The 60970-nt window shown below is 37.6% G+C and overlaps 1 protein-coding gene across 1 annotated transcript; it reads right to left on the bottom strand.

Moving 5' to 3' along the window:
• Positions 1 to 2630: 2630 nt before the first annotated feature.
• Positions 2631 to 44928, bottom strand: LOC108680089 (myb-like protein A). Its single transcript, XM_018168851.2, has 4 exons — positions 44895 to 44928; positions 6939 to 6992; positions 4717 to 6542; positions 2631 to 4573 (listed from the first exon to the last, which is right to left on the bottom strand). The coding sequence occupies exons 1-4, from the start codon at positions 44910 to 44912 to the stop codon at positions 3514 to 3516; spliced, it is 2958 nt and encodes a 985-aa protein (XP_018024340.1). The 5' UTR covers positions 44913 to 44928; the 3' UTR covers positions 2631 to 3513.
• Between the last annotated feature and the right edge of the window lie 16042 nt (positions 44929 to 60970).

The following is a 60970-nucleotide window of genomic DNA, read 5'->3' as shown; positions in this document are numbered from 1 at the left end:
TGGGTCCCTGACGCCAAGTCCCACCTTAATGGAAGACGCTGCTTGAGCACATTGGATGAGACATCGTGGGATGTAAGATGGTTTAGTTTATTGTAGTTTATTGTAGTTTATTGTTGTTTATTGATATTGATATTAAAATGTAGGGGGCATTGGGATATTCTGGTTTCAGCAACACGTTTAGTACGGTAATAAGTCAAAGAGTTCATCGAGATCACGAAACCCAGTGTTCAGTGAAATCAAACTCCACAAGCGCATGTGAATAACCCGGTGCTTGCTCGAGGAATGCAATAAAGATGCAGCAGAGATTTCCCACAAACCAAGACGACGAAGAATAAGATTAGGGACCTCTACCTTGACCTTAGGTTTGGTTCCCTCGCTCCACTGAACGCCCAACTCCTGCAGTCGTCAGGTTACTCGACAGACAACGCGTTTTTCCCTCAAAACCGAGGCGGCAATAAATTGTATTTTTGCTCAGAAACTAGGAAGGGAAGAAGATGTTCGGGTCCTGTTTGGGATGCCGCTTTGTTCACTCGGATATAGCCACGACTAACCTTTGTTTTTAGGCCATCACGAGCGGCGGACGACACCGATACGCCCAAAAACTTTTCCTTGACGCCCCAAATTAACATCAGCATTTAACGAGGTAAGTCTCTTCTACTCCGTCGAGTAAACATAGTTCTTGGACGTTAGGTAAGGGAATTAGTCATGAAAGTTCATAGGCTAATGCAAGTTGACCTAGCCCACTAAACTAAGAATTAACAGCAGACTTGTCTCACCTAAAGTTTCGGGGAAAGGACATATGCGAACTTGATTTCAATGCATGAAATTGTATAATACGCCCTCCAAAATTAATTTAGCGTATGATCCGGAAAATTAATCGAAATTTACGAAAGAAGAAGTGTCTACAAGTTTGCTTCCATCTCCAGTGAGCGAAAAATGGTCAATTGATTTATAGTTCTTTCCAAAACAAAGCTGACGTCAGAAGTCCAATTCGTTGATCAGCTGGGGTTCAGGCAAAAAATATTACTGCATAGTTGACTTAACATTAAATAAGTTTAAATTTAGATCCGATTGATCACACCCAGAAAGTTTGTATCATCAGCTTCCATGTACTTAACAAGTATTTTTTTCATGTTTAAACTGATTAAGTGACACCATTAAACGATTAAGCCGAAAAATTAAGTTGCAATAGACTTTTGTTGTCGCTCACCCTCTAAGGGCCGTTGAATAGAAAATTGCATGAATAAATTTTCTGCTTACTCTGAAACAATAGTTGTAACTAATTTAATATACGAAAACTATTAACTGGTGTTAAATATTTAAATATTTAATTAGTAATAAATATTTTAACAACTATAAGGCACTATTTCTTTCCTAGCTTAATTTATTAGATTTTCATTATTTATTCATTGAAAACCGTATTTCGACATGATACGATTGATGAAAATCTTCCAGATAGAAGTAAAAAGTATGCGCTACGATTCTCACCTTCGACTTCATTTTAACCGTGCAGTATAAGACTTAATTAGGAGCTGAATGAAAATCAACTGCTCTCCTGCCGCCATTTGTTCGGAGCATTAGCTTTTAATAAGAACGTGCAAAAAGAATTTGGAAACGAACTAATCTTGAACTTGTTCATCTTAACATACAAAAAATTTCATCCACGATACAACTCTGCAAAATATGAGTAAATAAATTTTTGGGTTCAAATCTTCCTCTTTTTTACTCCTCAAATGTTTCGTTTGTAAGATCAGGAGGTTGTGGCATGAAAGACCGAGATCAGCACTCTATTGCTGTAGCACCAAGGACGCGGTGAACAATAAATTCCCACTTAGAGATCGCCGAGCCAAGCCATAATTGCGAACGGTTTTTTCCTTGTATGAATGGCATTTTAACTTGAAAGGTTCGTGATTATATGCGTATTACAATGTGTATCACCATGCTACGGAAAACTGAACAGGTTGTTTCGCTCATTTTGCAGTTTATTCAAGTTAAAGGTTTATACGATTGTGTCCCTAACTATATATCAGTAAAATACTTGTAAAATATTCTCCCAAGACCACTGTGCACATGTAATTTTGTACATGATGATTAGGACGATAGTTGTACAATAAACTGTACAAAATTAACCGTCATTACAAGTTTGAGCTCATCCAAATGTCGGTTTCGGTTGGCTTGAAAATGCTGCAACAACACGAGGTATTGTATTGAATTAACTGCACTGATTTCCTGCCGAAAACTTACACTGTTGAATCTATTTTGATGAAATCTGAATTTAAAGTGCACTTCTTGACCCGAAATGCTCACTTAAATTAAGTTCTTAACTGAAAAGTTCTTTGTTTTTATTTCATTCTGGACTGAAGAGGGCGCTATCAACACACATTCATTGCTGAAACGAGAGACGAATGAAGTTTTTGTGTAAATTTAAGAATGCAAGATCCCAGGAATAGTTTCGAAATTCTTATTTGCAAAAAGTTATAGTTTCAGATCATCATTTGCATATATAATCACTCTATTTTGAGTAAATATTGTCCTATAGTTCTTGTCATCAACATCATTTTTCCTGACGATAATGAAGGAAATATTATCGAAAGTTTCAAAATAAAAGTGTAGGAAAATCAAACTCCTCGAACAACCCCACATTTTATTGCAAGCTTCGTTACCTGAGTCACCAAATTTCACTCACAAAAATGTTACCAGACAAGGCAGAATTTGGGTGTAAATAATTGTAAATTTAACATCGTTATTGAAGTTCCAAAAAACATTTTACTTGCTGGTCGTCACTCGAAGTACTGAACATTTCAACATCAAGTGAAAGAACTTGAATAACACAAAGCCAAGCACACGGGATCTATGAATCATAAGACTGTAACGAATAACACGGTATGTGTGTCAAGAAAAACTGTCGACTCGCTGCTGAAGATGCAAAATTTGTCATATGAAGCTTTGATTCTTACACAATTAACTGACAAGCTCGAAGCGACGATAAGCATGCGTGACACCGACATGGATCCTTGAAAAAAGCGTTCGCGATAAAGCAGCAAAAGAGAGCCTATAACAAGTTGAGTAATGAAATATATAAAAACATTGATGAATTATGTGTGCTGAAAACTCAGTGCTGCAACTCTCAAAAGAAATGAGGCTTGCAAGCGGTATGTAATGATTACGACGCATAATTAAGTGATCTATATAATTGGACAATTCTTCACTATATGAAAAGAAATAAAATTTTTTGACAAATATATTGTGATGAAATTTGAAAACTACTCTTTTTCAATCCAGCTGAAACAAACAAGCCAAAAAATACATTCTGATTAAGACAATTTTAAAAAACACAATTCCACGAGCGCTCGGGTTGACGAAATTAATACAAAATTTTCAATTAACTGAAACGTAAAAAATTTCATATCAAAATATGGGATACATAAGTTATACATATTTACAGCAACACATTCCCTACATTAAGCGGAATGTGTTCATTCAAGCAAAGCATTCAATTGGCCTACTAATTTATCAATCATCATAACTAATGAAATACTGAATTGGTTTGGAGTTTCCTGTGCTCATCCTGAAGTAGTAACCGTTACCTCCTGGCCATTCGAAACCTTCTGGCACTCTGACTGGGATTGGCTTCCTACCACTCTTAATCTTGGTTGAAGGAGATTTTTTAGAGCTTGTCGTGGAAATGGAGTTCTGCTTAATAAACGGATTGCTGGGAAGCGTATTTGTTTCAGTTCTGACAGCGTCATTGTGGCGTGCAGCTGTGACGAAGGGGTTTGCCAGTGACACTGAGTTCTCAAATGAAGGTTGTCTCGGTGCTGCCAAAGTCGGGGTCTGCCGTGGAGGGGTGGTAGTGGTCAAGGGTCTTGGAGTAGTAGTGCTAGGTCTCAGGGTGTGGGTGGTCGTAGTTGGTGGGCGCGTTTGAGGACGTTGAGTGTTAGATAAAATAGGAAGGGGTTGTCCAACAGGTGCAGGAGGTGTAAACACAGTATTAGTGCGGTGAATAACATTGTGGTTAGTGACTGGTCTGAAGAGGAATGGATTATTGTTTATGTTCGGTCTTGCTGAAGAAGAAGCAGAACTTGGTGGTGCGTTTGGAGCTGTAAAAGTAGACGCCGGTCCTATGAATGAAGCCGGAGGGAACCTTACTCCTCCAGTCTGGCTTGTAGTGGAAGATAGTGGCCGTCCGATATTAGTAGCAGTTAATCCAGGGGCTTCAGGAATGATGTTGGTGCTGAGAATACTGCGGTTGTCAGGGATGGGAAGAGGACGGCCGACGTTATTTATGAATTGCCCTGGGGAAGCAGGCAACGAACTTCCAGAGCTGAATGTTCTTCGATCATTAATTGCTGGAAGCCGGGCATTGTCAATTGGTATTCTAGCCAGAGATGGAGAAGAACTGCGAGCAGGGCTTCCAACAACGGCGTTAGAGACACCATTATTAAACGCATTCGTAGCTGACAATGGACGACCAACATTGGATTGAGTTCTAGATGTTTGAGTGCCAAAGTTGACGCCTGGGAAAGTATTCGTACCTCCGCGATTATTCTGTGTCCTCTGGATGCTGGATGTACTGTATGAAAAATAAAAAATATAAATAATCATAAGTAGTGTTCTCATAGTTTTAAAATACCGAAACACCCATGTCAAAAGTATTTATTAACTTATTCTATAAAGCAATCATAATTATTGCCCACTACTTCCAGATTTCCTCACCTGGTTGTTCCCGAAGTCCTGGTGTTCCCCAAGAGTCCAATATTCTGCAGAGCAAGACGAGCTCTCGCTCTGTCGTCCGCATCATCGTCGTTGAGATCATCAATGAGATCCTCGACAGAATTTCGCTCGAAGCTATCCCTTCGGAAGCCACTGAAAGTGTTACGGCTCGAAGTGATAAGATTCTGAACTCTGTTGTTATTTGTCCTGCTAGCGGGGGAAGCGGGGACGAAGATTTCATTGCTGTCTCGTTCTAGGCTATCTCTGACGATAGTAAAGTGATTACGTCCTGCGATGTTTTGGTTAATTTTGGTCCTAGGCGCGAGAGCTGGTGACGCGGGTAGGGTAATTTCAATACTGTCTCGTTCTGGGCTATCTCTGACGATGGAAAAGTGGTTACGGACAGGATTGTTTTGGCCGAGCCGTGTTCCAGGCGTGATAGCTGGCGACACGGGAAGACTAATTTCAATACTGTCTCGTTCTGGGCTATCTCTGACGATGGAAAAGTGGTTACGGGCTGCATTGTTTTGGCCGAGCCGTGATCCAGGCGCGATAGCTGGCGATACGGGAAGACTAATTTCAATACTGTCTCGTTCTGGGCTATCTCTGACAATAGTGAATTGGTTACGGCCAGCATTGTTTTGGCTAGCCTGAGCTCCAGTACTGAACACTGGCGAAAACGGAAGAGTAATTTCGATGCTGTTACGTTCCGGGCTGTCCCTTCGGAAACCTAAACGGCCTATTTGATTGTTATTTCTTTGCGGAGGTCGTAAGTTATTCTGACTGACAGTGCGAGTGTTACCTCTGAACGGAACAGCTACCTCAAAACTAATGTCCTCTGGGCTGTTGGACCTAAACACGTTGGTGGCAGGAATAGTTCCCTGGTTGCGCGCTGCGTTGAGGAACGGGTTGACGATTTCAATGCTGTTTGTTTCGATGCTGTTTCTCCCAAAGGGATTTCTGCTGCCTAATGTGCCTTGAACATTGCTTGTGAACGGAGTCCTGATTTCGATGCTATCTCTCTCGATACTGTTCCTTCTAAAAGTGTTACTGTTTCTCAAACTAGAAACAACATTGTTCCGGAACGCATTTGGGCGTTCTCTGCTGTCATTTTCAATACTAATGGTTCTAAACACATTAAAGTTGTTTGGGGTGGACGCTTGAACATTAGTTCTAACTGGAGTCCGTACTCCGTTGTTGTTCCTTGGGGCGGCATTTGAGTTGGCAGGAATAGCGGCTTGATTGTTCAATGAAATAGGGACCCTAATTTCGAAGCTGTCCCTTTCATCGCTGTCTCTCCTTAAAAGATTTGTTCTGGGGCGACCTGTTGTCCTCTGGTTATTACCTATAGTTTTTCTAATTTCGTTGTTATTAGTTTTGATGCTGTCCCGGATTCTCGCTCCAAAGTCCCCAGCAAATTTGGCTGCCTGAACTAACTCAATGCTATTCGTTTCGATACTATCGCGGAACCTCGCGTTGTTGTTGAGCTGGCCACGAACTGCGCTTGGGACCTGAATTTCGATGCTATTGAATTCTATGCTGTCCCTCAACCTAAGGTTGAGATTATTTGGGCTGCGATTGTTGTTGTTGATGTTATTTCGGTTGTTGGTTTGAGCTGCAATGCTGAATGGCGAAGCATTGTTGTTGTTCAGAGCGGCATTGTTGTTTCGGGCAAAATTGCTGTTGATATTACCGCTCCTAAAAGCACCAATGCCAATTTCAACGCTATCTCTTTCTAAGCTTATGCGTTCTCGACTTCTATCGAAGCGGTCGTTCAAATCATCGAAATCGTTGTCGAACTCATCCGTGTCGAATCGGTTGCGCCGGTTCTGGAAGAAATGAAAAATATACAAGTAAAATTCAAACAAATGCTTCAAATTAAATCCAGGAATTGTCTCGAGCCTTCAAAAGGTCCATTACATATAAGACCGTGAATTTAAAAGCAAAGAAAATACCACAAAAATTCACCATATCTTTATAAGAGAAAACGTTTCGGAGTCCAGCTCCATCGTCAGTTCAAACCACAAAATTCTGTTCGGAGCTGGACTCCGAAACGTTTTCTCTTATAAAGATATGGTGAATTTTTGTGGTATTTTCTTTGCTTTTAAATTCCTGGTTAACTTGCGATTCAAGCGGACAAGTGATTTTAATACATATAAGACCGTTTAGAATGATTTAATTCTAGAATTTTTTATTTCCCCTATCAAAATGCAGCAGAAACTCACGTTGCCACTGAACTGGGCTGAGGTGGCGACCGCCGCTGCCAACACCACAAGGATCTGTAAAAAATTAAAATTTAATTACTGACTGAATCATAGATAATCACGAGATAAGATTTTGATCTGACCAATTGTCAGGAATTCAGGTTCCATATAAATATGGCCGAAAAAGATTATACATTTTTAAGCCATACCCGTGATTGGTAAAGTTGTGTTAAAAGTAGTCCAAATTAAAATCAAATAATTTTCCAATTTCATTCAATATCTACGGAAAATATTTAATCAAAATTTTAGTAAAATTGTATCAATCTTTTAAAAAGTTGTGGGAAATGGATTAACATAACTTTGAATTCATAGCTAAATTTTACGACGTAATTTTCTCCGTAAAGAAAAATTTTCCGAGTTTATTACTGATTAAACTCCAAAATTTATGAGAGGTTAGATGTGAACGCATCCGATCATCGTCCCTTGAAGGCCACAAAAGTACGTGGACAAATTCATGGAAATTGCGTGGCACAAAGTACAAGTATTTCGTCTTCATATTGCCGGGAGGTTAAGCTTTCGCAACAACCTTTATCCCTAATTAACCCCGGTTACCATAAATGGTCGAATTATGATCAGGCCTTACACTCTCTAGAAAAATTTATTGGGCTCCGTGTAAAGGACAATCGCCCGAGCAGGTTTCCCAACGCCTCATGCATAAAAAATAAATATTTAATTTCTAGTTTCTTAACTGGTGACTTTCCCATTAAATTGAAGGGGGATTTTTTTTCATCGCTGAAACGAGTAAGAGGCTGAAGGTTCATTTTTGCTAACTATCGTGCCGAATGAAAAATCATCTTGGTCTTCAAAAATGCATACAGTATAAAAATGTACATTTTCACATCTACATGAAAATTTTCAGATAAAAACATTTCATTTATTGAGAAATTTTTGAAATAGTTGAGGACAAGGCTGATATCGACTGATAGTTTGCAACATTTAATAAAAACATAACTGACATATACGCTGATTCATATACATTCATCGTATTTCAATCTCCATTTGAATTCTGGCAAGCATATCACGGTGAAATTTTACCTGCGCAAAATTCATAAAGAAACGTGAGTTAGTTTGGGTGACTAAGCACCAGCAGCCAAGACATCCTGAGCATGGGATCGCCGTCAGTAGGTACCATTCTTACTCAACGGATCCAATAACCGTCACCAATGTTATTCGTACCTGAAGGTCGGGTAACTAAGACTTACCATCAGTGCCAGTCATTTGAGCTTGGCGTGTTCTAGCCTATAACCTCCGTGGCCTCAGCATTCCGGCAAGCCAGGCTGCTCGACCTGCCACACCACGTAGTGTAGTCCTGAACTTGCATGATATCTGATACGTGCATAAACATTTGATTGTATGATCATCACGTAATGTTTCGTAGTGTGATTTTGAAGAATAAGGAGAAGATATTAAGTTTTCTCTGATGAAGGATTTTAATTTACCTTGTATTTAATCAAAATATGTGCACCGTAGCTTGTACATTTAGGCTAAATATTATGGTCTCAGTGAATTAAAATCGTTTTAAAACAAGCTAATGAGAGTAGTGCGCTAAGGAAGTCAAGGTGCAAAGTAGATCATTGATATGAACAAACGGTGAATCGAGTTTTACTGCCGATTTGTCATCAACTTTTACCATTATTCAATGGTTTAATATCCGAACAATAATGTTTTCTCGGTTGAAGTGCCTGAATGAAAATATCATTTTGTTTGTACATTCGACGTTGTTGGCATTGAATTCTTCCATTAATTCACCTGATCAAATATATTTAATTATATAAGTGCCTACGTTTTCACATGCAGCAGCCTGTGTGAAAAATTGCAACCTGCCCATATAAGGCGAGACGCTCGATCGTCAACGCTTGCAAACTGATGCATTCACTGGAAAAGTCACTTGAATTTCTTGTTACCAAAAAAGGCATTGCACAAAGGTATAGAATTTTCACACCTTTCCTCCTAGAATGATCATTTACTGCGTCGAAAATTCATTATCGCTGTCAACGTGTAAGTGTAGGAACGTGATTTACGGTGTAAAAAATATGTGATCGTAAACTCAGCTTACGATCGCAGGTTTAAAGCTACCCACTCTTCAATGTTCTCCTCACTGTACAATTATTAAGCTCAGGCATGACTCTTAATAATAATTTTGTTTATTCGTCCTTTTTAATTTTTCAGTCCAATGATAATTGTGCAGAATTTGCCATACTTGAATGATTCTTTACAAGTGAGCATAAAATAAGGGATTAAGTAAAATTTTTAATTCCATAAATATAATATATCTATAGAAGATTAACAATCAATAATTGAATAGATAAGAGTCACAAGGTTCCCTGTAACAAAAAGCCTGTTCAGTATGCTTATGCTCTCTATGGTTTACGTAATTTTTAAAGGCTTAGTGATTTGCTGCAGTGGGTTGAAAGTGAATGCTTCTTTTTGCAACGTAGAAATGACGCGGATAGAAATAATCACGGTCACCCTGTGAGGTACAACAGATGGTCGACCTTCCACGAACCTTTAAGTCGGAATATAAGCCTAGCCGATGCATCGAAAGTCAGCGCATCAAGACGCCTTCGCTTTGGACCGCTGCATACATTACTATAGACTTCATCCTGAAAAACTTTGCAGTAAAACACTTAGAAGAGCGCCAATACTATTACAAACAAAAAGTTTACCAGGTGTTATATAATATGTATGCAAGTATAATAAGTATACAGATAAACCTTTATGCAAAGTACGTTATTTTCAAATCTAATAGAAAGTTCTCCGTTCATCGTAAACCGTTCACTCTTCACTGTTTTCCTCACTGTGCAATTATTAAGCTCAGGCATGACTCTTAATAATAATTTTTAGTGACTCTTAGTAATTCAAAACGTTTATTTCTATTTTGAAGAAACACAAGGTTACCGTTGATCAGTTTTATTTCAGTTCTGTTTTGTTTCCATTTGAATTGATGACTAAAAAAAGGTTATATGAAATTGTTAATGTTTGTTTCGAAGATTCGGACAGAAATATTATCCCCAACGTCATTATGAACTATTATTTATTTGCATGGTGTTCAGAATAATACGAGTATTTTCGATTCATATTTCATTTTAAATTTATCATCTCTATCTCAATTGATGAACAAAAGTAGAGTAAAAATCAGCGCATGAATGGGAATAAAAGACGAAACTCGTCGTCACGTCCCAATGGGTTTGCTTTAAACGAAGCCATGATGCTGTATAATTTTCTGCTCATTGCGCAGGGCTTCCTAACGCAATGCTTTCTTGCAATGCCTGTCCTGATTACTCGTTGCTTGATTAGAAATTGTGATAAAAAGCATTGCAGTCCAAGCCACGCTAGACTGCAAGGGTCTTCGTTGGATTTGTGTGCTCGTGTTGAAAAAATGCTTGCGGCTCCTTTTTCTTTTACATGTATCACTACCAAGAAATTTGTGAACTGTGTCAACAGATACGATATATGTGCCCCAACGTTTAACAGATTCTGATTGCAGTTTAAAATAATGCAATGGTTATTGAACATCAATCACAATAAACAGAATGCGAGGCGGTATAAGGTTTAAAGTTTTTCGGCTTACAGAGCTCCAAGATAACCCGCAGAAAAACTTCAATAAACACATCGAATATTTTACGCTAATGTTTAATACCGTGTACAATAATGAGCAACCTCCCATTTTAGAACCCTTTATGTTAATTCATCGCCACAAAATATATGCAGGCACGAAAAGGTACTCAACAATGCTGTCAAATCCGGCCTTTCCTTTCCTGCCGCTGCAGGAATATAATCAGGCATAGCTCATAAGTTAGTGATTAGGGATCAACTTTCACGAGAAGAAATGACCTCTCAGAAGATTATGCTACTTAAAGAATGAAAAATGAACTTGAAATGAGTCCTCATAGGCAAAATTTATGTCGCAATCCGATGTACTAGGCCGATCAATCGCTCGAACTAACTCGGATTGCAAAAGCTTCGATAGCTCTTTAAAGGGGCTAATATTAAGGAACAATTGATGACGTTAACTTCCGATAAGCCGTTGGAATAAGTCTGATGATCATCGCAAGGCAGCATTCTAAATCACAGCTGATAGGCAGCGGCTAAGTAATCAGTTTTTCCTGTCGCTGAGCTCGGTCATGTCTGTGCATTTAAGTCTGATGACCATGACAATGCAGCATTCTAAATTATTGCTGATAGGCAGCGGCTAAATAATCAGTCTTTCCTGTCGCTGAGCTCGGTCATGTCTGTGCATTTAAATCCTCACCCAAGAACAGCGCCGCCACCACGCTCTAGAAGAGGACAAAAGTTCCACTGCTTGGGAGCTGTTAACTTTACCTGACCTGCTCCAGCACCAAGATGACACATGAGGTGCCAGTGAAATCAAATTTTTCATTCTTTGCATGCCTCGCTAAGGCATGAATAGAGCCATGCATGATTAGAGCAATCCGTCGTACGAAGGGTCTCCATGTTGGATCGACAATATGCGATCAGTACTCTGCTTAGCGGCTTCGTTGACCTTGAACATGAAATTTACTTCAAATTAAAGCTCGAAAGTCCCTTTTCGACATTGTGAATGTAAAATTCGTGGATTTCGATGCGCTATAAGCCTGGAGGTTTGGAGACCTGAGATTGCATCAAGATTTTGCAGGCGAAGTGCGAAGGTCAAACAATCCACGAGTTTGTCTCTCGGAGGAAAACGCCCAAAACTCTTTGATTGCCAACTCTTGAATGCAGCAAGTTCGTCCATGACATACACGAGTCTTTCGTTGCAACACCAAGTAGTAGTGACCAGGAGCGAACACCGAGCAGTGATCAAACTTGAACATCTCGACGCGAAAGGCAAATTTGAAATAGCTTGCATACGAGAAGCTGAACAAATACACTAAGATTAGAGACGGTGCTTGGGCTGAACATAAACCAGCCACAGGAGGTCATTGCGCTGCGAAAGGAAGCGACAACGGGATCATGCAGGAGCGCCTTCCATGCTAGAGACTGCATGCTCATCGAAAGGGAAAGGCCCCCACGTAATGGGCACTTTTTTACTGCTCACCAAATGTTGACTCGCGGGAAACATCGCTGGAGCTTGCGCAACAGTTGGCGGTTGCAAGACCCTTCGACTCAATTAGGTTAAACCTGCCCATGGTATTAGCATCATTAGTATGAACCAGCGCTACCGAGGACCGCCTTGACGAGCATCTGATTGTTAAGATTAGTTTCGATTCATTTGAGCTCAACAGGACAAGGAAAGGAGACGAGGTCGCGAGTTCCTGTGTACGTGAGCTGAGAGACAGGAGGAAAATGTGACGAATATCACCTGATCTAATATAGATGTGGCATAAATTGTTGAACATTTTTTTACATAAAACCTTCAGTGGATAAAACTGTTTTGTAAGATATCAAGATATTATCAATTTTAGTTAAGCACTGTTTTTCTCTTGATGATCCTAATTCAACAGTCCCTAATATTTTAAGTTCAGACATTCCATTGAACATTAAACAGTGAGTGAAGGTAAGAGATTAGCTTATGATTTGTTGTAATGGTATCTCAGTTTCTTCTAATTGTTTTGAACGAAGTTTGAAATTTTGCGTTGGAGTTGGCACGTATGAGTCATCGTGGCCCATGAACTCCAAGTTCCAAAGATCAGAATTATCGTTTGCGATTGACTTTTACGAGGTAAAATACCTGAACAATGAAATGGAAAGACTCGACTCTTAAAAACACAATAGTACATTCAGTTGTCTGCAAGCCGGCTATGATGTCAAACTTCAGTGATGCCTTTTTGATATGTGTATGATACTTAAGGATTAATAATCTTAACTCCAATCCGAAATACATCCTCTAGGTCAAGGTAAAATTCACAGACAATTTTCCCAAAACAGGCATACTGCTCCGCACCATTTCGGAAAACTTTCCTCTTCAATAAATAATGACATTTAAGGGTCAATTCACTTCATAATGATGGTATATTATCGGAACACACTTTTGCAGTCGCTAAAAAATTACATTTCTTACTGACTATCGAACTTATTAGGGACAAACTTCCCTTTCGAGGGAATGAAATTTCTGTTTCTAAACTCATACATTTTTATAATGATACCAATATCCGTTTACGTAATTTAAAAATTCTTGTCCAAGTTCGACGCTCAGCAACCTTTTCTAAATTCGTTAAAAAAAACTTGTACTATAATCCTAACGAGCACCAATATTGCTTGTCGTGACCTCTTCTTTCTGTAATCATTTATTGACTGCCAAATTGACCCCTACTCGTGACGTACTGCATGATGGTAATAGATTGAGGTTTGTCATCAATAAATGAAGTCTTAAAACTCTCAAGCCTGTTTAGGGAGGACGTTCTTTTATAGAGATCACGTGATAGATGATTGGACGAGATTCATTTTTCGATCAGTTCTTTGAAACAAGGTTAGCTCATAAGTCATTTACGAGCTCTCACAAAACAGATTTAAGAATGTGTGGCGACGACATTAATTTAATAGTTAATTAACCACAGCACCTGTATTGTTTGACAACAAATTTATTAGAAGTACAATTCAGTTCCCATTTTTATATTTCGGCCAAAGATTTACGCCTCAGTTTTCTATAAAGGATATGATCTATTGCTTTAGGGCCAATCATTACGGATATCCATTCAAGCTACTTTTATCTAAATTTTGAAGTCGGATAACCCAAGTTAGCGTCTACACGTAATAAGGTGTATTTTTATTTTAGTGAAGCCATCAGTCATGTGCTGCCGCTCGGTAATTGTCTTTGCCCGTCATCGTAACGTAATGCATAACTTCACTTTTTATCGTGTCACGTAATTTGCACCTAAATTATATGACTCAGCTTAAGTTGTTGTAACGATTATCGCCACACTGTAATATCTATTGCGACACGAAGCCATTTAGTAAATAATAATCCCTGGTGTCATTTGTTGCATCGGCGCGGTATCGGCACGTGGCAGATTACTCCTGGTGATTAGTTCTTACGCAATGATTATTTGCCGTCGTTATTTCCTCCACTTTGCCCTAAAAAATACACTAATAACATAACAAATAATAAAGGCTCAAGAAAAAGGCCCAAAAATAAAGCACAATAACGAAAAGATTTTCAGAATGCAGTTCGTCCTCATGCAGAGCGTGAGAGCGGAGTGAGCTCACGGAGGCTTCGGAGAGACGCCGACCTTGACTTCTGACATGAGTGATCATCTCTGAGCCGCGCTGCATTCAGCTCAAGCGCTGAACTGGTCGCTGCATTCAGCTCAAGCGCTGAACTGGTCCTGTCTCTTATACACATCTAGATGTGTATAAGAGACAGGCTCAAGCGAGGACCTGGTCGCTGCATTCAGCTCAAACGCTGAACTGGTCGCTGCATTCAGCTCTAACGCTGAACTGGTCGCTGCATTCAGCTTAGGCATTTTTGTTCACAAAGCTAAATTTCCGAAGGCAATGTGTTATGCACACTTGAAATCTAATGTATATATAATTATGTAAACCTGGAATCTAATGTATGTTTAATTATGAATACTTGTAAATGAGATATTGAAAAAAGCAACAAAATATTTAAAAACTCTCAGCCGGGAACATTTATTAGGTAATATTCAAAGCGCTCATTGAGCTGTGGAAAGAGAAAAACGGACAAGCTTCATTGTTCAAAATGAGATACCACCATTTGTCCTAAAAATAATCAATCTCGTCCTAAACAGAGTAACTAACGCAATACACGGTCAAATACTAAAATTATTTTTCGGTAGAAGGCTGTAAATCGACTTCATCACTACAAATCAGAGTCCAGATAATCAAACTAGACGTTCCTGACAGGAAACACTGGAATTTATTTCCTCCCCTGAAATTATTATGACATTTTCGATACTTATAAAGTGTCATTACCACAATTCAATCTGAAAATTTCAATAGTAATTATGAACGCCTTTCTATATACTCGTAGGGATTTATGCTGCTACCGTGAAATGATTGCACGAAGAAAATAACCCATATAGAATTGCCATCATATGAGCTTCATCGTTCTAAATTATTCACGAAATAAGCTGAATAAATTCCTCTTCTGAAAGTCTTAAGTTGTTTTTCATTAACTTCGATCACGACAGCGAGGATAACGGTGCACTTGAGAGAGAAAGGGTTGATACAGCTGCCTAAAAAAAGTAAAATTATAAAATGAGCGTGCAAACAAATATAATGTAGACGAGGTGAGAAGATCAAATGCTCTGATCAATTGGTGACTGTCATGCATGACTGGCGCCGCTGCAAATACTTCTGTCTCACGATGGCCAATTGATCATCACTCAAAAACTTTCGACTCGCCAGAATCACACGCGCTCGGCCATTATATGCACACAGCCGTGATACCTGCCGGGGGTTGCCAAAGTTTTTACCATTAGGAAAGAGAGCGATACAAACTGAGGCACCATAGACGGCGGGCATTTAGATGGAAATTTGTTGACTACATAATAATAAATTTGATGGTAAATTTTATCAGGAAACACTAATTTTGACAAAAGAAAGTAAGAAGAAATGTATTGAGAAGATTTTCTTTTAATTATGCACACCGGTTGCAAGAAAATGAAATCTGAATTACGAACGTTTGCAACTCAGCGGTAAACTCATTAATTTCAATATTACAATCCGTTTTTTGCAGGTAATAAATAATGATTTCAAGTGAAAAGTATTCCAAAATATTTGTAAGAGCGAGTTTAAACTATATACTATGTATATCGCACCGCCAGGATGTGTAACATGGTTCACTGTCATTCCGTGGTCTTTCAATGACTTTCGGCTGGTGGAAACGGTGAACCATGAAAGTTTTTATACGCTGAGGGCTTCAGAATTGCATTTATGCCAGTAATATAAAAAAGGTATAACCTGATTACTCTTCGTTGTTCAAGTAAATAATACATAGCCTTTCCAGTACATTCACGGACCACCGTCAAATTTAAGCATTGCTGTAACGTTTCTGGGATCTCGATCAACGTAAAACGCAAAATTACCTGAAAGTGGGTAACAGAAAGTCTCTAAAGAGTGTGATCATTGGTTCTGCTCCTCTTGCTCTGAACGTTTGCCAGATCCACCCTCTCTGCCGCCTGTCTACTGCGGTTATTGCCGTTATGTGATCACGAAACTTGACCTGCGTATTCGTCAACACTCCTAGATTGCAAATGTGTCGCTTCTCTCCAATTTCCGAGCTGTTTAGGTACTCGATAGCGGTGCTCCATACCAGCTCAACCACTACCTCTGTGTCTGAGAACCTCAAACTTAGTCCCGTTGAACTGCATGTAGTTCGCTTGGGCCCAGTCATATATTGCAGAGAGAGGTCTTCTTGCAACCTCTCGCCGTCTGTCCTGTCTGTATTAGTCATTATTATCCTTATGTCGTCTGCGAATGATGATGCAGAGGTGTGGTTCACTGCCACATCTATGTCGGCGATGTGGATAAGGAAGAGTATAGGGCCGCGTACCATTCCCTGTGGTACTCCACTCTTCACCCTAGCCTCGCTCCATCTCGAGCCTCCAACAACGACAGCTTGTAGTCTTTCAGTTAGCAAGTTGTGTATCCATGCCAACAAAACACCAATGATCCCCACTAGTCTTAATTTTATGGCGGGTCAACTTTGTCAAACGCTTTCAGTATAGTTAAACAGTGCAGAAAGTATAGTTAAAACTTTACAAAAGAATATCCCGCAGCACCTGTATTAAATAAGTATGGGGATACACTAATGAATAATAAGTGTATACTCTGACTTAAATATACTCATGAAACAAAAAATTGGAAAGCTGAGCCACAAGAAGCGCGTGACCTTATCAAAAAAGTTGGGGACTCGTGCGGTGCCATCCATCATTGCGCAGCGCTGAGCAACTGAGTTCATCACCACTGAAACTCTGGGAGGCATGCAAGGGAAATTCTGTACCCCAGTCAGCAGCATGGGGACAATGAGCTGACGACTCGGGTGTAAATGGACGGCGAAAAGCACCGCAGTCCTAATCATGTAAGGGACTAAAGTGACGAATCACGGATTAAATATTGGCAGGGGAAATGTACCTCAGACAGCATGTACGAGACTAGATTGAGGAGCGAGGGAGTAAGTGGCCGGGGAAATATGCCTCAGACAGCATGTACGAGACTAGATTGAGGATTAAGGGAGTTAGTGGCCGGGTAAATATGCCTCAGACAGCATGTAAGAGACCAGATTGAGGAGTAAGGGAGTAAGTGGCCGGTGAAATATGCCTCGGACAACATGTAGGAGACTTGACTGAGGAGAGTGTGGTAGCTAAGTGGCCGGGGAAATATTCCACAGACTGCATGTAGGAGATTAGACTTAAAAGTGAGGGCGTAATGGACCGGTGAGATGTACTCCAGACTGCAGCATGTAGGAAATTTCACTGAGGAGTCAAAAGTAAATGCAGTACCGACATTCAAGTGTTGTTAGAGTAAGCAGCCATGTTTATCGTCATTCATCAACCGTGGGCACAATGACGACGTTCACCTTCACGGCCTATGCCATCAGATTTGTGTTTGATGGGCAAGCTTGTCGGCACTTCCTTTGTTGAAGACCTAGGCAGGCTTTGGGGTAACCTTGGCACGCTTCAACTTCATCTGTGAAAATATCCACAGCTGCTAACTAAGGATAGGGGATAATTGACGCTTTCTCGTATCTTTTCTTTGCGAGATAGGTCTGTTGTACTAATGTGAGTACTGAGTTACAGCCCCATGGCCGTGCATTTGGCTAAGCTATCACAATCAAAAATTGAAATTCGAAATATTTTTAGGTACGTTTCAAAAGACTTTCGAGAGACAGGAATGACCTTAGAATCAAACAGAAGCCTCTAGTTGGTCAGAACAAATGTTAGAAAAACTTTTGGGTGTTTGTCAACGGGTGTCGCGATCGTTTACTTTGTGACACAGCAAAACTATTCTTCCACATTCCCTCAGTTTCTATTTCGGAGACCGCCGTGAGAAACAATCTCGGGTGAACTTGAAGTTTCGTGCCTACAGTCGTCGCCGTGTTGCGCTACAAGCAGTTGGGCCCGAGCGCTCGCACGCAGAATGCCAACGAAAGGAAAAGTGAGTTATGCGAGAGCGTGCACGGCGGAGCAAAACTTCGCTAGGGCTCATCAAGGACTCGTGTTCCATACGATTTTTTATTTCATTGGACGCAGCTGTGAAAAGTTATTAATGCTACATCTTTTTGGTGAAACTACGTGCGCGGGTACTACAAGGTCTTCCGAGGTATATGAATGTAATGATTACATCCGACTCGCCATTCAAGGACCGTTTAAGGTAACAGTAACAAATTTAAAGCATGTCATTGAATTCTCCGATTGACTTCGTACCAAGCGTTGCTCAAGCAGACATATTCAACTTCCTGGAGGCGACTAAACGGATCATCTTTTGAAGGTATGCTTACGACGAAATTGTCTATCTTAAACACGCTCAATGAAAATACACTCCAAAATCTTCTGACTCGATGTCCACGCAGTAACGTGAGTCTGGAACGAGAGCCCGAACGTAAGTACCTCACAAGCCACGGTACATCAGAGTTGAACAAACATTAGCAGGAGTGTAGCAAGTCATTTGATCGTATTCCCGCAGCAGTGGATCTATGAGCTGCACACTTCCGTCTCTCTGGAGAGGAGCACAAAGCTGCGTGTGCCGCAATCGTGGCCTCTGACCTCCACTCGTAGCATCGCCTGCCGCTGGCGTTCCCAGGGTGTCGAGCGCAGCTCTGTCTGCTCGCAGACGCGCCTGCCCTACTGCCCTGCTGCTCTGTTCTCAGTGCCAGAATGCAGGCAGTAATTAGGTTACAGTGAGTCACGTGAGGTATTTCCTCGAATTAAGTAAGATGGAACATAAGTTCACTTTAAAATCAGATGCTTGAAGTCTCCAGGAATAGTGAGTCAGGCACCGACCTTCGAAAAAATTACATTCCATAAAATTAAACATATTGCTTTAGCCCGCCGGAAATTCTAGCGAGAACTACGTCAAAAAGCGCCGAAACCATGTAATCAAAACTCCACGAGGAAAATGGTTGAGGGTATGAATTCTGAGCACACAATAAACCATTTTATTGAAATAGTCAATTTAATTCCACTCTATAACTTGAACCTTATGCTGAGCCAACAAAATTTTGAAGTGGTGATTATTATCTTCTTCAATCTAGTGCATAATTCACCGGAATTTTTTTATGTCAGCACGGAAAAATGAACCACCAGATTGCTTATTCACCCGAGATTATGGTAATTATTATCATTTTTTGTAAGAAGGAGGAGTGCATTAAAATAATCACTTTCAATGAAGATATCGTCGAGCTTGGCTTTCCAGACACCTATGGAATATGAGGAGCCTTGAAATACCAAGACCTCGACTCAGTCGGTGTTGCTGTGACTTACACGAAGGCTTTATGGCCTCTTGCATTCCAATGGAGTCTGTAATGTGCAGATAGAGCGGCAACTCTCTTATAAGCAATGACGGAGGTCCCATCGAATTAAAAAATCAAAGTTGTTATTACCAGATGAACAGGACTTTTATTAGGAACCAGTGAAGGTCAGTATGAGAAATGAATTTTCACCAAACATTTTGGGAGTTTTCTCCGTGTTCCCGTAGTTGAAAGGCATCAGAGGAGATCTCGGACTGACCAACATCGAATGAAATAATTCAGTAGCAAATATTAATTGTTAATTTTCGATCATGAAAATATTTATTCATAAAATAAATATTTATGTTGAATTACATTCATTAAAATATCTCCATTGTGTTCGAGACTTTATTAACTTATGCGGCACACGCAGCTTTGGGCTCCTCTCCAGAGAGACGGAAGTGTGCAGCTCATAGATCCGCTGCTGCGGGAATACGATCAAATGACTTGCTACACTCCTGCTAATGTTTTGTTCAACTCTGATGTACCGTGGCTTGTGAGGTACTTACGTTCGGGCTCGCGTTCGGGACTCACGTTATTGCGAGGACATAGAGTCGGAAGATTTGGAGTATATTTTTATTTACCCTAATTAAAGACCAATGCGTAAAAACGAAGATCATTGCAACGCCGAACACGTCTCCAAAATTAAGATCACTTGCGTGCTTAAATAGCAATTCTTAAATTCTTGATGTCACCAAAATTAAAATTTGTGCTGCAACGGCGTGAGGTAACCACATACATACATTCAGGACAGTGAATTAATTTCTTACTCTAACCATTTTATTAATTATAAGATGTACGATGTGGTGATTTGTTATCACCAACATAGCCAGATCACCGAGAGTTCGCAAAGAAAAATTTATCACTTACACTTATTTCCTCTTTAATGAGCTTCCCTGAAGTGAAAAATAAATGCCTGGGAGATGAGACTGGATTTCTTCAACAAAAATCAAATATTTTAATATACTTAACCGAGAGCATTTCAACCACACGCCCATGATTTTCTCATTAGAGGATTGTTTAATGATTTTAAATAATAAAATACACATTAAATATTATCTATATGCCTATCATGAGTTTTATATAATTTTCTTAAATTTTCTTTTCTCTTTCAATTAAATTTTCTTAAAGCTCTAAAAATATTATACGAGTAATTTTTAGAAAGATAGTTTTCAGCTGACTATTTTACCGACACATCCTGAGAGCTCCAAAGAACAATTGTCAATATAACGTAATATTTTCTCAAATTCAGGTGAAGCCTTTCACAATAACTGCTTAACATAATTTCTGTAACGAACAAAATCAAGATGGCGGTTGTTAAGTAAGTGAATAACGTGTCGCAACAATGCAGAAGATACCTTTTTATTAGCCAGCTCTTCACAGAATAATGGAACATAAATTAGACTCTGATGCCCTTCGCTTGCAAGCATCGGGCGCCCGGGCAGGAATGATCACAATATTGCGTATGGGACCCGCCATTAAAACACTTCTGCTTATACACCAGCCGAGCGACGGTGTTGATTTATGGGGCGTAAGCGCTCACGATGGGTATGGAAATTCAACGGTGGGAATAAAAATTCAGCAATGGGTATGGAAATTTCAACGGTGGGAATAAAAATTCAGCAATGGGTATGGAAATTCAACGGTGGGAATAAAAATTCAGCAATGGGCATGGAAATTCAACGGTGGGAATAAAAATTCAGCAATGGTATGGAAATTCAACGGTGGGAATAAAAATTCAGCAATGGGTATGGAAATTCATAGGGGAACAGTCGTTAGGAGCAGCGAGAAAGTTGTATGCTCTATACGCTGCAGACAATCAATAAAAAATGTAACTTTTGTGGTGTGCATTCACATAACATTGACTTAAAATATATTGGATTTGCATGAAAAACGGTGGAAGTTATGCATATCTACCTTTCTTCATTAAAACAGTTCTAGCAGAGCAGTTTCTATTTTGTAACGCACAAATTAGACTTTTGACAAACGATTCCAATGCACAGAGTTATAAAATTGCTCTCCAAAATCACGACACCCACGCCATTGCATAAGAGCAGTCAGCAATCGGATGCAGATTAAATTGGACTGATAATTTAACACCGTTATAAATCACCCAATTAATGTGCATGCAGCTTCCATCGCACGTGTGCTCATCCACCAAATCAATTATCATAAATTAATCGAAATTGCTTATCTATTTCCTTATGAACCCATATTGTCGTAATGGGCAATAAATCGAACTCGGTTATCCAAGAGATAAAATCGGTTAGAGATCAGGTAAATAAATAAAAATATTATTTACAAAATGCGTGTATGCGGTAGTTGGCATTTTAGGAGACTGACGAAACGAGGTCAGCACGAAGCGCTATCAAATTATGGCGGCGCTGCGAATGCCTCAAAGCAAATGGTAAGAAAATAATTAATTTTGTGAGAGTTGAAAGCATTCAATTGAGTGTAAATAACTCGTAAGCGCCATAATTGCGTTTAAATCTGCAGTTCTTGCGCAAGGTTATCTGCAAAAGCGTATTGGTAGCGATGATGCAAACTAAAATCGATGTGAATAATACATGATGATTACTTGCGTAAATTCGTTATTATAATACCAGAAGGTGAGACCTGGTTTCATTCTCACGTTTTCATACTCATTACATTTTTTAAGCTGCACAATGGGAACCGACCTCAAATTATGGATGCAATTTCGATACTTTATTTTGAAATTTCTAATTTTATTTCAAAATCGATTATGAATTAAGGTCACTTTCAATATACCAATATATCAATAACTGATAAATCTGAGGTCAATATGAAGAAAACGAACTGATCACCGTGATTGTGGACGGTGCTCAGAAACCTGCGTCTACTTCTACCGGTTCACTGTCGATCAAAATTTAAAACAATTAATGTTACTATTTCAGGAAATAATCCTCACTGCTCTTGGTACCTCCATCTTTCTTAACAAGGGAATAAAAGCCCGAAAGTGTAACAAATTTCAACGTACTGAATTTGCAAAAAGTAACCCCACTAGCTACTCTTGCAAACATTACACTTCTAATTGCCAGGCGTATAATAAGCGCCGCGTTAGGACGCCCGTGTGCTGGAAACTTTACCTTGAACTCTCGTGCGCGTGGCGGTGATACCGAGACGCGCGTACACTGCGGTGACCGAGATGACACCAGAGAAATGGTCGGCAGATGACCCGTCTAATTTTAATACTCATTTAACTTTAAACTGTTTCTTCTTTACTTAAATAATAGGTATTAGTATCTCTAAAAAGGTAAATAAATCCTATTGAGATCAATGTTTGAGGAGCGCTTGACCATTAAACATTCGGTGAAACTCGCTGAAATACTCGTGAAATGAACGTGAAGGGATCATTGCATCAAAATAAGCCTCTCTCGTGAAATGGAAGCGCACGTGGTAGTTTTAATGATTTTCTAGCGTAAACTTATTATACAAAATTACTAGCTTCTACTATAACTTAATTTTGTGATGATGATATGATGATATGCACAGTTATTCTAAATCTGCAGTTTTAAATCCCGCGATAAACGCATTTTACGGAGTATTTATTACAGTATATTCATCGAAATCTAGCATCAATATCAGATATTATTTTTAGCGTCGAATATGATAACATCTGGATTAGATTTATTCATTAAAATATTTATAGCGAAGTCTTCTTAGCTATAACATTAAAACAACTTCGTTAGCTATAGATAACTTTCTTTTGGATAGTTCAAATTATACTAAATAGGGCTCCCTAATCACACACTGATTGCTCTTTTTTCAGTTCATTGCCATTAAAAAAATTTCCTGCACAGTTATTTGATATAATAACTTGTTCGCAGACATTAAGCGAAGATAGGATCATTTCTCATGCATGACTCGGAGAAAATGTGTAATTATAACAAGAACGGGGAAAAAATTGAGGGCATTCATGCAGGCACATGGTTTTTTAAACTATCTTCAGGCTCCTATATCTCAATCATGCAAAAAATCAAGCACGAGGTCAAATTAAGATTCCAAGAGCCATGAAAAACTGGACAGAATCTGCACTCAATCGCGGAAACTTGGAGTCTCTTGGGCATGTTGTAGATATTCAAATAACCGAAGCGTTCACAGAATGAGGCTATTGAGCTACAACGATGAAGTGTTGAATATAATGAGTTTGCATTGTGTCACCTAGGAATATTTTTGTTAACGTATGATAAAGAAACCAACTCAGTTCTTGAGGCATGTATAAGATATGTTGAAAGACAGTTTATCAGAAAAGTACGTGGACCTCATTAGGACGTATACTTTACAGTAGGTAGAAATTTGAATGAGTTAAAGTGAAAATTTCAGGTGAAATTGGATATTATACCATGCGTAAAAGATGTGCATAAAAATCTCTTCAAACAACATTATGACGAAAAAACTCGTGTGATGGATTTAAACCTCGAACTTTGAGGAAGTAGAATGAAATGAAAACTAGATCTATCAAAATTTTGTCTTCCGCAGTAATCATAATTGACAAGTTCAGACAAAAACTTGTTAGTTGACCTCAAGTCATTCCATATTCCATGTCCCTTACCATGATAACAATAAGTAAGCTACATTTGGTACCGTATTTCATGGCTGTGCTTAGTAATTACCGGTGCCGTATACAGACAAAGCTAATTTGTCGCTCATCAAATTCACGGTCACATTCAGGACTTGTAAGAGGAGCAACGCTAATCATACATCACGATTATGATTACGCGCGCAAATAAGCGACCTTATCCAGGAAGCTGCATAAATAAATCTTAGATGATTTAGAAACGAAAATTCGAAATTTTTCTGGCTACTGCAAAGGCAAGTTTTTTTTCATTACTTTTAGGAAGTTCTGGAACTTCAAGGAATATTTTAAGAACTAAATCATGGACTGAAATTTCCATAGATATTTTGTTTGAAATCTTAAGCGAATTTTATTTATTTCCTATATAGCAGAGTATGCAAATCTTACTCTACGAAATTAAAATTAATTTCTCAGCTCAACTTTGCTCCACCAAAAATATGATTTTTTTCAAGACCCTGCAAGTTTCTATAATAATTGAATGTTGGTGATGATAAAACAATTTTAAAATTATATTTGTACTACCATTTCAGTTTTTATTAAATAATATCTTCTTTTTGAATTAAACGCGTTTCTGCGACTAATAAAAAGCTATCGTGAACAGACAAGGATAAAGCAGTGACAATATATTCTTATGACTTATAAAAAATCTTGAGTTAACCAATATCTGCAAAGAAGCTGCACCAAATAAGGCAGTGAGAAGGAGAAGCGAGACGCTGCCACGCATGCGTGTCGTCAGCCAAGCAAGGCCGCATCAGTAAAATGCTAGGCTTTGTTCACTAAAATGCACGACAATCAGTTGTATTCTTTCTGTCTGATTCAAAACCTGAGCTGTAAATTTATTAATATTTGTTATAACTAACTAAAGTTGAATACTTTCTGAATTTTATTTAATGCGGTGGTCAGCGTGAAACTATTTACCCACTAGATTGATTAATCAGGAAACGCACGTAATTTTAAATAAAAGTTCTGGGTAGCATCAATTCCGTATTTCCAGGGTGCACATGACCGAGCTTGATGGAAAGGCTGGTGACGAGCACATTGAAGTCATCAAGATGCCATCATGGGAGCTAATAATGGCTTTTGTTGTTGCCGATGGCGACTGCTAGTCACCTTGTTGACAATGCGATCCTTGAAGGCCTTGTCACTGGTGTCTTGATGTTCTTAACAAACAGCGTAAATTTCTTCTCAATAGCGTGTTGTAAATTGGGTTCTTCCCTAAAGCATGAACGAGTAGCAATAACCAATTTTATGGCTGCTTCTTGTTGAAAGTATAAAAGAAGACAAATAATTAATGTTTTCAAGTTGATGAAGATGTCTGAAGCTCCTCAATCGAAGCCAGGCAAGAATGCCAACCCTGCATGGCAGCGGGTTTTGAAAAGCGCTTCAAAGACGGTCAGCGACAATAGGGTCGACACAAAGGACTCATAACGGAGATGATCACACATTTTCAGACGCTTCAATTTGCAGCTAAATTTTCCTCCGATGATCATAGTTCAAAGGGAATACCGAGACTACAGAAAGAAAGATCGGGCAGATTTATTCGCGCAGTAGTTGACAGCGTGGAGTTATCAACCGTATGTACTGTATATGTTCATAAATCGGAAATAAGAAAGGCAGTTAAACCAAACCTATTAAAAGGCAGTTCAAACCAAAAAATTGTAAAAGCTGGTAGATTTGTACCTCGAATAATAGCGCATTTCATAAACATTTTTTTCGAACATATATCAGGATCATACGTCAGGACCCAATGTCAAGATATATTTCTGAATGCCATAACGCTAATACATATAATTACAGCAAGACTAGGGACAATCATTGCAACCCATATTTTGTATTACTTGTGAAACACAGGACGCAGCATAAGTATTTGTTGCTAAATGCGTATAAAAATTGCGTTTGATAATTATTTAGCACCAAGCGACTTGTTAAATTTGTACTATCATCCAAAGAAAATTGATATGATGGTCAATGGTCATGCAATGCAAAAAGTAAACAGCAATGACTCCGTTCCCACGGCTCCATATATACCCTATCACAATATCCGACCCGCTTCAGCATAAACATTTAAATCATCTCTGGGATGCAGGCCACGAAACTCTTTGGCCTCGTTGAGTATGGCGGCACACGACGACGAAGATGAGAGGCCAACCTTGAGACTCGAGAAGATGGCAACGACTGAGTCGATTCCTTGCTCTCCAGTGTTGATAAATTGCAGTCCGTATATGTACACTTCCTGACATCAGGTGAAGATCTGAATGGACCGTGGCTGGTCAAGCAATTAAGGTCCCAGTCATTCACCTGCGCGTACAGGCTCATGTCGGAACGTGGAAGCCACAAGAAGACCTCTGCTCATCTCAAGTGGCAACATCCTGCGAGAAATTAACCGCTGAATGGTTAACGACAGGAACCATTGGGCTGTCAATAAAAAGTTGGTAAAATACTTAAATCTAAAAAATTACTGCAGTGATTACTATCTAATCACTTACTATCACTAATCATTACTATCTAATCACTAAAACTTGAATACTCTATTATCGTTGAATCTTCATATGCGTTGGTTGGCATTTGCAGCGAAATCTTCTTGGGTGCTGTCCATTTGCATGGGAATGCTTCGGCCATATCGTTATTTGCAGTCTGGTCGGTGAAAGTAACAGGATAAGCAAGATGGTAGCCTCAGATCACCTGCTGCGGAAAGACGAATCGAGGACCTTCAAATCCTACGTATACATGACCACAATTAATGTTATGCAATTTGCCAGTTAGATAACTAGTCACACTTCATCAGGCACAAATGCGAAAGCTTCTTAGATATTTTTCTTTAAGAAAAATTACCTCAGGCGATAGCCATAGCCCTTCTCATTCTAGCCAAAACCTCGAGAATGAAGGTCCCATGGAAAGCAATATCATGAATGTAACTCTAGTGTGTGTCGTAGACGTTGATTCCAACTAGAAGCGAAGATTATTAATTGCTTCTACTGCATCAGATACGCAGAGACACAAACTGATTCGCTATAATGTCAAAACAATTAGTTTTAAATTTGACAAAAGAAGCTTCTTTAATGTTTTACTGTATATATAAATGATAGTAAAACTGGCATTCATTATGCAAATGTTGCTGGGATGCTTATCTGAGTTCCATTATTTTGCCCCCATCATATATTTATACTATCTAAAATGTACACGAATCGCATTCTCTGCTCAACAGTCAAAAGCAAAGAACTGCATTAGGATTAGCAGGTAAAATAAATCGACAGATACGAAGTCGTTTAGCCACACACCGACACTGGCACCCTCAAGCATTTAGCTTTAGTTGCATTGGGACCTCGGGCGCTCCTTGCAGATTATCTCGGTTATGGAAGGCGCATCATAAGGCGTTGTTTTTTTATAAGCTTGCGGCGCGGACGTGACACGTCTTTTATGGACATACTTCGTGTACGTGACACGTCTTTTATGGAAGTGCTTCACGTACGTGACACGTCTTTTATGGACGTGCGACGTGTAAGTGACACGCACGGTGACTGAGTCTGATGTCACCTCAACGTTAGAGGTGCAGCAGCTGTCGTCAGGAATGACTCATTCCAAACAAATTTGTAGGCGTCAAGCAAAGTTTTAAAATTAGTAATTGATACTTGATTGAACAGTCGGATTGTTTTACCTTTGTTGGTGAAGTTCCATCATTACAGCAGAGTAATAGTTATGATGAGTGGTGAAATTTTTTGAATTAAATTTGAATTATGATATTTGCTCCACAGCATTTGCTTTGAAAATGAACGATATTTAATTCACAAGTTTCAATTATAGAATTAAACTATGAATTGAACTTTGATAATTTTTATCATGCATTGCCAACTAAATCTCTATTTGGAACATTTAGTAAACTAACAGGTGTTAGATAATTGGCGCCTCGTCAATTGGAATGACTGGAAAAAAATATCACTTAGTTATGTTGCGTTGATCGTGTTGACTTTGAATACGATTAATAAAGAAAAACTCTACGTAAAATCAAGAAGATCCGAATAATCGTGAGAAAACTGTAGTCACTAGAAGTTCGCCTACAAAAACAATGTTGGGAAAACCAAGATTGCTTTTCGGTGGCAAATGATGATGATATTGATGATTCGAGGCCCGATTTTCCCATGCGCCGCAGACTCTAATTGGTTTCTCATGCACCTCAGTCAAGAGCAATATCAAAGTCACGGTTTTATCGACCTCACGCCATAAAGAGCGCGCGTCACACCAAGACTGAACCGATAACCAAGTTCAGCTCAAAAGTCAGCTCATGCAAGCTCATGTAAGATCTGTCGTGAATTGCACTGAACGCTTGCTTGCAATCTTACCCAAGAAGAAAGAAGAAAGACATTTTATTGCACATCCCAGGGTGAAATAATCTTGAAGTAATATATATTTATAACAAGAAAATGTTTGCTCGTGCGTTAGTAGGTTCAGTTCAGATTATTCGATCAAATAGCTGTATTTTACATGCTAGTCTACAGGAGTATTATTAAATTGTGAAATGTTCGTGCGAGTTACATCATGCTGATGTAAGCGGGTATCCGGAGCAAGAAATCTAGAGGATCATAATCGAGTCACTGAAATTAAAAAAATTCTCATATATGTGAGCTAATGCAGAGATAAGTTTTGGTTTACATGAATAAATTCTTTACGGAATATTACAACCAAACAGCAAACTGAATGATAGCGATACGGTCATTATTGGTAATTTGTAAATAAAAAGCTAAGACATTTAACATGAGAGTAAATTAAACGATAAGTTAATCATTACGCAAGTAGGAGTTGGGATTGAAAATAATGATAGATTTAGTTAGGAGCAAAAAATTGTACTGTTGGGTGCAAAGAAAGAGACTAACGAGCTTGTAATGATCTGAAAACTGTCATTACGCATGAATGCATTACGCACGCATGAATGTGACTCCACATGTGTAACCTAGAAACTAGTCACGATTTACAAGAATTATTGACTGAGCCTTTAGCATGAAACATTGGGCTTATTTTCACGCTAGATATCTTCCATTTGCGGCAGCTACTACTGAAAAAACTGTAAATATTATTTTTCTTCAATGCATGTTGTGTTTAATTTAATAGTCATGACCACTAACTTTTGCAAATTTTCTCAAATAATCGCGAAATGTGCTTCCAATTATTTAGACAGAACATTAGGCCTAATAAAAATATAACTCAGAAGCAACAAATTGTTACCAAAAAGAAGAATAATACAGTGTTATGTGCCTGATAACATCAGACACATAAGAAAAATTAATAAATTATACAGAAACCTAATATGTGCTTCCCGTTTAATAATTAGTGGCATAAAATGTATGTTCTCTTACAAGATGGCTTTAGTAATTTTCGTTTTCGTACAGCACGGACGATTTGTATTAGTTCTGCCTTGAACTTGTGGACGACTGCACCTTCATGCTCATTTTGGGCTAGAGAATATCTCGGAACTTTCATTAGTTGGTGACAAAAGCCCAACAGACTCCAAACAAAAGGCGAATGTCGTTAGCCGCCCAAAAGACTTTTTCTTCAAGGAACACCTTGAAGTTAACTTAAATTAAGTGAAAAGGGAGGACTGAAAAGCAGCACCTCCATACAACGAGTAATAGGCCCGGACACATGATTAGAGCGCCTAAAACGGCAGCAGTGAAGTGCATCGTAACGTTCAACTCAGAGACTGATATATTACACCAATATATAATATTGATGTTTGTGCATAACACTGGGTGGAGGACGCACCTAGCACATAGGCATCGACAGCTCAAGGTAGAACGGCTGATTAAAATAAATAGAGTAGCCAAATGTGAGAGCCGACACAGGCTCCCAGTTAAAAATTGGTCTTTTGACTATTAAATCAAGGGGAATGTATTCACTGCCATAAAAAACGGTGATGGTGATATGAGGGCCATAAGAACGGTGATGGATGTGGCGATATCCATCGCAAATCGTAGGGTTGCCCAGAATAATTAAAAAAAATGTAGAAGAATATTGCTTTGCAATCTACTACACTGCAAATAATCATACCATCTATATTAAAGGATTTGATCTATCAATGACTTGCGAAGTAACAGAAAATACATTTCACTATTTCATGTAATATTTAACGCCTGGTCTGTTTTACACATGAAGATACGGGAAAGTGCAGATGCACAAAAAGTCCAAGCATAGCAAAGCAGGAGTATTAGAAAAATTTATCGTGATGTCTCAAATAATGTCATGTCTTTGAATAGAATAGAATAGAAGTGTCTTGCTCGAATTATTCTTGCCGCAAACTAGTTTTCGCAGGTACTCGAAAAATTACCTAATTAACATGAGCACTAGTTTTTTACGAAATAAATAAATCAAGTTCCGAACATAATACAAGTTCTTATCAAGTTATCAGACTTTCTGACATCCATCACCTAGTAAGAGCGGTCACGGTTTCTGTCAGTATATGACGCGTAAAAAAATACCTGTCTTCCATCGCACGTCGCTTCCTCGGTCGAAGAAAAGATCAAATTTAACGTCATCCCGCAGTGACCTATCGAACTTACAAAGGGATCATTAATGTTCCCATGTAGCGAGATATTTCGAGTTAAATCGAACCGGTTGCTTCAAAGAAAAATGTTAGCGTACTGATGTTGTTTCATTTGTGATACTTCGAGAAGGAAGATTACTCAGCGCGAGTAAATGAAATGTAGACTTAAAATAAACTCTTTCAATTGTGTAATAAAACACAAAGAACAAGAATCTTCTTCACTAACAGGTAGAATAAAAAGAACCTAACGGAGCTGATAATATGATTGCGCGAGAAGTTGACAGACATTAATTTCCACTTCATAAAGGAGCAGCTGCATTGTGATGAGTGGAGCCAAGGCAATGCAATATTTTGAGGCTACTTTTTGCTCTCTACAGCGTTTTATGCTGTAAAAGGTGAACCAACCCACCAAAAAAAAAATTTGGCGTGGTAGTGTAAAATCTCGTACATCAAATATGAAATTAGAGCTGTGCATTCGTTATCATTCACCTTGTATACAATTCATAATAGTTAAGACACTAATCTCATATATACCCATAACATCAGATGTCAATGGAGAAAAATCAACAATTCAGTAAATTGCAATCCACTTCATGATCTTAAACATCATTTATAACCAAATTTTTGCCTTTCCAAATATCTAAACGATAATATTTATCTTAACGTCTTCCTTCTGGCTGCAAAATTTCAGTAGCATTCTGTCGCTACGACATTCCTGAAACCACAAGCGTTATATTACAAGAGAAAAACTGAAAACCAATTTCAAAGAGGATATCAGGAGAAAATGCCATCCATGAAAAATACTCTCTGGTTAGAACTCACTGGTCTAGAGAAATTCAATTTCTGTCGAAACAAACTTTTTGTCTTTTTCTCATTGTGAAAGGACGAATTCGAGTTAGCCGCAGCCTTCCCGCAACCTCTGACTTTCCCATTCAGTATCATCTTTTCGCCATTCGTTCAAGCTATCGTCTGCTACAATATCCTATATTGACGATCAATAAAAAAGGCAGATGGACTGAAAAACAATGAACATCATGCAATCGGGTGCTTAATAGCGTCGAAGAATAAGCGATCTTTGCGATACTGGCAACGCAATCATGTATCGCAATGCGTGAGGATGTAAGCATGATTGAGAAGTGTCATGCTTGAGATGGCAACCACGATCTATGCTGCACTTTAACTCATCTGCCATCCCAAGGCCCCTTTTTGTGCATAAGTTTCGACGAAACTCGTCATACGGGTTTCAGGCTGCCGGTCTGACATGCCGAAGACTTCGACTCGAGCGCCGAGTTTCAGATAGCGGGGTTTCTCAGGCAAGCGAGTTCCCGCAATGAAATTTCAATTCATGTTCAAAAAGAATTAGGCAAGCATTACACGACCAAATAGAGGGGGTTACAGCGAAGTGGACACGACTCGTGTTGGAAAGGCTCGGTGCTAAATGGATTTAGACATTTTTTTATAAAATGAAGTCTGCTTCGAGCTGAGGGCGAGCAGTGTGGTGAAACTCTCATGCCGGTGCATGTGTTATCAGAGTAGGCATCAAAGATTTGCACATTTAGATTTCGAAACAATATATACTGCGGCACGCAAATGGGAAATTTTTCTACAAATTTCAGAGAGCAATTAAATGCAAGTATTTTTCCCAGTTATTCAAAGCACCAACTGCACGATTTTATGTTACTACGTAAAATTTTAATTTTTTTTCTTCAAGCATACAAAATAGTTGAATAAAAAATGAAATTGGTATAAATCTGTGCCTGAATCAATTGAGTTCTAATTCTTAAACCATATTTGCAACAACTGCAATTGATTGTCCGTCGATTGAAAAAATACTTTTAAAATTGTACAAGAAAGTTTTCTAAATAGCTGTGTTCAGCATACCATCCCGCTCACTTTGCTATCAGGGCCCATACAAGGCCGCAATTAAAGAGGAATAGATACTTCAAGGAGCTAAACGGTCCTCTTGGCCGATATTTACTGTATAAATTTTATGCCTGGTAACTTATAAGCTTTTAAAGGGCAGATTATTCAAATCAAACATGTTCAAGGTTATAAAAATTAGCTCAACTGATCACGAGTTTAAAATACTTTAATCTAAGTTTGAGCGACTTTAATCTCGCGACAATTTCAGTCAGATTTCACCTTTTCCGCAAATTCTCTGCTTTTGGGGCAAATTAAATATATTTTAACAGGCAGATATTGAAGCAATGAACGAAGCTATAAGAAGTCCCTGCGAATTGCTTTGCTTGAAGCTTCAATTCCTGTTATCTGTAATTCAGCCGCTATTACCAGCAGGAAGAAAATTTTCTAGCTCGAGCCCTTCAGTTATGAAAGATTAATGCGGCCATCGTGATTATGACCTTACTGCTACTTAATTGTTTTATATTGTTAGATAATAGTCAATTATTAATTTTTCTGCCTCAGTAAAATCGAAAGGATTACTGTACTTGGCAATTTAGTTGCCGAAATTCAGCGTCTGAATGAAAAATTCATAGTTGGCCCAGGACGGCGTGGCGTGGCTGCGCTACAGGCAGTCGTAACAGGTAACAAAATATCAGGTAATACGTGACTTAAAATAAGGATAAAACTGAAATAAATGCCTGCCAATATAAATGTACACAGTGATACATTTGGTGCTGTGAAGCTAGCCACAAACACCCAGTGATTAAAGGGCATCGAAATGAAAGTGTGAAAATACCGCAATTTTGCAAGATCCCGATGAAAATCCCTGAGTCATGCTTTATGCCCAGTGAAGGAGAGTCAGAGAAAAAACATTGGAATCTCAGACAAATTAAAATAAGAGTTACAGCTTTGACACTAAGCCTCGACCTACTGGCAGGAAAATATTGAAGGAAGCCTTCGCAATATCGAAAGTTTCAGAATTTATATCTGACTTTATTGCATAGGCCATAGGTGATCAGAAAATTGCAATATGTTAGAAATCTTCAAAAAATTATATGTATCACAAATTAAATGAATACAAATGAAAACTAAATGTCATAATTTTTATCTTGCATATAAGATAAGAATATCGGCAAAACCACTGAAGGTATAGAAAAAAAGCATTAAAAGATCGAGGATAGCAATCACGAATACATTCTGACGCCAAACTTGACAGTGCCTAGACTTTCGCTAGCGTCAATTACGCGCATATTTCGGCCGCTGGATTGACGATGCCGGGGATGCTGGCGCTGTGAAGAGCGACGTGTGTGATGGAGCGGAGAGAACGGCCCACGCGGGTCAACTAAAGGGAAAAAACCAACCCTTTCCTTTCCCACTGCAAGAAAGTTTCGCAGGAAAGGAGGTATTCAGTTACGAGACGCAGTTAGGTAAGCAATAGATCAATAAACTAACCATTTTCTTGCACACTATAGGTAAGTTCCTCAGAATAGGGACATGCACTGACAAGAAGTAGGCGGGTCAGCAAAAGAGAGAACAATTAACTTATTTTCTTCCAAATACCTAAGAGTTCCATTAGAAAAAAGCTTTTGGTTATCAGACGTAGTAGGGTCAACTATAATGGAGATGAACCAACATTTTCTTTCGCACTGCAGGAATGTTCCTTTGATAAGGGATACGAAATTCCGATGAATACTCCAACAGAATTTAAGACAAGCACATCACGAGAAAAGTAAAAATTAACCAACTAACTGATGAACATGACATAAAGGATCGATCAATAAACATACCGAACAAAGTAATAGATTTTGCATTTCCAAAAAAATTATGGCAAGCTCAGGGAAATAGATAACTTGGTCATTCAACATTTAAAATTTCTGTCAAGTTTAAGATGCATTAATCACAGCCGTCTCCAGGCTTCGAATTGCTCTAATATTTTCTACTGTTTTTCATTCAAATTCATTTAAAATTTTGCATAGTAAAGATGTTATAAAATAATTAAATATGGCATAAGTAATATGACATATGTTTCGTGCTTCGAGTTTCCATTCCGGCAGCCATTCACAAGTTATAAATGACGCTTTACATGCGAGATGTGAGCACCGTAATGTTGTGTAATAAGATAAGCATCTACGGAGCGTTGCAGTCACTGGATCTCCGCTACAATGCATTGTCGACAAGTTTCGCTGGAACTTCGATGAGCTCATAAAAAAATCACGACTCATTTAATTTAATGATGTGATAATAAATAAACCTGTTCTTTGTACGAGTAAACGCTAAATTTATTATTCGAAATTGATTCAAAATGTTGATAGGGTAACGTGGGGCAGCGCGCCCCCCACTTTTTTTAAACTAAATTTTTGACGAAGTTTTAATTGATACGAGGTGGTTCTTTGTTTTGTTTAAAGGTGCAAATAATGAGGAATGTATGATGTGAATTAGACGCTTATAGAGTTATTCAATTTTTAATGAAACACTATTTTGTAAAAAGTGTCAAAATGGGCCCATTGCCCCACCCTAGGGGCAATGGGCCCATGGGCTTGGGGCAAGGCGCCCACGCTTGGTCCCTTTACCACAATTGCATATTTTTCGTTTAAAAATGATAAAACAACACTTTACAGTTAAAAATAAGAAAAATGTAATAAAAAATATGACATTCATCCATATATTAACAACTCAAAAATCATATCCATAACTTGAAAAAAATATACTCTTGGCTTGAAAAATCTATCACTGACGTGAAGAAAAATATTTCATTGACATAACATTATATATCCTTGACTTGAAAAAGATATCTTTGCGATAAAAAATTCGTCCTTGACATGAAAAAATGTATCCTTGACTAGAAAAAATATATTTAGTTGATCAGAAAAAAACTTCGTTCCAGTTTCGTCCATAATCCAGATATTATGTGCAGAGAATTCGTACCTAATCGTGATTTCAGCCAACACCATAAAAACTCTCATCAACTTTTGGCTCATTGGTGTTGACTGAAATCAACTTTTGGCAAGGCAAGAGTCAATAACTCGAAAAGTGGTCATAAATACGCATAACTAGAAACTAAACCTGCTGCCTTGAGGCGGCAAATAAAAAAATCATTCAATATGAAGTGTAATTTGTAATTCAAAAGCTTGTCATAGTTTTGAAAAGGTCATTGAGACAAATCTAATGATGTATAATACAAGACTTCACCATGGGCGCTTTGCCCCGTGACACGCGTGGGCCCGTTGCCCCCACTAGGTATCATTTCAATTTATGTTGTGTCAACATTTTATTTTAAAAGCTAATAGTCTAAACTTGGTCTCAAAATTATCCCTATAAATATTACTTTGAAAAAATAATTCAAAGTAATTTCAAAATCTTCATCTATAGTAATGGAAAAAAACTTTATTTAGCGGCAAAAAAATTTTTATCTGGACTAAAACAGTTATTCGCAAAGAACTTAATAACGCAAACATTTAGCAAAACGTAAATCCGTACACTTCATCACAGTGAAACTGTCGACCGGCGGTAGAGAACACGGACCAATATCTGCCATACTTAGCGAGAAACCCGCTATGGGCCCGTGACCCGCAGTGGGCTCGCTGCCCCATGTTACCCTAATTGAAGATGTTGTGTCTCTGTAAGTCTAATTTAAATTTAAATTGTAATTTATACCTAAGAAAAAACCACAAGATAATCCTACTAAGAGGTACTCTAGAAGAGAAAGAATAAATCTAAAATGGATCAGTACAATAATAGTGAATCGTGGCATTATTCGGCCTAGACAAAACAGTGATCATTTATGGCATAAAAAATTTCGAGGGCAAGAATTTTAGTTACAATAAAATTCTTTTAAAAAACTTAAATTTTTTTTCAACTAAAATTCTTGAAGACTTTTAGTTACACTAAAATTATTTGGAAAGTTTGCATGTGAGGCCAGTAAGCTGTTATAGCCATAAAAAATGCGTATGTAAGTCATCAATAAAGGGGAGATTACTCGGTTTGATTTCCTAATCAATTATGCCGGCTTTGTGATTTAATTTAGACAGTGAAATTATGAGCTTCATTAGAATAAACTTGTAAAGTTCCTTCTTTCAAATATGTTGAAAGAAAAATAAACGTAAACTGTGAGCAAAGTATTTGAATTACTTATAAAATTACAAGCAATATTTTTATGTGTTTATAATACATTCATTCATGCCTCGATGCCAAGGTTAAAGTACGAGGCTATCCTTGGCAGTGACATGCATGTCTTCTTGCTTTACAATTGCACATTCTCGCCATGATATAGAATTGCACCATCAGCGTGCAGGAAATTCTTTCTAGTGTCTTCCGTCACAACTTTTTGGCATGCAATGTTCGCAGTTGAGTGTCTGCCATTTATCTTTACTGCACCGCTTAATAACTACTTACATAAATAAATTACTGAAGGCTTAATTACAGCAGCCACAGAACTCAGTGTCACGCTGCGCTACCAGTCGAAAATTGCCGCTAACCACGAGCCATGAGAAACACGGATACGTGACTAAATCCCGAGTTTCGTATTCAGGATACTGGATACGAGCTCGAATCTTTATTAATGCATTCGTTGACAACAACGAGGCAAAGTCCTGACACACAAAGACTTATAACAGATAACAGACGTGAGATTAGTTCATTTAGAGCTTCGCAATAATTAAACATAACCTCGTTGACAACGAGGCAAAGTCCTGCTACCAAAAGACTTATAACAGACGTGTGATTAGTTCATTTAGACCTTCGCAATAATTAAAGATAACCTTGTTGACAACAACGAGGCAAATACCTGACACCTTTAAGATTTATAACTGACGTGTGATTAGTTCATTCAGAACTCCGCTTCTATTTAATATTACCTCGTCGCGCGTTCGGCTTGTGTATAACTCAATGCGTGTTTGGAACACCGTCACGGAACTGCATTCTGGCACCGGAAGGCAGTGACAATGAACGCAACCCTCAACTCTGTTTATTAGAGACAATGTGCCTCATCAGATGAGCTTCACGAGTCAGGTTTAGACTCTGAGGCAGATCAGTCCGTAGCATTTATTGTGGTATTCTTTTTTTGTCGTGAAGATAAGTTTTCAATTACTAATAGTAAAAATATTTTGTCTGTACCTACGAGAGCAATGCGGAAGTTATTATTGAATTATTACCACATGGTAAATTACATGAAGCATCAATATTCTGACGATGAATAGAAATTCCACTGTGTCAGATCACATAGATATTCAACATATTTTTTTCTGATTAAATCTAATATTGATGATGTTTGAGTCAACTTCATTCCAACCTTGCTTCAAAAGCGCGTACAAAATTTTGCAATGAAATTTTACTTGAATTATAAATGTTCCTAAAATATCAGAGGTTATTTTTGTAGACAAATCGTACAATGTAAGCTTCTAACATCCTGGAATTTTATTGCAATTGCAGGAATATTAATTAAATGCACTTGGATCTAACTGTTATTTCGATATATTTTCAATCACTAATATTAATTATATGGAGCTGACACTTTGCCCCAGTCACGCAACGGTCTGATGCTAAATAATAAAATGTAAAGACCTCGCAGCAAAAATCTTGCCTCGAACTCAAGGAAACAGGAAATTTATACATGAATATCATGACGCATCGTAATTCATTTGTCAGGATTTAGCGCCACGAAATATGACAGTGACAAACATTTTCAGGAAGAGCTGATATGAACTGGCGGTAAAGTCATGTCGCTTAGCTGCCCTTATTAATCAAGTATCTTATTCTCAGATTTTAGCAAGTAATTGTTCCCTGAAAATGTGTAGTTATACTAATCACGTTACTTGTTATCACTTATTAAGAAGTAATTGTTCCCTAAAAATGCGTAGTTATACTAATCAAGTACCGTGTTATCACTTATTAAGAAATAATTGTTCCTTAAAAATGCGTAGTTATACTAATCAAGTACCGTGTTATCACTTATTAAAAAGTTATTGTTCCCTAAAAATGCGTAGTTATACCAATCAAGTAACTTATTATCACTTATTAACAGGTAATTGTTCCCTGGAAATTGTAATGCATTTATTCCCTCAGCAAATATTGCAAATGGCGAGTAAAGAGCATATGTGATTGATTTTTTCAATAAAATAACTGATTAAATAGAACAGTTAATCATGAATTATAACTACTATCATCAACGACGTCAACTGGAAAACCAGTTATTGTTATTGCTCCGCAGTAGTTATTGCTTCACTAATAAAGTCATTGCCTCCTATGTGCAGAATAATTTTTTGCAATACAACAATCAAAGAATAGAATATTAATTTAATAAATAATATAAGAAGAGGTATAACTGGAACGAGAGCGAGAAAATAATGACATGGAGTGATAAGATCAGCCTAGGGCTATGAACTTGGAGACGGCGGCTGCAAAGATGCAGTTCGACTCGTAAAATTCTGACCTTTTCTCAGACACGTTTACCCTCTTAGCGAGGGGCGTGGAGGATCAAAAACTGACGAGGGCATGAGACATTGTGTGAATTTAGGCTCCGCGTAATTTTTTCAGGCTTTGTGCCGAAACAATAATATATCTTTATTTATACCTAACCTAAACTACAAAAACATGGATATAAACTCATATGTTCCTCTTAAATATTATTCTAACTAATTTTCACGCTATATAATATCAAACAAATATTAATTTAACGGGTTTGTAAATGATTTGTTGGAATTGTTAGGCTAAACGTTAAAATGTCTAGCGACTTCACTCCACCAAACTTACATTTCAGTTTTTTTGTTCTAGTTCTACCAGGCATTCGAAGTTCCGGAAGCCTGCTCAATATTCCGTATAGCCAAACTGAATCTTTTGTCATAAAAATATTCAAATTTATACAATGGATGCCGTTATTCCCTTGTGCATAGAGTTAATCGAGTTAAATTTAGAACTCATTATAACAGCTTTAAAAGCGTGCTTTCGAACTGAAAAAAATTTAAGGTTGTTTCTGATCTCATAGCTTTGAAACATCCGGACAAATGCAACTCATAAAAAAATAACAATAAACCAAGATAACAAACACAATAAATCAATATGCTAATCACCCGTGGAGCATCGTTATTGTTACGACATAACGCATCGTACGTATCGACATCAGCTCGGTCTGTACATACTTTCGGCCTCAAGTAATTCGACTGATATTTTCTGCTTTATTGAATACTGAAAGTAACAACTTATTCTCCCATCGCAAACATTTCTTTGGCATAAAAATTTATCCTCGTTTCCTGAAAGCGACATTGGTCTACAAAGATCTACTTCGATATTGTGAATAATTATTCTTTGTGTAAAATCCCTAGGGAATGGCAAGATTAGAGCTGATTAACGCGAGGTGACCTTAGCCTTACAATCATTGTATGGGTGAACGAGATTCCGCCTTCAAGAAGTGGCACGCTGCGATCAAAAGTAGTGCATTTCAAAGTTACATTTTCTGTGAGATGTTAACGAAATTAGACGTTGAGAAAATTGAGTTTGAAAAATTGTATCATTTATGCCTATAAATTTTGAACTTAACACGATGAAAATTAGAAACTTTTTAATGATGGTTATAATAAAATATTATGATTGCGCAGCAGCCACTCAAAAGGAATCGTAAAACAAAAATTTCAGTTAAGCACAAAGCCAATTTTACAGCATATAGTAGTCGCATTTGAGGCTCGTTAAACTTGAATCCAGAGATGAACCAATCTTGTCACCATAAAAAAGCGGATAAAGAAGGAAGCCAAACACGGCGGCAAAAACTGCCGAACTTGACATTCGTAGCCAATCCTTGGCCGAATGCAACTCTGGTTTCCCTTGGGTGCAGCCATGATCACTAATCGAAACTTCTTGTTATTTAGATTCTTAAGCGTATATCCAGTGATAACTGGAGGCTGAAAGCAATATGCAGAACTCGTTCTTCAATGAATTAAACAAAACGAGAGTTAAGAACCAACAAAGATACAGACTATTTTTTAAACGCATTCTATTATATAAATAGTGCAATTCATCCTCGTTAATCTTCTTGGCCGCTCATAGCACGCAAGAATTGACCCATTTATTACATAAACAAATATATTACCAATCTAAGCATCAGTTAAATCAAACTATTCTAAAATTATTTGTTCAAGTGATCACACTATTTAAATAGCGCTAGAAGTCTAGCGTTACTCGTTACTCGATGCGGTAGGAGTCATGTAGGGCGGGGCAGAGACATTTGTTTATTTAGCCAGCAGCGCGTGTTAACTGCAAAGAATAAACCTGCTTGAGCCAACCAGCCCGGCGTCTAGAAAGGGAAAGTGGACGCTCATGTTCCAAGTAAATATCCGTTACGAAATAATGATTATTGGCTGAATAATTAAAAGGCAGATATTTGCAGAAAAATTTGGTAAATCGTGCTTTGTACGCGTGCAACTGTGAACTCAGACTCGATATGCTACTGATAAAATCTTTAGATACGGAAAACCATGGAGATAAAAAATCTATGTGAGATGAAAAATAGATTCTATTTATAAGCATAATATTTCCATAGTAATATTTCCGTCCATCAAGCACCTGAATATGACGCTGTAGAGTGTTCATATTTTCTAGTATTAATATCAACGTCATCGTGCAGTATGTAAATATTCCAACATGTTACTCGCATTTTGTGGGAATCAATATATTATTATTTTATTTTATTATAGTATTTTTTACTAATTATACCTGCAATCGTTCACACAATGCGTTGTTCATAAGCTGTGACCACCTGTTTGACATTTACTTTAATGTTTAGCAGCAATTATAGAAGTATTTTCAGTTATAAATAAATAAGATAAAAATGAGCTTTGATCGATTAGTAAAAGATTATAATAAGATACAAACGTATCAGTTTGTTGTGCACCAACATAAATGTTGTACTTTAAGAATAATACATCAACGAGTTTGAGTACGTTGGGCGTCGCCGAGATGGTCCGACGTAAGCGATTTCTCCTCCCTTTTTTCTGTAATAAATTCACGTGGATGGGCCTTCAGCTCACGTTAACGAACACAGAGCAGTCCGAAATTCATATATAACTCCTAAATACCACAAACTCTTTAGAATCAATAATGGCGTACGGATGAAATATCTCTGGGTGCTTATTATATACTATGAGTTAGGAAATTTAATATGATGCATATCAAAAGTAAAGTAAACATTGAAGAATCAGGTAGGTACACGTAATGTAATGAAGCGTTTTCTTTTCCATGCTTAAAAAGATTTCAAATGGAATTTAAAAATGAATTTTGCAGGTATAAAATATATCAACGCTAATAATCGCTGTTAATGTTGCTAGTTTGCTCCGGGCTTCTTCAAAACGAACATTCGAAAGGCATCATTAATAGTTCGATTTTCTTGTCAAAAAAATTTTCAAAAAATCGTATGTACCTCTAAGAAACGCTGCGGGCGATGATATAAAATGGGCAAAATTGGCTTAGGTTTTGTACCGCGGATGCAAAACTGAATGGCAACCTAAAAAATGCTGGTGACATAGGGCGCTGCTAGTTGGCATGGAGACCAATGGCGGCACGTAGAGCACGCAACAATTATCGTTAACCAAATTTAGAGCCTGCAACCGAATTGTTCGCTCTGAAAAATATAATGCGTATTGTAATATATCTTGGCAAGAAAAGATAAAAAAAACATAATCATTATCTCGAGTATTGTTAAAAGATTGAAATTTAACTACACTCTTACCTGGCGAGACAACTTTTCCAACACAAAATGAGACAGTAGCCCGCAAGACGCAAAAGTTTTGCGTTTAAATAAAACATTACACAGCCGGACACTTTAAAAATAAAAAGTTGCTCGTCTTAGATGTGCATATTAAACAAATTTACTAATTTATCTTACCTCATATTTCGGCCAAAATTTTTCCTTTGAAGATAAAATTTAAAATGATAAAATTAAAGCATGCAAGAAGCTCGCAGGCATTTGCAAAGGCCACTTACCGAATGCCACAAGAAAATTACAGGTAAAAACTATACAAGCGCATACGAACAGAAACTCGTAAACTATAAGGAGGATCGAGTTCCGCTTACCAAAAATACTAGTACCTGATGTAAATACCGTGTTATTAAAATTAAAAAACTTGAATTTTAATAGAAACTTATATTATTATTTGTGAGTTCATGCGTTTGAATTTATTTATATAATTTAAAGCTTTTCAGCTTGAAAAAGCAAGTCGAAAACAGCAAGCAATTGTACAAGTTTCTGCCGACAACAAATATACATAAAACATGAAATACAATAGACCGTATTTATAAAACAACATGCCACGGAGGTCGTGCAAGTAGTGCAGGGGCAGGGCTGCGATGCAGGTATAAAAACTGGAGCAGGTATAGGGTATGAATCGAAGATGGGCATACCGAGACGCGGCCCCATACTGAGATGCCTGCTGATTGCACGAGTCACAAGGTCATCTTTATGATGCTTGCTGTGTGCAAATCAGTCATTGGTGACAAATTAAACTCATGGCTTTTTATTTTATTTTTGAATGAAACGGAAATTAGTTTCATTGATACGGAATGGAAATTAGTCTTATGAATAGGTGGAACTATGTCTTGCAGGAAGATTTATAGCAAATTTATCCAGACATGAAATTTATCCAGACCGTATTTAGAGCAAATTTATCCAGACATGAAGCGAGCATGTCCAGCGTGAAATAATTTTCAGCTGGAAGACCTGTCGCCAGAGAAAACAGGAGTATAAGGGGAGAAATTCTGAAGTGTGTTTTAGGACACAAGTGACGATATGAGCAGGATAAATTGAAAATTAACTATGAATTTTTGAAAGTTACTCAGATTCCTCTTAGGGAAATTTACAAGAAAATAATTTTAATAAAAATTATAGCAAAACAATTTCTTCAGTGAAGAAAAAATAATGGCATTTCATTGTACTAATTCAAGTTTTTTTAGAATTATTGAGAAACATATTGCTACTCAAGTACAATTACATTAAAGTCTTACGGGAGAAATTATCTCCTCTGTGTTCTGAATTGAAAATGTTAAAATTATTTATCCCTGTCTATTTGAAAAGGCAAGTACTCAGCTGAGTCACATTTATCTTAATGAAACAACATGAGCATTTATAATTGTCTAATAATGCATTTATATTTGATTTTGGGTGTACAGCGACAGTTTATAATTTTATCAAATTATCTTAGTCACTCGCTGCGTTTTAATTTATTGTGAGAATTATAGTTGGATATTCTCCGTGAAAATTTATCTCTGAAGGAAATTATGGTAAGCAGTTGATGCCACGTAAAGCGATTTTTTAACGATCAATGTTTTTTATGACAGACCTTTAATAAAAGCGATTTAATGAAGAGAAAAATTTTCGAGACAAGTCAGAAAAGGTATTAAGGTAGAACAAAAAATCTTTTCCTTATTCGAATGATACAAATTAGCAAAAAAAACTTACAGGATGGCCGCATGTAATGCGTTTAAGATGATCGAGTTATAACCTCTCACTTGCTAACGGAATTACTTCCCATCTTTATTTGGCTAAGGTAAAGATAAAATATGTTAAATTTTGAATAGATAGGTTAGAAAAAGCTGAGAAGTTTGAGAAATTTATGGGAACATACTAACCACCTAAAAATCATGATTGTGTGTTAAACGGAAAATGTTATCTAATTTTCAAAATACCGTACTCACCCTGCCAGATTTTTAAAACTCAGTACAAAAGGAGAGATACAATAACTAACAAATGTCGAAAATTAAACAATATCCATTGATGCCAGAATTATTGCAGTTCTATGGCACATTTACTCAGAGGAAGAAGCGCTGAGTAACCTTTAGCAACCGAGTGCCCAGAAACAATGTACAGTTACAGCGCAGGGTGACCGAAGCATTAGAGACGACGTCTGTCGCTACCAATCTCAGAGACATACCAAGAGAATTGCTCAATATATAGAAAATAATTCCTTAAAAATAATAAAACCAGCAATTAAATTGAACGCGCTGCGGCCCAAAATAAGATTATCTTTTGCAGTTGAGGAGCATGAGCGTTAAGACAATGAACAATTTGTAAGTTTATTAGATTCAAGAAACCTGATATTATCAATAGTGAGAAATGAAAACATGAAATGTCAAAAGGAAGATAGCAAAAATACTCTATGAGGCTCATTGAGTCGTCCCATGGTACATGAGTAGTAAAACTAAGGTTACAACACAGGTTTGCAGAGAAAAACACGGCAAAAAAGCTCCACAAATCCCATTAAGCTGATTCGTTATTTATAACACAACAGAACTTTAAGCAAGCACCAAGCGTCCCGTTAAAACTGTTAGGCACAACAATACGTTCAATCCAAAGCACTTCAAATCCAGCAATAACGAAGCGATGTACGGCGACTCCTCGAGATCCACAGAAGAAGCGTATTCCTTATCTGTATATTATTAGACAAAGACTCTCCGAATAGGTCACAGCACGCGCGAGAGCACCCTAGATTCACCCACCAGCAACAGCAGTTTCATGTTGACAGCGTGAGAGTCAAACGTTTACTGTGGCGTTCCGTGACCCTGCATCAGCTTTTATAGTCCCGGGACCGTGGCACCTGACCGAGAGCAACTCGAGCGCTGATTGGTCCACGGGCCGGTCAGTGCCAATGCTTAGAATTCATTGCTCTCGTCAGATTGGCTCTTCGCAAGAGGGCAATAAGTAGAGCAATATTTACAAGTAATTCTAGCTCCTTGTTCTGAACATGCTAAGGTGTCAGAATGTCAGAGAAATAATAAGTATTCGCTTACAGTTTTTCCAAGGTAATTATGCAGGCATTGGCTTGCTCTTGATCTCTTCATAGTTGAGGTCGAGATCGAGAAAAATCAAAGGGCATACCAGGACAAGATATGCGAATATTAATGTCGTTAAACGCAATAAAAACAAGCTGTTTGAATATTGAAAACTATAGTGTTAGAGTACCGAAATAGCTGAAATATTTTTTAATCTTGTCTCTCAAAAATAAAGAAAATTATCCGAAACAATACACATTTTCCAGTGCGCATTGTTGTACTTCTGATTTTTTTAAACGAATTTTAATGTTTTAAAATCAATGTTAGAATTATTACCTTCCATCAACTCATCACCTATTCATCTAAGTTTGGCCAGCAAGTTCAACTTGAATTTATGAAAAATTCATTCTTTTCTTAGTGAATATTGATTTTTGAGGAATCAATGGGAAAACCTGCCAGGTTATAATATTAGTGCGAATTTAGATATAAATTTTATAGTTAACATCCAATACATCGATCTGTAGATTCTAAAACGCTAGTTAATTTCTTCATGAGATCCCAATTATTTTTAAGTAACTAAATTTCTATGTTATGATCAACCCAAAAGGATTACTAATTAAGATTTCCTTTCTACAGTCGGAATCGGTTTTTCATCATCAAGCACGCAGACTACTTCATCGATGCAAGTCAGAAATTGTATTTGAGTTTAAAATCATTCGAGTATACAATATGGCAACTCAGTTTAAATCCGCATACGAATCTTATTCTTAATTCTCAAAAAATGCACCTCAGCTAAAGCAATGAGAACTTAAATTCTTGCGCTGACAAACGTGAAATCTTAGGATGAACTCTCGGCCCACCGCAATTCATACCATAAATTACCAGGCACTAACCTGGTCAAAAGCACTTTATGGTCTTGGATGAAGGGTTGCCGCCGCTGCCATATCCTAAGATCCAATCGTTATGAAAGGAAAGCACGAAATGTTGCGGACGCTTGCCGAGTAGCGAAATTCTGAGGTGAGCATCACTTTTCGGCGAACTGTTAGGTGATGCAGCAAGAAATGGACATGACTATAAGACAAAAGTGTGTGGTGATGCAGCAAAATGTAAGCAGCACCATAAGGCAAAAACGTGACGTGATGCAGCATGCGATGATTATCATCACCCTGAGGTGAAATTATGTGGTAATGCAGCAAAATGTGAGCAGAACCATAAGGCGAAAATGTGAGATGAAGCAGCATGAGGTGGGCATCACCACAAAACGAAACTATGAGGTGATGCAGCAAAAGTTGAGCATCACCACAAAACCAAACTATGAGGTGATGCAGCAAAAGGCGAGCATCACCATAAGGCGAAACTGTGAGGTGAGCATCACCATAAGGGAAAATTGTCTGGTGAAGCAGCAAAAGGCGAGCATCACCACGAGGCGAGAAGGCCACGTCAAAGGTCGCAAGTCACGAGAGTGAGAACTTTGCTCGAAATGTATCTGGATTACTTCAGGATAAGTTCAAATAAAACAAGGGCCCGTGGGATAAGCTTGGAATTTTTTAGACACACAAAGGGAAATGTTACTAGTTTGTGACATGCCTTGTAAAAAGTTGGTTTATTAGGACAGTTAACAGTGAACTCGTCGTCTAATATGACTTCTAGATAACGTACTTTGCTTTCATTTATCGGGGCTAATAGAAGCGCAAAGGACAGTCTTCATCAAAAATATTCTCTTCTCTACTCTATTCTGTTTGTCATAATTCTATGATATGCTAGATTTTATCAGCTCGCTCAAAAAGTCCAATGCATTCTTTGCAATATTTTTAGTCCACAGATATGGTTACTTAGGTTCTAACTAATTTGTGATCAAATTCAACGTCGCGAAACCTTTGGTATAATTAGGCAACCATGATGGTCTGGTATCCTGGAAGTATTCAATGATCAACTTTTTTAACATAAGTTTTCAATTTTAAGCATCATTGTGTTTAACTATCATTCATTACCGTTAACTCATCAAAGTACCATGCTACACACGTTTGACAATTTCTGTAGTAGAATAAGGATCAATAACGTTGTACAGGGCCTATTTGTGCAGCATTATTTTTTAAATATCAAAATACTAAAACATAAACCTTCGTGAAACCTAGCTTATACACTATAAAATAAAATATAAAACCAATTTAATTAAGAAAAGTTCACCTTCAGATTTAGTGCTCCTGTTGCTGGCTTAATTGAGATCTTCACAGTAACGATGCGCAATCCATCGAGGGAAAAAAGCTTCTTGTTTTGATGATCGCAGAACTTCCATTTCCCTTGTTTGGTATTAGAGTGGTTATCCCTGGTGCTTCTCATCTCTCGTACAAAATAAACAGGTTATCTGCAGCTGCTGCGGGAGGGTGAATCCGAGGACGAGTTTGTTCTGAACACAAAGAAGCTTGGCATAATTACTACGACTAAAGATAGTGCGCAGCATGAAGCAAATCATCTCTTATCATCTAATTGCATAGGAAACAGGAGAACACCCTGTCAAATAATGACTTAAAAGGAAGACCCAGCGACAAATCCAACCAAGAGAAGGAATCATTTCACCTCCACTACGATATTTAGGAATATATGTTGCGATGCCCCATAAATGTTTTGCTGTTGAGTGAGGGTTCAACAGCTAGTGAGTATTGAACATAATCACCGCTCTAACACGAGGACAAAAACTTTAAAATGAGGTTGATATCTAACACAGGAGGGGACAGTCATTTCCGCGTTAAAAATTCATGAGAGTGGATGATGTGTTAAAAAATTCATTTGCAAAGATATTTGCAAATCTTACCAAAAAAAATTTGAAGAAATGAGGTTGAAATTGGTTGTGTGATTAAAATCTAAATTATCAAATTCAAACAAGATTTTTCAGCCATGTGAACAGAAGTTCAATCCACAAAGACTGAGACAAATTCAAAGGGCTCAGCAGTAACAGAACCGCGCTCGTCTGGCATGCGTTCGTTGAATTTGTCATCCTTCACGGCTTGTCGAGAACCCTTTGTTTCGAACGGAGGTAGTCAAGAGCAAAAATTGTTATTTATGAACAAATATTTGAATTACTTCATTTTACTAAATAAGCATTTTAAATCCACGCGTCAACTACTAATTAAAAATTATTAAATGATTTTAGGGATTACAGAAACGAATCTTTTCATGTGTAAACGAATATTTTTTTTCAATGCCACGCAAAACATATCAGATATCCAACCATATTTTATCCAGTATAAAATCAAACCATAAACTAAACTAATGATCATTTGAAAATATCTTATATGCAAAAATAATGTTATTTGTTGTTTAAATACTAATAAGCACAGAGCTACAATTTACATCGGAATTTGATTCATCATCGCATGACGTCATAATTCCATGATATAATTTTTTACCGGTCATATAAAACAAGAATTTCGGTGCCGTCAACATAACTAAGTCTTAGCGAGCAGCTACACCGAGAACCTGGCTAATACCTTTATTTGAATAAGTGAAAGGCATGATAGGCAAATGCCTACACGGGAATAAATTTGATGTCGGCCATTCGGCCTCTAGGTCAGCTGGGAAAGACGGGCATAATGTGCCCTAAAATATGGCCGCTGGTCAGCGTTGTTGCATCGGGCACAGGTTCTTCTATACTGGAAGAGCAGAAGTTAAAATCTTTCATGTTTTGGTTTTTATTTTAATACGCACAGCCTTAATAGATCTGGTCCAGTAAGTAAACTGGAAACAACTCTGATGAAATCAGCTGTGAATTGGCATTATGGCATTAAAATAACGTTGATTAATGTTATTTCAACAAAATCAACTTGTATTCAATGTTGCTTCGACTTCGTTTGCGTGAAGGGGACCTACGAAAAAATCGAGTATCTTGTTTTCTCTGATCTACAATTGTGGTTTGAATGAAAATTTCCTTAATCGGATGAGCAGAAGAGAACGGGAGACAAGGCGTGTTCCCTTTCAGGCGCTATAAAAATACTAATAGGTAATTATATAATGCATAGAATAATACTAATGCTCAGAATAATTTTACTAATGCGCAGAATGATAATACTAATGCTTAGAATAATAAGAATAATGCTCTAATAATATTACTAATGATTAAGCAAATGGAACTTTAGCAGTCGGCATAAAAGGCGCTATTTTGGGAACTTAGGTTCAGTATCCGCGAGAGATGCAAATCATATACCTGCATTGTTACTACTCAACATTATAAAATTTATGATTCCATTTTTATAAAAATATATAAAATTGTAACACATATCACTTGTATCATGGCTTCCAAATCTTTAAAGAAGAATTAAAATAAGATCCTAAGAATTACAATAAGTGTCCGCTAGTTTACGGGTACTTCTCCAAGCACGCAAATGACGTAGAAACAACGTTGATTACGAGTTTATTTTTCTGAAACGTCGCTTAATCAACGTTATTTCAACGTTGATGATGAGCGAGGTTGGAGACCGCTAGCGGTATAAGCTTTTTATATAAATAGAAGTTATAAAAGAAATATGTTAAAAATGGAAGCTAATTTCGTGAAATGTTCAAGGCTTTTTATTCCTTTACTTTTACAATGAAGCTTATTTTAGTATTTATGTTAAAATTCTAACATGTATGAAATTTTGAGGAAAAAATTTGCAGGTATTGCGGCACTACTAGTAAATAAAATTTCCTTGTATGTTTTAGTTTGAATGAGGGATGAATAGTTAACAATCATTCTAACAGAAAAATCATTAATTAAATTGAAATATTAAATAAATATATCAATTAAATTAATTAGTTGATATATTTAAATAATTATTAATTCTTATTAATTCAGAGTCTTTAAATACAGCGGCTAAATTGCGAATAAATTACACTGTATCAAATATTTGCTAACTGTCGAATGTAAAATTTGTATAAAAATACCGACAGCCATTTTGCTGTACTGAACGTGCGCTGTGGTTTGGCCACACGTAGAATTTGCGTATGAAAAAATTTCGGTGTGGGTGAAGAAATAAATTTTATTATTGCAATTCAAAGTATGATTTCATTGATCAATCTCCAAAGAAATAACTTAAAATATACTCATTAGATGGCAGCCCTTGATTAAACTATGCAGGCAACAACACTTTAGCATTCACAAAAATGAATGATTCATATTTTCCAAATTGCGATACTTTTTGCACGAAGCATTGACACGACTTTTTAGCGGGACAAAGTGGGTCAAAATGACACGTGAAAACCAAAAATTCATCGCTATCAAGACAATGCTCCACTTATTTCTTTCAGTTTCGTTGCCTGAATTACTGAGCCGAGGGAAAATGAAGGAGCTGAGTGATCGAGGAGACTGATCTTGCACTCTGGAAAGTAAATAGGTCATAAGTTGTCTTAATAGTGACACAAACTCCGCTCGTAGCACTGATGCGCTATTTTGTCATGTGAAACTAGGTTAGAGTCTCTCAATTTTTCTGCGTGCGGTCAGCAGCGTATAAACGCTACGTCATCGCTGCTGTGCTGTATATATCACGCCCCGTTCCTGTGTCCGTAAGTGTTGATTCTCCTTTAGAGGATTAACGATACCTAAATACCATTCATTACCACTTGCATGAGTCATTAAGATTAGTATCGTGAACTTTTGTTGTGATGGAAATTATGAGAAACAAAAGGGTAATTAGTGGCCATGACTTGGTAATTGAGAGGGTATCTAAAAAGTATTTGAAAAAGCAACATTTTCATTAAGATTGTACAGATCCCTGTTGTAGGTCTTTAAGATCGCAGAGGACAGTAAATGAACACGCAGTTTCGTAGATGCTTATTGACCGGTTTCTGGAAATCAGTACAAAAAAGATAGCATGAGAAATAAATCGAAAAATCTATATAAAATGACAATATTCATATTCGTAGCTAATTCGTTAAATAAGCAAGAAAATCTTACCAAATTAGTTCGGCACGTGTATGTAGATCAGGTGACAGACGACAAATAAATGTGTTAGCGAATACAAGAAAACTTTTACTCTAGAGTAGTCGGCCTGAAAAGAAATGAGGATGCTTCTAACGCTTTCAACAAAGATTCCTAGTACATGTAACTATATTATATTTGCTGCTATATAATACACTACATAAGTTGTACAATATTATAATATATTTACTGTTATAATATTTATAAGTTATATTTACTGATTTGTGTAATTAAAATAATCAAACTTGCCTTAACGGGGTATTTGTGCAACATGTATTTTTAAACTTCAAATAATTTTATTGGCATCAATTTCTGAAACATATGATATAACGGAATACTAAATATAATGAAATAGATGAAATAGAAGATACAATAAAATATAAAATAAAATGAAGCAAGTCTCACAACCGTGCACGTGGATCAAGTGAAAGTTTGCACGAGTTCGTTTAAGATGCAAAGATCAGGTTGACAACAACGCGCGTGTTGTAGCAGCAACCTTGGGTAAGATGATTGCTCGGTTGCGCAGTAGAATGCGTAGTCAATCAGATGATCGTCACAAGCGATTGCAATATATTTATTGCAATATTTTGATTGACAGAAAACTTGGCTTCTGTATTTCAAATCACAACACGCCAGCACCGAATAGTCGAAGCAATGTACACATCGATTGAACGCAATGAGCGAGAAATTGAAGGTATCGTGACGATGAGCTTCATGTCATGGCCTCATTCATCACCCTTCAGGTACATCTCAAGTCCAATAGGTAAGTCCTGAGCCCATCAGGTACGTCTTCAGTCCATCAGCCACGTCTTGAGCCCTTCGGGTACGTCTTAAGCCCTTCAGGTACATCTAAAGTCCAATAGGTACATCTTGAGCCCATCAGGTATGTCGTAAGTCCATCAGGTTTGAGCCCTTCAGGTACGTCTTAAGTCCATCAGCTACGTCTTGAGCCCTTCAGGTACGTCTTAAGTCCATTAGCTACGTCTTGAGCCCTTCAGGCATATCTTAAGTCCATTAGGTACGTCTTGAACCCATCAGGCACGTCTTAGGTCTTTTAGTTATGTCTTGAGGAGTAGGTACGTCTTAAGCCCTTCAGGTACACTTAAGTCTTTCAGGTACGACCTGAGTAGCTGGTACTTCGTTAAAAAATGCTTGTCCAGTAAATTGCGCGGATAACCCGCGCAGTTTCATTTAATAGGGATAGAGGAAATTCAGTTCTATAAATTCTTTCTCGTGCTTTAGCTGCTTCAAACTTTTCGTTTCGATTGAAACGACCAAATAAAAACTCGCAGCCTAGAACACAATAAAAACTACTACGACATGACCAGCAGAGCCTTCCTTATCTGATGGAGACCGTGTGGCGATGTATGCGGTCATTAAACACCTCAGAAATTAGCTAGGGCACAAAAAAAATGTCAAAGCTTGTTTGAATGGTCTTATAAATTACTTTATGCTTTGCAGGATCTGATGAATCAGGCCTAAATTCTTGAAATAATTAATTCGAACTGTTATGATCATACGAAGAAGCACGAGAGTTTCGTCTCGCTGTGAATCCTTTCTTTCATTGGCAGAGATTTTTCCAAACCTTGTCCCATTGCGACACTGACAGATGGGCAGGCAAACTGCGGGAGAATTGCAGGCTGTAAATCCAAATGGATGCATCTTTTGCCTCCTCCAAACAGTCAGGGCTTTTTGTTTCTAGCTGATGCAGTAAGTAACTATTTTTTCGTCGACCCAAGCAGTCTGAATAGCAGCAACAAATTCTAGGTTCAGACCAGACCCAGCCATTAAAGGTCTCCAGAAACAGTGAAGTTCACGGTTAGTATTAAAGTTTATTATTTGTGCTGCACTTTCAAATGGTGTGGAACTTTTTAGACAAACAACTACCAGAGGGTGGCACCTGTCACCGCTGCCTCAAGGTATCGGACACTCGGAGACACGTGTGATACTTGGTCGAAATAATGATGCACTTGTAGCCTTTGTGTAGGTTGGCCTGGTAAAAGTGCATATAAGCGCTACTACCTTTTTTTCTCGTGCTATGGGTAAAATGTGTATCACTATTTGGACAACATGACTCGTTCCTTTTTCTGAATGTAGAGAAGCCGTTCGTTAGAGAGCTCAGATGCCCCGACGTTGGATTAGCATTTGGAGCGACTCGAAGGACAATGGAGCTTTGGCCAATATCTGCGCCCGCATTAAACTTAAAACGGATTAGTGACAAACAAAAAGAGGATAATAAAGAATTGAACGGCAGCGGCACCGTGAAATAAACATCTTTTGATGAGATAAAAATCACATGCGTTATTTTATTTAGTTTGGCTAATTTTTCATTTTGCTTAAAGGTAAAATTAAGCTTATTTCTATCTAAGACAAAATTAAAGGCAATAAATTTCACATGGCTTTCTTCATCCAAAACGCACCTGTAACGAGCAGTTGATTGAGTGCCTGCCAAAGGACGATAAAAGGAAGGCACTTCAAGCAACCAGAAAATATTTAAACTACGCATGAAAAAAAACTTATCTTTCATAATACCTGCAGAGAGATGAAGCCATCAATCTCTGATGTTTGGCAGGAGCACTTTTTGTATCATGGCTCCAATCAAACTCTTATTACTCACTGGAGTACTTAGACCAATTGGGGTTGAAGAGATAACCTCAGCAACGGTTCTGTTTGCTGTTCAAAGGCAAGAGTGACAGCTCGCGTTGCAACTCAACTGCAAATAACTTGCAATTACGATTCATTGCGTGCATATTAATATTCAGCTGCATGACTATCTTTTCCAGATAATCAGATGACTCCATGTTGGGTACATGGAAGACGCAATCATGGGTGAGCTGAATCAAAGGTGATGGCAATCGTCAATATGAAAGTACCGAGGTCCGGTTGCCTTCTTGATGGGACTGCGGCTTTCCAATGACTCTAACCAACACGCTGATACATCATAGGCTATAGGCGATGAAATACACCAACGCCCACTGTCACCCACTTAATAATAATAAATGTGTTCTCAAAATAAGCTCACTGATGCTTTATAATCCATTTTCCACGCTAGTCCAAGAATATGGCTCATTAATATACAATCGCAATAACTTAAATTCTGAAAATCCCTCCTATTTTTATTTTTTGACCATTGTAGTGTCGCAGTTTTGCCAAAACAACTATCATTGTCGCTTGGATTCTAAAATTCCAGGAATAATTTTTGAATAAGATAAATGCAAATCCATAGCATGAGAACACCATTCGCGACACGTTATGTACCAGAAGAAACTTGACACCGCGATACAGACTTAGCTGACGAATCACATCTTAAAATAATAGTTCGATCCCGCATGGACGCAGATCAATGTTGCAAGCCCTCGAATTCTTGCGACATTCGAACGCAAGTATAGCAAAACAATTAAATAAATTTAAATATTATAAACCATTTAAAATTAACAGCGGAGATAAAATTTGATTGCATAAAATAATCTTCAGCAAAGCCTATTGTAAATGATATCATCTATAAATACTTGACTAATTTATTGACACTCATAACATTTGCAAGTCTCAAACGAACTTCTAATCGTAGAATATGAATTGTTCCTTCAGATGCATGGGAAAACAATCAAATCGGATGAACCTCAAATTGCCCATTGTTCTCTAGGGAAGGAAATTATTGAGCCGAGACCGCAGCAAAGTGTTGGAGAAATTAAAAAACTGATTTATGAAGCTCCACGCAAGTTTGGTAATAGTATTTCATTGGTACCGTCTTCACTATTAAATATAGCGTCGTACATATAAACAAAACAACAAAATAATTCATAGTTGGTGAATTCGAACTGAATGGGAGTTCATATGAACAACACTAATTTAACTATTGCAATAGCTCAAAGAAACCAATATCTTTTATTTGTGTAGTTACTCGTTGTAATGAATATAAATACATGAATATAATCATATATTGAGCATTAGGATTCAATTCATGCAAGACTAAAGTTAGTTTCTTTGTTCCGTAGACAGCGGAAGTTTTTCGGTTATTATTTTTAAAGGTAAACTCCTAATGAGGTAAAGCTTTGTAGGGAAACATTCCCTACACTGGAGGCAATCCTCTTTTAGGAATGATCAAAAGGTAAGCGCTAAGCAGGATAGAAATAAGTGATCATCAATTTAGAAATTGTAATAAGAATTTTTACAAAGCTTCTTATTTTCTGGGCAGTTCTTCATATTTAAGACAGTTGAATCCATTTAGAAAGCTGCGTCCAGGTTTAACTTAATTTTAGCTGATGTTGAAGATTCATGGAAAAACAAACGCATAATCACAATATAGTCAATAAGCAAGTAATAATTAATATATTTCAGTAGTTCAGTATTTACGTTAATTAAACAATAAGGCTCACCTTAACCAATTAAGATTAAGTGCACATATTGCGTAGTGCTTTTAGATGTAGAAATTAATTGTAGTACTGATTATTGATTTTTTTAACGCGCGGCAGTTCCGAATTTAAATAGAGGTTACCAAAGTATAGGGAATGACCACCTTGACCAGTCAAGTTAACAATTTTTAGGTTTAAGATTTAGTGGTTGATAGTTAAAGTTTAAGGTTTTAAGTCAAATAGGCAATTTGACGAGCCGCCCAAATCGTTCGAAAAAAAAGTGAAAATCGCATGCACTCCAAAACAGAAATATTTAACTAAGCAAGAGTTGTTCACAACAAATAAACGCCTTTTATTTAACGAATTAAGGAAACTAAGGTAGCATAGTAAGTAGAGGAACTGGACACGTCCGCACTGGTAGAGTTTCCTCAATTAAGCTATTCGAGAGCAGCGGCTCAGCCTTATATGGACTGAGCTCGTTCTGCTTCTTCGCAGTAGTCTTTCCAGAAGCCCGGATCGGAAATTTTCAGAACAGCTTCAAGATATTTGCCCCCGTGGGCATTGACCATAACATGCGATATTGTTTTCGTGTTCATTATCATTGTCACTCTTAACAATATCGTTATTATATCATTTATTATTATTATTATTATTATTATTATTATTATTGTTATTATTATTATTATTATTATTATTGCTATTATTATTATTATTATTATCATTGTTATTAATAATTTAATTATAATATTCATTGACTTATCCGTAATAAATATTTTATAAACTAATACTCAAATGCTGGAGTTCTCTTTCTGCGAAAAACTCCCTGAAGTGTTCATTAAATTAGAGACACGGAAATAATGCACAAATTTTCACATTTTAGTACACCATGTTCATCTATGCTCCTATCAGTAGTGGACAAGAAATGTTATGTTAGTTATTATTGTTGAAATCAGCAGAGAGAATTTTAGGGTTGGAGCTAAATGCAAATTATCCTAATTGCTTATTATTTATGTGCGATAAAACAGGAAGAAATGCAGCTGTAATAAAAGCAACTGACAATTAATCAGAATATACCTCGGAAAAAATTTTAATACTATCACAAAAAAGTTATTGAGTCATATTCAGAATTTAGTTAATATTTTGCGCTGCAAAAAGAGCAATTGAGCAGGAAAAATATTCTTTTAAATTCCATCAAATTATTAGTAGTATTAGTCAAATAAAATTATTATTAGTTAAGTATTTTGCGATGCAATGAGAGTAATTGAGTAGGAAAGATATTCTTTTCGGTTCCATCAAATTTGGGCATTCAACTCTACCGATGCTGCGTTTACTCCTTGAATCAGTCACTGAGGAACAGCCAACGTCTTCGTCTTATACCAATCCTTAGTCACTACTGCAAGGCCCCACATCAGCTAGAATGATTGCAAATAATAGGGAACGTGATATCTTTTGCTACCATAAGATAGCAGATCTATTCTTCGTAAAGAGAATAGATATGGTTGGATATAAAATTAAAGTATTGGAGAAAAAGTTAGAGAAACTTTGTTGAATTGTTCTAATACTTTATACAAATATACTTTCGTAGTAAAAGTTTTGGACGTCACTACACAAATAAAGCCTGAACTAATCAATGCAAAACGAATCTAATTTTTCTTATCTCATCATAAAAAGATAAAATGAACCAACTGATTCCTAACTTTTTGCTCCAGGAATTATTTTGCTTGGAATTCAAGTTTGGCATCTTGAAAAAAAACATTAATGATTTCTAGTTTCAGACCACAGGCATGGTGGCGCATAAGCAGCCTCCTACAGCGGCAGTGAATGGCCAAAACTGCTTCAATAAAAATCATTGAAAATCTTTCGTTAACATTTGAGTTCGGCATTTGATTTATTGGAATAATTTTGTCGAAGTGACCTGTGCCTCGTTGGCCAGTACTTGCTGACATGTGTCATAATGCCTTGTAATCGAGCGCCAAATTTAAGAATAGAATTTTTTTACGTGCAATGCATTGTAATTAATTGAAGGTAAGTTACAGAATAAATCTTCCTGATTTCGTCGATGCAAAAACGAAATAACAACTGATAGAAACTGAAAAAAGTAATTTTCACTTGCAGGAAAACCCCATTAGTTTTTACGTGAACTGAAAATAATGAAACACGCTGAGAAATATTTTCATGATTAAATTCCTCAAGCACACGAGTGTTAACAATAACGATTACATGATTAATAGGCTTTTAGATGCGTAATGACACGCTTTGCAAGCTCTTTATTTTATCTTCAAGATAACGTTTGAATTTATCGGTGCTGCGGCAGATGGTGGTGCCAAATTAGCAGATGATTGTTCTGATGCCAATTGGTGTGATAAATCTCTAGTATTTGTTCAACAGCAAAACGTGAGACTTGAAAACAATTATCCGTAACCTCCGGGTACCGCAAGAGCAGACTAGACCCTGCATTTATTCTCTTATTCGACCACATGGAACGCTGCGATCATCAGACGCTATTATAAAGTAATGCTCAGTTACAGAAGAACTTTTGAGCCTCAGCATTCTTTAAGGGAAAAATTATAGACTTTGGGATGAACGCGTCACGGTATAGTCGCAAGGCACGATTATCTATTCCCTAAAAGTATACCATAAAAACACTGTGTTTGTTGTATATTTAGATTCTGAAATGTAACTGCCTGAAATTATTGCAAATTGCACACCCCAAAAAAGTGATAAACACTGAAAGACACCTTGGTCAATGTGTAGTAATCAGTTGGGGGTTCAAGAATTAATTCATTTATGCCATACCACAGATTTTGAAATGGCTTTGAGCGATGTTGATCCAGCGTTTCTGTATCCGGGCAACAGGCCTCGGAATACTTGTTTGTCAACTGGACATGGAACACTCGTATTTGTGTTAACTGGACATGGAATACTCGTACAGTAGTTGTATATCAACTGGACATGGAATACTCGTACTTGTGTGTCAACTGGACATGGAATACTCGTACAGTAGTTGTATATCAACTGGACATGCAATACTCGTACTTGTGTGTCAACTGGACATGGAATACTCGTACAGTAATTGTATATCAACTGGACATGCAATACTCGTACTTGTGTGTAACTGGACATGGAATACTTGTACAGTACTTGTATATCAACTGGACATGGAATACTCGTACTTGTATATCAACTGGACATGCAATACTCGTACTTGTGTGTCAACTGGACAAGGAATACTCGTACTTGCATGTCAAAAGGACAAGGAATACTGGTACTTGTATGTCAACAGGACACAGAATACTCGTACTTGTATGTCAACAGGACAAGGAATACTCGTACTTGTATGTCAACAGGACATGGAATAAAAGTGTGTGTCAACTGGACAATCGACCACATACACGTCTTGGCACCAGCCAGGCTACACAATGCAGATCAAGATGGCCTCGCACTGCAAATTACGTCGCCGGCCATCAGCTAATTCTTCAGGTTATCGTCACACAGCTTTTCTCTCGACGACTCGTTCCAGAACAGCACAACCTTATGCTGCTGGGACATGAATTAATCGCGTGTCTCGGCTACAAGACATCGGTCAGCTCAGATTCAACACAAGGGTGAGAGGTCATTTGCTTAATACTTGGATATATGAAAATCATGAGATGACAAATTTTCGCAGGGTTTTCAAGTATCCTTAAAGACGAAACGGCACAAGGGAACATTTTATCACTTGTCTTGCAAGTTTAATGCTAAGTTGCGAATAAAAATCTTCATCCTAAAGTCAGATTTCTGAATAAAAATAGTGCAACAGCAGCGAGGTCGAATATCCGACTCGAGTTAAGCCCAACCGGTTTTGAAAGAGCAACTCGTATGTTCTAAACGAAGGTGTCCTCTTATATTTGTTGCGACACAGAACACATACGAGGAACTTGCCTGCAAGTTACCGACAGCTCCTTATGACAGGAAGATGTATGAACGAGCTTATTATGAGCCTCAGAATATTAGTGACCTCAAAGGTAAACTATATACACGAAGTCAGCGATAGATGGGAAATAAATTCTGGCTTTCACTATACTAGTGCAGTCAGAAAAATGAGTGGATCATGTTATACAAATGATTATACACACTTCTCGCACTTAGCCCTAGCACGTTTTTTTTTGCTAGGGGAAAACTGTGTCAGAGTTACCCACATGGGTCAAAAAATACATAGATATCTGGACTAAGTCTCGCTCATTTCCCCAAGTGTAGAGACGATGACCTCGAATGGTCGGGAAGGACTGAGGGCAGAGGAGGCCGTCCTCCCCCCCCCCACCCAGCGGGACAGCAGCTGTACAAGCTATAAGTTCGGAGGCGCTGTTAAGGTCGAGGAGAAATGGCCACAACAATTGAAGACGATTCTTTGGAAGTGGCGGTGAATATTAAATTAGGAGGCCTCTAGAAATGAAACTTATGATGCTCATTAAAAGTATAGCATACTCAAAGAATGGGATGAGAATTTAATTCAGGTATTCCAAAAGGCTCATCTCAGTTAATTGCAGAGCATTCAAGAGTCTATGTGGTCGCTTTTCAAAATGGCAGCGCAAGCCATTTAGTCGTCGTAATGAGAAATTATATGAAGGATGAGGTCAGCAGAAACGGAACCAGTTTATTTGAATAGTGCAATAGGTAATAAATACTAACAAATGAGCTTAACCCCATAGTTAAAACTGCATGATTACCCTCAAGAGAAAGAGTGGGAACCTCACGAGGTCGGAAAAAACTTAACGACAGTCGAACGATGAGGGTTGCAGAACAAGTCTCATCACGCGATTACTAACGTAAAACTTTAATGCGTCTCCGATGAGACGCTCAATTGACGTAAGTGAACCGCTACAGGAACCACCGATCAACGGCAGTTTGCAAGTATTATCAAGGCTCGTTTCGGCAACTCCGCAAATGATCGCGTTGCAAGTGCAGATCGCTGATGCAAGTGCATCAGCGATCTCAGCATTGTCTTGCTGAAGCCAGTATGGGACCGGTGACATGTGGTATTATGCGAAGACGCTGGCTTATCATCAGTGTGTGATTCAAAAAGCAACACAAGCACTAACTGGAAAATTGTTCTTATTGTTAAAAGGAAATGAGGAAGGATATTGTTAGAAGGAAAGGAAAAGGATATTGTTAAGGAATAACCTTCCTTAAAAGGAAAGTTATTGTTCAAAGGAAATGGGCAATCGAAAAAAATAACGCAGTACCACCGATAAAAAAGTTGGAGTTGATAATCTAGAACAGGTTTGATAAATTGCTTCCGTATATTATATTTCGAAATTACTTGAAACAACTCCCCAAGTTTACTCCATCTTTGATAGTGCATCAAAAACTATCAAGCATAATTATTTCATTTTCTGGCTGCATAAATATATTCTAAATTTTATTGATACAATCGTTCTTCTATTTTTCTGCTAGTTGGTTGAACGTGCAACGTACATGACCTAGTAGCTGATGAGCACCATAAATGATTCAAACAGTTCGTT

This window comes from Hyalella azteca, unplaced genomic scaffold (genome assembly GCF_000764305.2).
Source record: "Hyalella azteca isolate HAZT.00-mixed unplaced genomic scaffold, Hazt_2.0.2 contig16457, whole genome shotgun sequence".
Classification (NCBI taxonomy): Eukaryota; Metazoa; Arthropoda; class Malacostraca; order Amphipoda; family Hyalellidae; genus Hyalella; species Hyalella azteca.
The sequence above is the reverse complement of the archived record's forward strand: the minus strand, read 5'-3'. Positions and strand labels throughout refer to the sequence as shown.

Coding starts and splice junctions, on each gene's coding strand:
- LOC108680089 (XM_018168851.2), bottom strand. Junction 6,543..6,938: donor CAGCCCAGTTCAGTGGCAAC/GTGAGTTTCTGC, acceptor CATTTCTTCCAG/AACCGGCGCAACCGATTCGA. Junction 4,574..4,716: donor AGGACTTCGGGAACAACCAG/GTGAGGAAATCT, acceptor TTTTTCATACAG/TACATCCAGCATCCAGAGGA.